Source organism: Solea senegalensis, unplaced genomic scaffold (assembly GCF_019176455.1).
Source record: "Solea senegalensis isolate Sse05_10M unplaced genomic scaffold, IFAPA_SoseM_1 scf7180000012513, whole genome shotgun sequence".
Classification (NCBI taxonomy): domain Eukaryota; kingdom Metazoa; phylum Chordata; class Actinopteri; order Pleuronectiformes; family Soleidae; genus Solea; species Solea senegalensis.
Window position 1 is genome coordinate 1 of NW_025320642.1, and position 72,089 is coordinate 72,089.

The 72,089-nt window shown below is 43.7% G+C and overlaps 2 protein-coding genes and 1 long non-coding RNA gene across 3 annotated transcripts; all 3 read right to left on the bottom strand.

The window, feature by feature from the left end:
• Positions 1-4,506: 4,506 nt before the first annotated feature.
• LOC122759847 lies at positions 4,507-7,703 on the bottom strand. Its single transcript, XR_006358304.1, has 2 exons — positions 7,467-7,703; positions 4,507-4,696 (listed from the first exon to the last, which is right to left on the bottom strand). It is a non-coding gene; the product is annotated as an uncharacterized LOC122759847 (long non-coding RNA).
• Positions 7,704-13,088: 5,385 nt separating this feature from the next.
• On the bottom strand, positions 13,089-56,178 carry tnrc18 (trinucleotide repeat containing 18). The gene is made up of 31 exons (XM_044014846.1): positions 56,013-56,178; positions 53,998-54,328; positions 40,572-40,712; positions 37,706-37,810; positions 35,535-37,430; positions 32,233-32,320; positions 31,859-32,070; positions 30,715-30,861; positions 30,284-30,468; positions 29,464-29,878; positions 28,336-29,337; positions 28,068-28,213; positions 27,836-27,966; positions 27,629-27,742; positions 27,337-27,520; positions 26,927-27,242; positions 26,152-26,364; positions 22,564-22,746; positions 21,445-21,914; positions 20,636-20,773; positions 19,965-20,106; positions 19,763-19,880; positions 18,982-19,057; positions 18,704-18,812; positions 18,317-18,433; positions 17,312-17,464; positions 14,952-16,375; positions 14,559-14,918; positions 14,206-14,442; positions 14,023-14,097; positions 13,089-13,690 (listed from the first exon to the last, which is right to left on the bottom strand). Exons 2-31 carry the CDS (start codon positions 54,203-54,205, stop codon positions 13,484-13,486), a joined length of 9,312 nt encoding a protein of 3,103 aa, XP_043870781.1. The 5' UTR covers positions 54,206-54,328; positions 56,013-56,178; the 3' UTR covers positions 13,089-13,483.
• An 8,917-nt stretch (positions 56,179-65,095) lies between these two features.
• Positions 65,096-69,308, bottom strand: actb2 (actin, beta 2). Its single transcript, XM_044014848.1, has 6 exons — positions 69,207-69,308; positions 67,609-67,738; positions 67,094-67,333; positions 66,278-66,716; positions 65,999-66,180; positions 65,096-65,896 (listed from the first exon to the last, which is right to left on the bottom strand). Exons 2-6 carry the CDS (start codon positions 67,729-67,731, stop codon positions 65,753-65,755), a joined length of 1,128 nt encoding a protein of 375 aa, XP_043870783.1. The 5' UTR covers positions 67,732-67,738; positions 69,207-69,308; the 3' UTR covers positions 65,096-65,752.
• Positions 69,309-72,089: the final 2,781 nt, after the last annotated feature.

Here is a 72,089-nt window from a genome sequence, read left to right on the forward strand (position 1 = left end):
TATATATATATATAGGTTCACCTTCTCCAACTTTGAAAATAGTGAAAACAAATCTCAATTTTAGAGTTAAAAAAACCACCAGCAGCTGCATTTTATTGTTAGGTTTCCATCTGTTCCCATCACTTCATTCATGCTTTAATTATGGTATAGGGTTTATTGTCATAAAATGGTTTGTGTCCCTCTGAATTGTCTCTGCTTTTCCATATAATTCATATAATAATGAATTAGTGCCAAAACAAACAAAACAAAACAAAAAACACACACACACGTGTGCTTGATTGTGATCAGTGTTTGTAGTGGAGTAAAAAGAGTGAATGTGTAGTTTGTAGTTTTACAGAATAAAATGCACTGGAGTGCAGTGGAGTGGAGCTTCGTCTATATGTTTTAGATAAAGTATTAGATTCATAACTTTTGCAGCAGAAGTGACGTCTCAAAGCATCGCCTTCTTTTGTTTGCGTGTGAGTTTAACTTTTTTTAGTGCAGAGGCAGAAGCAGCATCTCAGTTCATCCACGTTTCCTGTTGGATTTTGTTGAATTCTGCAGCCCAGTCTTTGTGAAAAAGAAATAACAAGCCTCTCAGTGTAAAAAGCCACAAAGTGCACTGCATTATGAAGGTGACGGCAGCGCTGTTGAAGAATGAAGAATGTCTGGGTGCCGTTTGGGAGCTAACCTCATTACTGTATGTATGTCCTGCTGTGCTGATGGTGCTGATGCTGCTGATGCTGCTGACGGTGCCTGGGGCTCCTCTGCTCTCTGGGAGCTGCCCAGTTTGAAGGTGTTTTCAGTTATTTTCGGTCAGACGTCTTCTTAAAGGACATTACCTCTTTTTCTATTCCTCTCATTATTCTGTTGGGGAAAGTTCGAGGAAATTCAACTCAAATTACAAGTGTAACTCTCTTAAAATCAGCTTTGGGATTTGTTATTGCTACAATTAGCTTTAACTCTCTTAAACTGAAAAATGACACTTTGTTAGAACAAATGGGGATTTGTTTTGTCCAATAATATCTAATCTCAGGACATATTTTTGGCGTTACCTGACACTTTAAAGGTCCAGTGTGGGACATTTAGGAGGCTTTACTGTGTGTGTGTTGTTTTCCCTTCTCCCTCTCTAGCGGTTGCCACAGCGGATGATCCGCACATTGGATTTGGCAGAGATGCCCTTCCTGATGCAACCTTCCCGTTTATCCAGGCTTGACCAGCACTACATGTGGCTCGCCTGTGGCTGGGGTCAATTCAGAGTGTTCAATTAATAACGAGCAATGGGGATTGGGTATCTCGCTCAGAGGAACCCCAGCCCTTGACCTGGTGGGGATTTAAACCACCGACAACCCTTCAGTCACAAGACAAGATCTCTTTCCACTCAGCAAATATAAAAGTATTCTTATTTTTGAGTAATTATACTTACGCAAACATACTTATGGATAGAATATTCAGTTTCTCCCTCCTAAATGTTACATACTGGACCTTTATTCTACAGTGGCATATGAAGAGTGTGACAGCAGAACAGTCGTCACCAAAAATGTGATGTGAAGAGCAAAACAGTAAGCCAAAGACAGTGGACTGCAGGGGGCGTGAAGGGCACCGCGACACAGCTGAAAGATGATGATGATCATTAGGGGACGTTTGTGTTTTTCCCTAAGACAGAGGATGGAAAGCACCTCTGGAGTTTGGAGGTTATTTCACCACCGAGGAACGACGTTCACTCCACAGCTGAGATGACTGTGCTGTTGCACACGAACACACTGACCTGTGTGTAAGAGGAAATATACCTTTTTATTTTGCATTTTTATCTGGTCCCCGCGAGGGTCTGATATTTGTCACGTCTTGCCCGTTTCTGTTTTCATATCTGCAACAGTCGATTGTGATAACGACGCTTTGTTTATGTCTCACAACTTCTTCATTCCATTCTATTTTAGACTGCACACTGTGAAAAATCAGTATGGTATAAAAGGATGGCGGCGCATGAACAGTAGATAATGTAAGATAACATATTTTCCAAAATAGATTTGTGATGAAAGAATCGTTTACGAGCTTCAGTTGGGGGCTGCAGTGAGGTGACTTTGGCCTTATTGCTGCTATGATTATTGCATGGTGTTTGGGTGTCGCATAAGCTTTTCAAGAAAATCCAAATATAATGAAAGGATTTCATATCATTGTCCTGGTTCTTCTGACTCCACCTGGTCAAGAAGTTTAGTTAAAATAAGTTGAACCAGGTTTGCAACCTTTTTAACACTTACAGTATTTCTGTCTAAAAAAATGATATCTATTTTTTGGGTTAATTATTAAAATTGAACTAGTATTATGCTTTGAAAGAGGTGTGTCTTTAGTTCATTTCGTTGTACATAAGCTTCATGATTTTCAGGTTAAGATAATGGAGTTTCTCAGAAGAGTCTGTCTGTGCCCGACGTTGAATCATCAGCAGCACAAAATAAAGAGTTTGTATCTCTGTCTGCCGCCTCCTTCATGTATGCCGTTGCTATTTCTGCTGTGACGTATTTACATGGAAGGAGGATAAGACTGTTTTTACATTCTGTGGTTTAGATCCGAGCTGCTCTGCGTCTGCCAAAACAGGAAGCGACCACATTTAGTCTGATTTTGTTGATGTTTTATGTTTTTATTTTCCCGTTGATACAGCTGTGAGAAGAACAGGTCTGCACCACAAAAATGATTTCTCTCTTTTCAGGGAATCCAGACATCGTGATAAATGCTTGATAATGTAATTACAGGGAGGTATTTGGGTTTGTGTGACACATCAAACATCAGAGACAGGTTTGATCTGGTCAAAGTCTCTAGAGTGTCAACATCCAAGAAAACACAGACATGACAAATATGGAATGACAAAAAACCAAACTGCAGATTTTCCCTGTAGGCATCAACCAACATAAAACATCTTAATATCAGAATTCTATCAAATATTGCAAAGTGATCTTATGGAATCAAAACATGCAGTTAACCTGACCCTCTTTTTGGAGTATGGAGTACGGAGTAGGATGCCCAGGCGTTCTCTAGTTTGGCACAGTTTGGCACAGTTTGGCACCATCTGTGCCATTTGAGATTTCCTAGGTATCAAATCATTAAACCCATTGCATTTTATTTATTTGTGTCACTATTGGTCTAAAAACACCTTGTTTTAATAAATACTATTGTGCTATTAACTGTACAACAAAAGGAAAATAATAATTGTTCAAATTCTCTTGAATATTGATTACTTCTTATTTTAATCATAGCTTGTAATTTATTTATTTATTTTTAAATTGTGTTAAATTCCACAATCATTTGATTGTGCTTTGTTAAACAAAACATTTTAAAATGTCTTAATGATTTTTTTAGAGTCTATTATTTTAAACTACTGAAAATTCCCATAGCTTTCGACTTATACTATTTAAATTCTTTTTCTTTGTATTTATTTATGTGTATGAAATAAATGAAATAAAATAGAAATAGAGCCAGAGCAGGAGAGGAACCTGTAGCCACCACTTCTCTCCAGCAGAGAGCGCTTCTGCGCACAGAAGGACAGAGAGACAAGCAAACAAATACCATGGTGTGGGTTTTGTATTCTGGAGGGGCGGAGTCTTTACTCACCCAATAATATCTATGTCAGAGGGAATTAAAACTTCTTATAAAGGGAAACTGTCCTTTTTTACATTGACCCTGATCTCTCTCTCTCTCTCTCTCTCTCTCTCTCTCTCTCACTCTCACTGTTACCTCTTGAGGAGCATTTCTGGCATAAACACTGACCTTGTCAGGACCAGTAGTCCTCATGGAGACCAAAGCCTGAACCTATTGAGGCAGAACTTCATTACTGAGGCACTATTTAAATTGTGGTTATGGATTATACTTATATTTAGGCTGTCTAAATGAACAGAAGTCAAAGTATGTCCTATGATAAATAACTGTGCAGCACCTGTGTGTGTGTATGTGTGTGCTAATTTTGGATGTAGCCACAGGGAAAGGAAGCCTTCAGCATGTGACAGTGCAACTGATCATTAGTCATTCTGCTCCACATACTGTAGTGAGGAGGACGAGGACGAGGAGGAGGAGGAGGAGGAGGAGTATACAGAATATGATAGAACGAGCAGTCGAATGGTAGCAGACGTCTGGCATAAGTTAAATTTAATATGTGCCTCAGAAACACTGTGAGACACATCTAACACGTGTCTAACTTGGACTAATGCTGTGCTCCTCTTCCCTGTTGTGTCGTAAGCAGATCATGTTGGGCCATAAAACAAAACTAAATCAATCATGGGACTCTGTTGATTTGGATTGAAGCTGTTCATGTGGTTTGGATGAACTCAGTTAAAGTGAGTAAACAGCAAAAGAGACTCTCTGTGGAGACATATTTACAGATGGCACATGTGTATTCATATTGTTTTATTTGTCTGACATCTCAACTTACATTAATTTAGATTATATTTTTTAAAAAAAACGACATTTGTGAATGAAATATTTAAAAAAAACAAAACGTTTTTTCAAGACGAAGTTGTTGAATTCTTGAACTCTACTTGATTTTTGTCTTTGAGTCTTCCGACTCGTTTTCATGTCAACCAGTCTGTCGTCACACTTACTTACCCACCGTTGTAAAGAGTGATGCACAGGACGACGTCCTGCAGCATAGACTGTGTACACACAGTGTCGTAACACTGTGGTCCTGATAACACATCAGAGGGTGTAGTAACACGGTTTCTTTCAACGCCACCTGTGTGCAGAGAGAGGGCTTGTAAGTAATCGATGACATCAACCTCTCAGTGAAATACAAGTTCATAACCTCAGTGAAAGAAATACTGTAAACAAAAGAGCAACGTTAACAGGGTTTTCTCTCTATGTTACTTGGAGATTTGTGTAAAAATTCATTCATAAACCACATACATCCATGTTTTCTGTTCTTTTGTTGTCAGTATTAAAAGACAAACACACTCATATGAACTCATATATTTGTCGGTATTTGATGTAAATGAACAAATCACACTGACCTAATTAGCGTCCATCTTCACTGTGCATCTCATATTCACTTTAATTTGACAGGTCCATTGAAAGAAAAGACCAAAAAAAAACAGACACAGTGAAGATCCTCCATGGGATGCAGTGATTATTCCATCTATAATGTGTGTCTGACTGCAGCATCACTTTAATATTCATCTATTTATATTGTATACATATTATATCAACCATCTGCTGCATGTCCGTCCGAGTGATCTTAGTGCTGTTTCTCTTCCTGAGGTTTGTCTCTGTTCTGCTGAGACAAGAGTGCACACACTGTAAATAACACCGGACTGACCTGAGGCGAAAAGTAAAAGAACAAAGAGAGGAAGAGAGAAAGTCAAACGCAGGTTATATCTGGAGTTAAAGTTGGTTAGAGTTAAAGAGACGCGTGAGAGGTGTGTGGAGGCGCGTGACAAACAGGAGCAAAAGAAAGAGGGGGCAGAAAATCTGACAGACCAAACAAAAGAAAGAGAACAGAGAGTGTGGCCAAGGTTAAAGAGGCAGCAGAGAGAGGTGAAGAAAAATGGCTCAAACATGAAGGGATGAGAGAGGGAGAGATGGATGGGATGGAAGAAGAGAAAGAAGTGACACAATGCACGTATTTATCTCATGAGTAGGATGGATAGAAGACAATAAAAAACACTCCCTCTCTGTGGCTCAGGGTCTAAAAATGAAATAAGAGAGAAAACTTGTCATATTGTCGAGTGTCAGCCTCTCCTACAGGTGGCAGCCTTGATCTTCTCCACATCATCCATTTTCTGTTGCCACAAATATCATTTATTATGACCTTTTGCCACAATAACATGCTTATAGTTACTCATATGTAAAGTGTAGATATCATGTGGAGAAATAACTTCAAATACATATTAAATCATCTTTTCCCCTTTGCAAAGTAAGACTTGTTTGCAGTCGTCATCAAACTCTAATCACAAAGATTATGGCTGACTCTAAGTACCCTGACAGACAAACCCCAGGGCAACAATACCTGCTGCTCCCAAATAAAATGTGAACGCAAAGCAGAAAACTGTCAGGAACTCATGTTGTGTTCATGTGTCATGTGAGTTTTAGCAGCTGCACACGTCCGTGTAAATCAAAAGTGAAAAGACAGAAAGTGTAATTCTGTCAGGTATTCTGCAGTGGCCATCGCCTCGTCCTCACACTTACAACACAACTGCATTTCATTCACGCTGTCGCTCCACTCTAACTGCCCACAACAGCAGCTGCATGTGTGTGTGTGTGTGTGAAAGAGAGGGAGACAAGTAAACATGCCTGAAATACAAAGACTGTGATGTTTCATTCATTATGTTGTCAACATGAATAATAGATACCTAATTGATATGCAGTACATCACACACACACGACACACACTCACTCGCACGCACACAAACACACATTTTACACTCTCTCCCTCTCTCTCTCTTTCTCTCACACACACACATATAGACGTGGGACTATTCTCTGAACTATTAAGCCTCAGTTGTCAGTTCTCATTCAAATGGATCACAAGAGGTGAAAGAACAAGAAACGGTGCACACACACACACACACACACACACACACACACACACACACACACACACACACACACACACACACACACACACACACACACACACACACACACACACACACACACACACACACACACACTGGTTTCCATGACTTCAGAGGACATTGCATTGATTTTAATTCATTTGGTGGAGATTTACTCTCACCTTAACCATAACTACTACCGACCTAATCCTGACCCTGATTTTAAAACGTGTTTTCACCTTAAAATGTGGTATTTTACGTTTTGAGGAGCAGCCTGCAAACAAAGTGTTGTCCCTCACCTTAACACTAACAGTTAATGTCTAAATCTTAGCTCTAAACTTCAGCCAGCTCCTCAAAAATGAGGTTCAGGCCCAGGTTTTGTTTTCTACGAAGACTGCCGGTCCGACAACATCAAGGTTTTTATGCCAGAAAAGGTTCTAAGGAGGTAACACATACAAGAACACAGAGAGAGAGAGACAGAGAGAAAACAAATGCATGTATATTCATCCAAGCAGACACATCCTTCCACACATACATACATCTTCCTCAGTGACTGGATGTTTTCTTGTTGTAACATCAGTCCTTTCACTATTAAAAGTGCTAAAGAAGCACTAGCCCTAGAACTCAACTCCAGTGTTGACTGTTAAGGCTAAAAGGTTTATATTATTTTCACTTTTCTTCTTTCAAACATGGAGGTTAACGCAACAGATGAGGTCAAGCAACAACTGGCACGACCTACGAAAGAAGGCCCCCGAGACGAGTCCAATGGAGGAATATCACCGGTGGCCTATGCTCCCACAGGAGTAAAGGGCTGAACTAACTAACATCCTGTCTGTGTGTCTCCTCTAAACCTTGTGACAAACCTTCCGTACCTTGAGCCAACTCGTCCACCAGCTCCCTGGAGCACAAACTTCTCCTTTTAACATACAGAGACACACTTTCCTGTTTACTTACTGGGATCATCATGGACATTATCATTCCTACAGTGATGTATCACACGGGAAGTTTCATGACGAGGAAGCTCTTTGTCTGAGAGACGGATGAGTTTGTGTCCTTCAGAAGATAACGGGCTCCTGGAGGAAAAAGCAAAGAAAGAAAGAAAGAAATTCAACTTGGAAATAAGCACCAAAAAAAAAACCTTTCAATTGTTTTTCCATTTGAGAGTTGTTGAGCAGAGCATGGCCTAAAAATAACGAGCCTTTCAAACTGTTTGTGCTCACTGTGCTTTTCAACGCCCCCTCACTCAGATACCTGTCTCCTGGGTAACCACACACACACACACACACAGAGTAAAGACAGTGAGAGGTGGTGGGTTCAACAGTAATGAGTGCACACTCTGATACACAAACACACACTAGCACACACACTGCACTCACAACTCAGCCAATACAGTGTCTCCGTTTGTGCGGTGTCGGCCAATCAGGGCCGTGCATGCTGACACACCCACCAGAGGATGTGTAAGCACTGCTGATGTAGGATGGAGGGAGAGAGAGGAGTGTGTGTGTGGATGCCTTTAGTGTTGTACTGCGTGTGTGTGTGTGTGTGTGTGTGTGTGTGAGATAGAGAGGAAGCTCCCTGCAGCTTCTGACGTTATGCTGATGTTGGTCCTTCGGGGGGAAAACAGAGCAGTGGTCGAACCTGTGACTGCTGCTCTCACCGTGAAACAGGAACACTCAGTCGGTTCATGTCAGCAATGATTTAATTACATGTGGACATGCAGGAATTCAGAGGAAACACACACACACACAATTTTTGAGGGCAGAGTCATGAACGGTCAGCAGTGGAAAATGTGTCTCCCGTGGTCAGCTGTGAAGCTCGGCAGAGGAAGCTGAACTTTCCTCCATTTTATTCCAATCGGCAGCTTCATTACTGGGCTGCTAAAATGGAGGCATGATGCAGTCCACTGTTGATTAAAGGGGCAGGCCATGCTGATTAAAACAAAAACGAGAGAAGCTCATTTGTGCTGAACATTTACTGTGCACTCTTTATAGTCCAGGTTTGAGAGAGATTAAGGAGGTAGATGTTTTTTGCTTTCTTGCTGAAATAAGGCAAATAATTGTTAGATAACAAGCACTCTTGCCTTTGCAGCAAGAAGACCCGGGTTCATGACCCAGTCAGAACCAGTGTGTGCATGGGATTAGGCAAATTGGAGACTCTAAATTGACCATAAGTGAATGCCTGTGCAGGATTTCTCTATTTATTCACAACATAGTGAAGAAAGTGCATGAAGTCTATGAATTGAAAGTGGATGGATGACCTCTCACTCTCTTCTTTTGAGCCGCACCACCACAATTCATTTGTTAAAGGTAGGGTTGGAGATCCTGGAAAAACAGGCTATATTTTAATCTCAAAATTCCAAGCCCCTTTCTTCACACTTCCCCCCTGAAGCCACGCCTCCAGAGCACAGGAACTGCGCAGCATCGGTAACTTTTGGTACTTTTCGGCGGCGCTGACTTTTTTGGATACTTGGTCAAATGACGACGTGACGCTGAAAAAACAACAAATACTGTCGAAAGATCACAAAGACATAAAGTGAACCTACCTGTCCAGTAGGAACAGAGTCACCATGTCATCACAGCGGCTTTCAGCTGCCATCATCGCTGAGGTTCACTTGTTGTCTCCTGAGAATGCACGATAAGTGCACAAAGGGGAGGGAGGGACAGATGGGTTTGACTGATGTATTGTGATCCAATTTATTCGTTCGGGCCGTTCAATATGATTGGACACTGTTTGGTGTTTAATTAATTGGTTACAAATGAGGTGTGAAGAGGATACAGTAAAAAAAATGCTCCAGAAAATGATCTACTACCCTCCCTTTAATTAAAATGGTGTATAATTATCATGTATTGCATAATACATCACCAAATTGATACTGACCATTTAAAATGACAGAAATATCTTATTATTTAAACATCTCTCTCAGAAGAAATATTTTTCCCAAAAAGAAATAATTTTCTTTAAAATATGGGCCGTGTTTTCAAACCAAGAAATCTTGCTGCAGCCAGTAAGCAGCAGCTGAGGACAAATAAAAAAAAAATACATCAAAAAGTGCATTAAAAAAAATATAATAAAAGAACTAGCAATACAATTATTTTGGTCATACCAGTCCAAAAATGAGTGCACAGCAGCAGCTGTAACTATTTTGATTTAAAAATAAACATGTTTGTCAACTCAAAATGCATAAAATCAAAGCGGTGCACAATATTAGCACTTGTTTTTCTTTGAAATAAGATAAAACATCTCAAAGTGGCTTTAACAGAATACAAAAGAACTATCAATGCTATCAAACCTATTGCACTACTGCAGGAATTGATGTAGGGACAGCGAAAAGTGTTGCTCTAGTTATTTCTCAGTGTTTCTGGCAGAACCACAGTTGGTCTAGGGGCCACATGTTGAATAGACGGGGTATAAGGTAACCAAAGTGAGTGGATACAGTTGTCATTTATCTGTTATCTGAAAGGAAGACAAATGTCATTAAAAACAAGCGCTCAAACACATGACAGGGTTTGGTTTTCATGCCACAGACTCTCACAACAACCAGTGTACAGTTCCATCTGTTTATTGATTAACTATAAAATACTGGAGTTACTAAAACAATTTAAAATAAACACTGATATATATATATATATTTATATATATATATATATGTGGTTGCTGTCTGTAAAAAAAAGAAAAAAAAAGAATAATCCTTACACATACAGTATAGACCAACAGAATATATCTGGTTTCAGATTTATCTCTAAAATGTATTTAGCATTTTTTACAAGATTAGACGTTTTACAAAGTATATTCTGATAGCTTTTTTTTCTCCCCTTCAACAAAGAAGTGAAGGAACATTTACAAAACTTAGATGATTTTTTTCTATTTATTTTCAAAATAATCTTTTTTTTTTCTTCTTTCCTTTCTGTAACAGGACGATTACGATACTGAAGGAACAGCAGACGAAGAACCAGCCTCCAGTCCACCTCTCTCTCTCTCTCTCTCTCTCTTTCTCTCTCTCTTTCTCTCTCTCTTTCTCTCTAGCAGCTAGCTCCCAGTGCCTGTCAGCAGTATTGCTTGATAGGCGTGGATGATTGTTCAGAGAGGGGAAGCAAAATAAAAACAAACAGACAGACATCAGATGAGGGGGAAAAAAAGAAAAGATCAAACTTAAATGTGATCGAGAGAACATGTAGGAAAGTCAGGCTCTTAAAACATATGACAAAAAAAAGTGTGTTGTGTGTGTGCGTTGGACCCTGTTTGAAGGTGTAAGGCTGGGCTTTGCATGGAGATGGGGACTAAAAGATTATTGGAAGGCAATAAAACACACCTGAAAAGAGAATAAAGGTGTGACAGCGCTCTGTCAAACACACACACACAGAAAAAAGTGCTTTAGCAGCTCCTGGGGTAAGCAAAGATTCTCTAACAGGGCACTTGAGCAAGTGCAGAACATACGTGTGTGTGTGTGTGCGCACTAATCTGACCTTCTGTCAGTGTCTAACCCCAAGGAATCCAAATATAAGAGCAGCAGCTAGAGTTTTAGCAGATACTATTTCCTAATCTCAGAAAACAGCACATGTACCGATTAAACTACCTTCAGCACAAACGGGAGTAGCAGCAAATTGCCAAACTCACTCTGACCGGATTTTAGACAAAGGTGTAGTGAAATGCTGCCGTGAGCTACGGGCGAAAGTCCTTTTTGTGGCTTCGTCACATTAACAACGTCTTGGTGTGAATAAAAATAGGGTTCAGCCCATCGTGAAATCAGACAAAACCAAACGATTCCTAGAGAATAGAAAATATCAAACCTATTGAATATCAACAAGACAATCGTTAATCTCTGCAGCGAAGCAGAGAGAGAGGGCAACGTGGCATGACACATACAAGAAAATCAATATGATAACCAGATATACACGTATACATTTACTGTATACTGACACACACTCTTACTCAGCAACGGAGGGGTCTTCTTTTTTCTTTTACCTCAAAACTATGATCACAAAGAGAGGTGTGTTCACCGGCATCAACAGACTGGAGAAAATACCAGTCTGATTTGTCCGCAGCACCGACAGGAGCCGAGGGGGAAACGAAGGGAGAACAGGGCGAGATCTGGCCTGGAGGAGCACGGCCAAGCACAGGGGCCACAACCCTGAGCACAACATTCAACAGTCTCACCCTAAACACGCTTAAACTAGGCACGTAGAAAAATTCATAGGGAACTGATATCAGAACACTGCGTTAAATTCGAGGGCGACAGGGCATCAGGCATCACCTGCACACAGAGGAGAGCCAGTGAGTGCAGTGGACTGGGGTTTAGCAAATACTCTAGGATCATATATATATGATTCTCCTCTGCAGCAGCGGAGCTCATTCAAAGTGCACTCATGTCAAATATGATTGCTTAGCAGAGGGGGTTGTGGGGGTGAGATGGACATCCATAAAAACAGCAGAAGCAAAAGGAAATATAAAAAATACATCCAACACAGGACATTTAGAGGTGACAAACACTGCAGCCAAACTGCACCGATGAGGCCACACTGTGAGGGATGAGTGTTAAAAAAATGTTATTTTCTTAATCTAATCAGTGCTGGCAGCTCTGCACTGTACATCAGTGCCATGACCTTGGTGCATCTTAGAATGGCTGCAGTGTTTATGACCATGAAAACACCGACATACCTTAAGAAAAAAGGAAAAAATCCACCCTGTGGGACTCCTACACTGTAAGTGTATGTCCAGTGGTTGTTCACTTGAACTGGTTAACTGTTTTTCTTGCTTTAAAAAAACAAAACAAAACAGTGCCTACTTCAGGATGTGCTTGTCCCTTCATTGTTGTTCAACCTCAGTGCAAAATGGGCAAAAACAACACTAATTAAAATGCATCACCAGCAGCTCTGTTTTGATTTCATAGTGTTTAAAGTGTATTCGGCGGGTGAATTTTTCCCTTTAAGGATAAGGAACTCAAAGCTTGAAATGTGAAGATCCCTCCCTCTCTCTTTAGGCCTGAGTCTCTTAGGGAGTCAGAAGTTTTCATAGCATACGGACAGAGTCTGTCTGCCCGACAAAGGATTGTCAAGGGGAATTGAAGGGGTTCAATTAAAAAAAAGGACAGACTTTAAGTGTTTTTTTAAGTGCTCTGTTTTTTTTTTAACATATATATATATATATAGTAATGGAGGGAGTCTATACCTCTCTCTTTCTGTGCATCTCTTCCTCTTTTTGCATCGGTCTGTCGCTCCTACAGTTCTGTAGATACATTTATATGACTGTAACATGACTGTAACATCACCACGGCAACATCAGAATCACAACATCACACCAGCGGCACGTCCATCCGTCTGTCTGGGGCGGAGACAGGCGGACAGACGCCTCTCTTCTGTATCATTCACAGTTCATTAAAGCTTCTCGACTGTTTCGCCTCTTTAGAAAAAAGTACTCTGACATAAATCTATTACATGAAAATAAAACACTCATATTATCCTCTATAGAACGGTGTGTGTGTATGTGTGTGTGTGTGTGTGTTACATGATTCGCGAGTATTTACATGTGTCTGTGTGCACATGGGTGTACAAATGTGTGTGCGTGTGTGTTTATGCAGGATATATTTACATGTAAAAGGAAACCGAAGTACTCGTATGTGTGTGTGTTCTGAAGTGTCCCAGTGAACACACGCGACAAAGCAAAAACAGAACGTGTAAATGGAGTCTGTGTGTGTGTGTGTGTGTGTGTGAAAACATTTCAGGAGACATGTTCCTTTGAATACTGTCTGTAGTGTCTCCTGTTGTCGTTAGTAGCAGTTAGCTGTCATGACAGTCTGAAGTGTACTGTGGAACTGGAGTGGTTGAGATCGTGAGTCACACGGCAGCAAGAGCATCCACCACGGCTGAAGATCAGCGATTAGACCACAGGTTCGGACTTGACTCCGATCCAGGTCCAGGGTTAGGGAGTCGGATCGTGATTTTGGGACTCAGGGACTCGCCGAGTTTTCCTCGTTTTCAGCAGATGACCGGGACGCCGTCCGTGTTGAAGATCATGCCGGTGGTGGGTTCGTACGTGCCGGCCAGGTAGTAGAGGTCTTCGCTGTCGGCGTAGCGGCGCGTGTGGGTCATCTGCTCGTACTCGTCCACGCTCACCACCAGGCACTTGTGGCTGACCGTCTGCACGTCGTTCTCATCGCTGTGAGACGACTGGTACAGGGCGCGCTGCGGCAGAAACACACACACACACGTTTATTCTATCATGCATTAAAACGATTTACTTCCCCAACTCCCTTCCCTCAGAAGAAATCACAACTTTTTTCGGGGAGATTAAGTGAGATCATCTCACCTCAAGGTCTTAAAGACCGCAGACTGTTCTCTTTTAAAGTAGACTTGTAAAACCAGTTGCACAAGGTTAAATGGAAAGTATTAAACTTTTTTTAATTAAAACTTAAACTTAAATATCCCTTTGTTATGGACTCGCAATTATATGATCATATGATTCTATAATGTGGTAAAATAGGTCAAATGTCAAATAATACATTTTCCTCTCTCACCTCCATGAAGTCTTTCCTCTGAATAGAGGAGTGCAGAGCTGCTGGTAAAGACTGGCCACATATTTGATCCCAGTTCTGGCGGGAAAACAAGAGTTAGAACGTTCAAACAAACAAAGTCGAGCTGGAAAAGTGTTGACTTGGCTCATGATGCAGTGTAAACACCAGAGTTGGAGGATGTGCTACCTTCTTGTCGGTGAGTTTCTTGCCAGGGTTGGTCTCCTCTGGATGATAGAACCAGTTGACTCTGACCACCATGTTGCTGCCCCAGGACTCCCACATGCTCTGGATACGTCCGATAAAGGGCAGGTTTGGTCGGCCTGCGGACAGGAACACGGCACAGTCGCCGATGCGGATCATCTCTCGGCCTCGGACAATGGCTTTGTAGAAGAGCTTCTTGGCCTTGCCCTTCATGCCGCGTCTCTGCAGGAGGCCGCAAGAGGGACAAAACTTGAGTCAAAGGAGTGACATGTGGGCAAATGCAGAGCTTTTGTTTAAATGGATTAAAAAAAAGGTGTAGGTGTAATCTCTGTCCTCACCTGCGTTGGTTTCCCAAACCACTTCCAGAGCTGTCTGGCTGGAAGAAAAGCAGAGATTTTGGGCCTGTTCTCCACACTGGGTAGCCTCTGACGTTTAGCCAGTTCCTTGGTTGTGGGGAGGTGGACGCCCTCTCTCCGCTTTGGTCTCCCCACTTTTCCTTCTCCTCCAGTTGGCTTGGGTTTCGGGGGACGACCTCGTTGACCGGACCCCTTCCCAGTGGCTGGTTTAGCAGGTTTAGTGGCAGCAGAAGCAGTGGGAGTTGGGGAGGTTGACGGGGATGGCGAGGAAGGTGACAGTTCCTCCTCCTCCTCCTCCTCCTCCTCCTCCTCCCCCTCCTCATCTTCCTCATCCTCCTCTTCCTCCTCCACTTTTATCTCCATCTCCTCTTTCACCTCCTCCTCTTCCTCTTTAGTCCCTTCATCCGGCTTGTCTGGTGCTGGAGGCGGGGAAACCGGTGGAGGTGTGGGGGTCCTCTCTTCATCGGAGCTGCAAGAGGAGTCGTCGGTGGAGGAAGAGGACGACGACGAAGATGACGACGAAGAAGAGGAGGAGGAACCAGAACAGGAAGAGGAGGAGGAAGAGCAGCTTGAGGTGCATTTCTTCTTTTTCTTCATATTCCCTTTCTCAGCTTCTTCCTCTGATTCTGAGCTGCTGCTACTCTGAGACTCCTCCTTCATCTTTCTTTCCTTTCTTTTCTCCACCTCGTTTCTTTCTTCTTTTTTCACTTTCTCCTCCCTGCCATCCATCTCCTGTCCTCTTCCGACACTTCCTCGGCTTTCTACCTTTTCCTTAGACAACACTGGTGCTTTGTAGGTGGAGTCTTTTTCCGGAAGGCTACTGTCTCTATCTGGAGCTCTCGGCTTCTCTTTTAGCAGTTTTTGATTGGCTGAAGCTGTGGTGATGGGCGCGTGATCTCGTCGGACTCCCCGGCCCTCTAACAACATCAGAGCCTTGGTTTTCTTTGTCTTGGGAGAGGTGACACCCTCATGGTCCAGCTTCACCAGAGGCTCCACAGACAAGGACTTCCGCCTCACTGCTGAGACCCCGTCACTTTGCCCTGAGCTGTGCTTGGGCCTGGAGATGGGGTTTGGTCTGGAGCTGGAGGTCATCTGGTCAGACGGCATCTTTAGTTTGGGTCTGGGAGCAGATGATGATGATGATGACAAAGAGGATGATGATGAAGGTCTAGCAGTCAGTGAAGAGCCAGTTTTGCCCGATGGTAGCCTAGAGATGGGGCTAGGAATGAGTCCAGAGTTGAGGTTGGTTCTGGAGCCATTGTGATGGTCTGAGGAGGGTTTGGTTTTGGGTGTAGTGGCAGAGGAGGGCCTGGGTGTGGATGAAGCACTGGGCTTGGTTGTCGTAGATGTTGACGTGGGTCTGGACATGGGTCTGTTGGTGGTGGGACTGACACCGTTGGTATTCTCCCGTTCTCTACGCTGGTTGTTGTAGGAGCTGAGGTTGGGCTCGCTGTACAAGTCCACAGTCAGGACTTTTCCGTAGGTGGACGGGTAAAGGGATGAAGGGAGAGTTCGGGCTGGTTTAGAAGGAGAAGACTGGGCTGAGCTGCTTTTCCTGGGTGCTGCATTAGGAAGCGTAGGACTCCTTGTGGGGGAAGTGGTGGAGCTTTTGCGGCCTGGTTTTGTCTGAGTGCCCATTGTTGGCCGGGAAGTAGGACGGGGCTTTTCTTGACTTGCCTTCTGGACCGAGGAGGTCCTGTCCTGGACAGGTTTAGCTGGAGCCAGGGGTCTCTCTGCAGGCTGGGTGGAGGAAGGCGGAGGATCGCTTTTCTCTCGGCCATCTGGGTTCATGTTGGACTCTAAGGAGAGAAAAAAAAACAAGGAAATGTTAAATAACTACTGTTTTGGGCCAAACTACACTGTAAATGGTTTATACTGGATACGCGGACACTTTCACTGTGTGGACTCGAGATGTTTGTGGTCTGCAGCCTGACATGCCGAGAACAGTAGACAAATCAGCAATAAAAAAAACCTCCACAATGAAAACTCTGAATTGAAGAACTGCTTACCCAGTTGAAACAAGGCCAGTGTCAGCAAATCAGACATGCAACATAGCACGTATTACAGCCAGAGGTAGACTGGGCTTTACAGGACAACAAATACGCTGTTTGAGCAAAAGTTATTAAACTGACAGCGACACTCAAACAGGAAGGTTTTTCATGAAAGATGTTTGTACTATTTTTCGCTGCTTCTGCTGTTTTTAAAAAAGATTCATCAAAAGACTAATGTGATATGAATATCTTTTCAGTTAAGCTTTGTGAGTTAAAGTAAGAAAGGCAAAAAAAAACAACACATGTAATAAGAATAGAAAGAAATTAAGTCAATTTCTAACTGCTTAGTGCAGCACTCTTGAGAGAAACACAATAATGTGAAATCCATCTCTTTTTATGACAGATTTGGGTGGATGTGTCCTTTACTGGTCCCATGGAGATTATCAAATAAGAATAAAAAAAGGCAAATAAAAGCAAAAGTGATGGCAGCACTAAATGTAGGTTTGATTAGTTTTACTTTAAGCACCCCCTCCATTATTTTTACCTCCGTTGGGAAACATAACCACTCCCTCCTTTAATAATTCTAACAGATACAACACCACAGTCATTTCTGTGAAGCACTCTACCAGGTATTTCACAGAAATGATGATACTAATCTCAAGCCCGAGTGAGCTGACAAAAAGAGAACAAACTTATTTATCCGTCGATAACTTCGATGGCAGGAAGGTAGCTCCATCAGCTCACCTGGTTTGGGCTTGGGCTTGCGACCAGGTTTTCCTTTAATCTTTGGAGTCGTCTCCTCTGGCTTCGTTCCTGCTTCTTTGCCCTCTTTGCTGCATTTGCGAACTCGCCTCCTGGAGCAGCTTGTGACGAGCAGTGCAGGCGATGGCTCGGCGCCTGGACAGAAGCAGAGAGCCGGCACACTCAGTGGTTCAGCTCTGAGACACTGGGGTTCAAGCTTATTACACAGTTCCAACAGCTCAGGGCAAGTTAAATGCAAGACTTTTTCTTCTTTATTAAACACTTCTTGGAATGAGATTCATGACCAATTACATAAGGTGTACACCTCAGTGTTGTCCTGAGCCTCAAGTCCCATCAACCTAAGTATGAAAACGTTCCCTTTTGTTGGTTCAGCTACCACATTCTGCGTGACATTACTACTAGAAGGCATTGATAAATGATTGGAATCATTTTGAAAGACCGATATAAGACATGTTACTACTAATCAAGGCCTGTTTTTGTTAGATTAATTCATTCAATACCATTTAAGACTTGTTAAGGATCTACAGGGACCTTCCTGTGGACTAAGTGATCCACCAGGTGTGTTACTGGCCAACACCACTATGTCTTTCAGATTTAACATCTTGAAAGAATTCCTTGCAAAAAGGAAAGAAATATTTATAAGCTTGTGCAGATATTCTTACAAACGAATGTGGGAAAAAAAAGGTGCATAATGCAACAAGGTGCGTTAAACTTGCACACTTGTTGTTGTTGTTGTTGTTTCTATTTACCTCACTTAGGATTCCCAGATTCTGATGTCCACTAATGAATTCACCCACGATACCAATGTGGGTCAGATCTCTACTGTAATGAACTAACGTCTGTTTGTCTGAGCACTTGGACCCTCTAACTAACTACTCTTCTGAAAGAACACCGAGGCTTAAACAATCAATATATGCAAATAGCATTCATGCAAATTCAAGCAGCCGATGCCAAAGGTCTGCTGTGTGTGTGTGTGTGTGTACTCACAGTGTATCTTGTAGTCCGGTGGCAGCAGTCTGATGTGGGACAGCGGGATGCGGCCTGTGTCGCCATCATCAAATTCCACTGTGATCAGATCATCGTTCTCGTCAATATCTGAACTTCCTGTTGTGGGTAGACTAGATTAGATTTTTGACACATTTGAATGAATAAAACAGCTGATGTGTGTCATCTATCACACCCCTTGTACCCTTGAACTTTATAAGAAATGCACCCAGACTAGTTGCGTTGCCATTACTGCCTTATTACACACAGAAGGAGCAGACCTGGTGAGCTATCTGAGGTGTTAGTGTGCTTCCAGCTACTGTCAAACTGTTCATGTAAGTGGATTCTGACTATGTCATGTGCATTTGCGTGCTGCTGTTGTTGTTGTACCATTGACGACAGTGCCGGGGTAAAGGCAGCGGTACTGCTGGCTCCAGTAGGCAGCGATGCGGGTGCCTTCTGGGAGGTAGCGCACGGATGGAGGCTTCACGTCAATGATCTGCATGCAAAGAGCGAAGAGCCTGTGAACGTCAACTCGACACAGCATCGACTACTCTCGTGCATGCACATTTTTTTTCACATGATGGTCTGGTACGGCACAAAGTGGCTCGGGCCTCTCGTATCTCCAGAGGATGTGAGGATATGTGGGAAAGCTCCAGTTTACTCACAGCTTCCTGCAGCAGCTGTTCCAAACAGTAGATGTGTGGCCGGTTTCCTCTCTCTCCCTCCACCACCACGCTGTATCTACAGGGAGGAATCATGAGAGGGAGGGTCAAACACTTGGGGTCCAGTGCTTTTTATGACACTGTAAGAGAGCACCCAGCATCCTCTTTGCTTTTCTCCGAAATATAAATGGAGAGTTTGCACAGCAGTGATTTCTCATGACTGCGACTGCTTTAATGTGCAGCAGGCAGCGAAGAATGTGTCGTCTCCTCAGAAATAATGACTACAGCACCTTGGCCGAGGCTGAAATGTTGTCTGGCATGGAGCACAGCTGACACCCACTTCCTACTGGAATATTAATCCTCTCCAAACAAAGCTTTAATTCATTCTTTTACATTAAGCACCCCTACTGCTGTAGCTTTACGTTTTGCAGGATGACATGCAATTGTATTAACTCAAGATGAAGATGTTTAAAATATCTAAAACGATCAAACTATCCAGAGCTCTCTTGCATGCGTCAACACTACACTAATCCTTATTTCTGAGTTCTGTGAAACAGGTCATTGTTTTGTTCCGTTTTGGAACTGCTGCAAAACTGCACCTGTATGAGGTACTTTGCAAATTTAGGACAGCGGACTTTGCAGAGGGAGGAAAAACTGGAGCAAACTGATTGATTTGCAGCTTTTAATAGTGTAAACAGATGTGTGTGTGAGGTTGTGTGTTGCCATCTATTAAAAGTTACAAATCAATCACGGTGCTCTGATTAAAAATGAAATGTGTACTCACATATCAGGGGAGTGTACAGTGTTCACGTGTCCAGCGTACAGCAGCTGGTCGTCCATTGGAATCAAAACTCTGAGTCCATCCACCAGAGAATCCTTATCCAACACACACTGCACTGGAGCTGAACACACAAACACATGCAATAATGAGTGGGTGTGAAAGAGAGAGAGAGAGTGTGTGTGTGTGTGTGTGTCTGTGTGCTGACCAGGTGTGGAGGCCCTCTCTGATACACTGTGGCTGCGCGGTGGGAGGAGCTCGTCTTCACTGAAGCTGCTGTCCTGGTTGGGCTCGAAGTCTTCATCTGCTGCCATGCTCTCCATCAGTCGACTCACTGCTCCTCTGGAAGGCTGCAACAACACACGCAAGGGCTTAAGGTTTATGATAAACAATCAACAACTATAGATGTATTTTAATTTGTAACAAAAAAAACCAAAACAAAAGTAGACCAAATGAAAACCTGACATTCTGCAACGTGATGCTGCGACTCAAGCTTTATTCGTGGCTACAAAAGTTCGACACATGAAAGCTGTGATATATTACATGGTGTTCATGTGTATCCTTTCTCTGCTGTCTCACACTCCCATAGAGCTCTGCACTCACATTAGCTTTCAATGGTGTTTCCAAAACAACCTCTGGTTCTGGCTGGTGGCAGATGGAGAGCAACGGAACACTTTGGCTAAAAGTGGTTTATTCACATCTAACAAATAAAGAGAACTGTGTTGATTACAACAGTGAGTCACTTAACTTCCTGACACTAGTGTTTTAATGAGCAAGCTGGAAAGCACTAATATCTAAAACAGGAGTGTTTTTCTCCCTGCTAGAATCATTTAGTTCTCTTTCTTAATGAATTTGCTGCTGAGCCCTCAGCCCACTGACCTCTTTGGCCTTGGTCTTGGCTTTGGGTTGGCTCTTGCGTGCTGGGCTGAGACTCAGCGGCACCACAGGGACGTCTGTGATTGGACTGCACAGGGTGGACGGGCTCACGGGCAGAGGAGAATCCTTTGGCTTCTTTTTCTGCTTTTTTAAAAGGTCACATCACAGAGTTAAAACATGTATTTGAATAAGTGACAGTGCTGAATAGATACTGTATATTTATATATAAATATATATATATATATGTATATATATATATATATATATATTTATATATACATATATACACATATATATATGGATATAAATATATATATCACTGCACTTAAAGCCCTTTAAAGTTGTGGGGCCCAGACAAAATAGGTTTGTTTGTTTTTTGGACCTCACAAAGATATAAATACAAGTACACACACACACACACAGGGGTGGGATGTGGCCTGGCTGCCTGCAGTTGTCCTTTCTTGTCAGCAACATGACACAGACAGCAGGGGAGAGCTGCAGTGACTGAAGTAGTGGGAAACCCTGCTGGCACTTTTGACGCAAACACTTAAACACTCCGTCTCATACACACACACACAGACACATGTGCACGCTCACACACACACACACACACAGACACACACAAACGCAGATGTGTCAAGGGAGACAAAAGAAAAAGTGGGAACCAGAGTTAGGAGGAGAGGAGGAGTAAAACATTAACAGAAGAGTCAGTGGAGAGGGGCACAGGGAGTTGGGAAAGAAAGACTTGTGTCTTTGTTTTTCCACGCTTGCATCGTCTGGTGAATGACAAACCAGACTAATTATTGACTTACTTTCACCACATCTTTGCCCTCTTTGCCCTCTTTGCTGGGTGGACTGGGTTTAGGTCTAGGCGCAGGCTTGGAGGTGAGTGGTTGGGTGGAGCTGGATGAGCTCTGACTAATGGAAGCAGGTGCTGGCACAGACAACTGATTTGCTGAGGTTGTGGCATCATGAAGGAAAATCCTCTCGCTGCGTCTCCGGTTCCAGGCCTCGTCCTCACTGAAGCCTCCAAACCCAGAGCCGCTGGCCAGGTCGAAGCTAAATCGCCGGGGTGACCGAGGCGAGGGGCGAGTTTTGGCCAGAGGCTTGCGTTTCGCTGGAAGTGCCTCATCTCGTTTAGTGGGGCTGGACTGGTCAGTGCGCCGGGTCGCCGGGGGCAACAGGGGCAGCTCTGGGGCAGAGCGTTTTCCATGAAGCAGAGAGGGGAACTTCCTCAGCCGCAAGTCTGAGCCAGAGTCTGACCACTCACACTCAGATGAACCTGACAGAGGGGAGGAGAGAAAGACAGGTTTATTTTAAAAACCTGAGGACACTCACTGACCAAAGCCCTATAATCAACTCAAACCCTAAATGACTAACCCAAAGACTTCTATACCTAATTCTAACCTGAATACTATGATCTTAGCGTTCAAACAGGTCTTTGAACATGTGAGGACAAACCAAAAGATCCAAACGTAAGCTCTCAACTATTCCTCACACAGAGAGTACAGGAACACACATGCACACAGTGATTAGACCCCACCCCCCTCTCCGCCCACAAACAGGCAACCAGTCGTAAACTAAGGTGTTAGATTTGCTCAAATCAATAACACAGTGAATGAGACTATTGATCAATTTCAAACTAATACATAATTCACAAATGAATCATTACAGGCACCCTGATGTGACAATTATAAATGAATGAATATTTAACTGTGAATCAATAACATAACCTGAACCTGCTGAACCAAAAAAAAGTCATTATATTATTAAATGCTGTCAGATGAACCTGTGAAATTAGAGAAAACATCGTTTTCTGCATCTCTTTCAACACAATTACAGAAAAAAAGGATTTTTTTTTCTTGCTACTTTCCACTGAAGGTAATCCATATTTAATTTTGTCACTCATTTGCGTCTGTTGTTGTCTTTACCCAGAGTGCTGTGCCTGCTGCGGGGTTTGCCGTCGTGGAAGAGGCTCAAAGGGGCCGAGCTGACGGGGATCGCACTCGCCGCGAACCTCGCCAGCAGACCCAGCCCACTCTCCTCACAGCCACCATCATCGGAATCAGACTCTTGCTCATTGTCTTCATCGTCATAATCATCCTCAGAGGTTTCTGTTTGAAAAGAAAGAAAAAAGAGTTTCAGCTCAGTGGTTTATGCGGCGGCAGCAGCAGCAGCAGCAGCAGCAAGGGTTCTGGACCAAAGGTCAAATCACGAGCTATTGTTGCTACCCGGTGTGGACCCAAAGAGAAAACCAACACATGACGTTTCTCAGACAAAACTGAGTGAAAATGCAGCCTGTATTCTCACAGTAACACAATTACCATCTCCATATTCACCCAGACACACACCACACACACACTCACAGGGTTTAACTCCTGAGCTGATCAGAAACAACAGTGGAAATAGGAAAGAGAGGATGGACTCTCCAAACCACAGCAGCCAGCCTTCACACCATTACACTGTCTAAGCAAGAGAAGCAGAAAATTGGACATGCATGTCTCACACACACACACACACACACACACACACACACATGTGAGCTGAAACTGACTCAGATCATTAAAACCCTTCAGAGAATTTGACAGGGTGAGGAGAAAACTACCCCCAAGACAGGCCAGTAGAGCAGAGACAGCTGCACACACAAATACTCACATAAAAACCAACATGGGTGACAAATTAAAAACCTGAACAAAGTGAGTGGAGACACACAGTGAGTGCAGTGAACAGGTACACTTTCACAGCCAACACTCTGACGGCAGGAGATTCAGTCGCTGACTCAACGACTTCAACAAGCGACACCTGCATTCACATAGTTAGAGTAGACGTCAGTAAAACGGGACATTTAAAAAGGTCCACTGTGAAATAGACTACCTATTTGAACGTTTGTGTTATTGTATGATAAGTATAAAATAAAAAATTGCCTGGTTACGTAGCCTTCGAATTAGTGCTTTTGGCGAGGGCCTTGCTTTATGGAGGCCGCCATGTTCCTACAGCAACCTTAATTTAAACATGAAGAATGAAATCGACATCCTCTCTGGTACGCTAAGGTCACTGCAGTTCCCCCGACGGGTTTGAAAAAGGGAGGGGTGAGCTCCATTGATCTCAATCTGCAGTCTCACGCTTAGCTAACGCTAAATGAAACCTTCAATAACAGTGTGGCTGTGATCCGACTGTGATCGGGGAAAACAGTCGGTCAACAGTTACAAAGAGAGGAATATTTAATATCTAACCACACAGATGAACAGTACACATGACACATGATAGTTCAGCTGTACACAGATCAGTCGTCTGGCATGGTGGGCGAATGGATGTGTGGTTTAAGAGCAATTAAGGGAGAGCATTTGATTGCTTAATTATACTGAAGAGGGTGGGGGGGTGTTGTGACTGCCATCGTTTGGGTTCACTTGTTCTCATTAGGAGGAGATGGTCCCACTACACCAATATATCAAATCATTGACTAAACATCTCCATCGATGAACCCAGATGAACACCTATGAGAGACTTCAGAGCCGGGTTCTCACTCCTAAATAAATAAGGGAATGTGTTGTTTTTGGGAAGTTTGACATTTGTGAAACCATTGTTGACGAACACACACATTTATTCTGGTAGCCAGTACCGACCCAACACCTTAGTAAGCCATAATGAGACAAGATTGGTTTCGGCTTTAATTTGTCACCCATCTCTTATCAACACTGTAGCATTCACACACACATTGGTTAGCGGTGGACTGCTGTTAGGTCTGCGGCAGCGGATGAGCGCGAGGAGCATATCCTCAGGGGTTAGCGTGTTAACCTTGAGGGTGGATGCACAGCACAAGCTAGACTTTTTAAAATAGCATCAAATTTGACTTTTGTGTTTGATGGTTTCAAGCTCGTTTAACTTCTGACCACATGCAGCAGTGATGTCACAATGTGCACCTCTGCTGCAGGGTGGGACGTTAAACCTCCAGAGTTTGAAACTTTTAAACTCTGTAATGAAAACAGTTTTTATCTGAATTTTATGTTGCTTTTCAGAACTGTTTTGTTGTGGCTCAAATTTGGAGTTACTGTTGAGTACTGTGCTGTGAATCCACATGGTGTTAACAGTAGCAAGCAGACAGAGCAACGAGCAGGCACTGAGAGGACAGCCCTGTGAGGCCCCTTGGTTTACTCTCCATATTAGCTGTGAGTAACCATGGTTACCCTCCATTAAAACCTCCACAAAATATCATTGGAAATGAAAATGGACAATAACCATGGCTCCCAGTAAAGTAAAGCTCTCGACAAAGAGCTAAATTTGTAATTTGTAAAAAAACAACAAAAAATAATTTAGGTTAATGTTCCGTAAAGTCCATGTTAGCTGTAAATAAAAAAAAAAAGAAAAAAAAAAGGGAGGGGCACTTCCTACTTACACAGCAGGTGACAGGGGTGTGGCCTCAGGCAGGGTGGGGCAGCACGGTGGCGAGAGCGCAGCCTCGCCATAGCATAGCCTAGCCTTAGCAAAGTCTAGCTTCAGCAAAGCTTTAGCCACAGTAGACTAGCCACGGAGAGGTTAGCATAGGCTAAAGGCTGCGCTAGTCCTTGCCGAGCTTCTGTAATGTCGCAGTGGCAGCAGCATAAGCACATGGAACAGGCTGAGAGACACTCAAAGCATCATGGGTAGGACAGGGTCAAGGAAAGGTGAGAGGACAGAGCAAAGGTGTCTGAGAGCAACATAAAGGGAAAAGGGTTATTTGAAGGTTTAGTAGAGACAGACACAGGAGCTCTATTGTCCAAATATCCCCAACACCTACTACAATCACTCTTGGTGCATTTTCTTCCCCCACAACATGAAACATCAGGCTACAGCATCCATCAAGAATGGTTTAAAAAAGTAGTTTTTTTTTTAAACAAAAAAACGGCCAACCATTATCAAATTAATCGTCATGCTTTAATTACAATTTATGCTGAGCAAGAAAAATCCACTGTCCAATCAGAATTAGCTCATTGTGCTCTGATATGAGATGTAAACACAGCTGAATAGTATTGTCAGACCTCTCCAAGACAAGCCAAAGGGATATTTGTCTAACAGAGCACTAAAAAGATGTGTGAGGTGCAGTGGCAGCTGGACAGACTGACAGAGACGGACAGACAGATGAAGCAGACACAAGGACCACAGCGTTTCGCTTTCTGTACCAATCATATCAACACCTTTAATAAAGCTTATAGGTACCAAACTGTAGTACAACAAAATCTCACAATTCACACAATGTTTCAAATGTACAAATGCTACAAAAATGGTTTGCAATCCAGGCAATTTAAAAAAAAAACATCATAGAAATTGTTATAATCTTTTTTTTTTTCTTTTCAAAAAGGCAACTTTGCAGAGAAGCCAGCAGCAAGAGAGGTAGGGGGGGTTCACTGAGCTACAGCACAGTCTGAAAACAACGGCCTTAGCAAAAAGCAAACAATGACACCAGCTGTGCCAAGGCCTTAAAGACACAGTATTGTCTGACTCAACAGCAAGGGGACGAGGGGCTGTAAGATTAGGTCAGTAACCTTGGTCGAAGGAGTCATCAGAGGAGCTGAGGCCTGCTTCTTCCAGCAGCAGGGATAAGTGCTTGTGTTTCTTCTTCTGAGACTTCTGACTGGACGGCAGGGATGTCGGCGATGAAGCGGACCGCCTTTTCCTGGTCAGGTTGCCATGGGAACGTGTGCCTGAGAGAGGGGGCCAGCCCCCGCGAGCAGAACTGTGCTCCTCTGAATCTGAGTCTGGTGTGAGAGAAGTGTGGTTAATAATACATGAGGTCACGGGGTCATGGTTGCTGCCCGACCTCACCATCAACAGGATTAAACAACTGCCAAATGATAAGTTTTCTACCACTACTGTGCAATAACTGTACACTGTGGGAAAAAAAGGAGAAGGAAAAAGAAGTGGCACAGCTGGGACAATTATTTTCACTTCATCATTTTGTTACCTCAGCAGAAGTTCATACTGCATTCAGTGTAAACTATTTTCAGCAGCAAATTAAAACCCATTTGGTGCTTTGGTAGGTTATTATGAATAATGTCACAGTGCAATGATATTAAGTATTTTCAATTTAACAGCAGCTGAGCTCTATGACACAGAGCAATAAGCCACAAACACTAGCTGTTGGTAAGATTATCGTTGGTCTTTTCACTGACCGCCGTCATGAGCGTAAAAGAAATATCCCCTGCCAAATGTAATAGCAGACCATCCCTGCGCTCTAAACGCGGCCTCATATAAAACTCAGCTTTAGATGATGGCGTATAAGAAAATGATCTGGACTTGGGTTAGTCCTCAGGTACTCACTGTTGGAGCAGCTGCTGAGCTCTGATCTCACAGGTGAGAACAAAGCGGTCTTCTTCTGACCTTTCACTTTCTGGACGGTCTCTGAAGTGGAAGCCTTGGCAGTCATTTTGTGTTTCCCTCCTTTGGCGGGGGAATGAATGGAACGCTCTTTTATCCGACTGTCGACAGACTTGCCCTTAGACTTGTCTAGTTTTGTGCTGGAGGCCAGTTTGCGGGACGCTCCGAGGGAGCTGAGCTGTGAGAGTGAAAGAGCCCGGTCGAGGTCCGACGCCAGCTGCTCCTGCTCACACACGTGGCCTTGCTTTGCCTTCAACACCTGAGAACGGCACAAAAAGAAGGTGCAGAAGTGAAGTCAGTCTGAAGAAAACAACTGCATTCCACTGCCGCGGTAATCAAAACATGCACTTTACCTCCACAGCATGACTGGTGGACGGCTCCTGCTCATTCCAGCTCTTCTTCTTCTTTTTCTTCTTTTTCACCTTTACTCCTCCACTCCCCGTCTCCGTCTCCTCCTCTTCTCTGGACACACGGAACCTCTTTCTCTGTCCTTCCCCAGCTTCAGAGTCCTCAGAGTATTGCACTGTCTTACCCACCCTGACACAAAAGAAAGATTGTACCGTGTGAAGCCAAAAACTGCATCTGAGGTAAACTTGTTGTAAAACATGACAAATGATTTTAGCTGCACATCACACGGTCACTCACTTTGCAGGCCTGCTGTCTTGTTTGGGAGGTGTGGCCAAATGTTTTCTCTTCCTCGGTCGCCCTCTGCCTCGTCTTGTGAGACTCCTCCTCTCATCCTCCTGCTGCTGCCGCTCACTGATGTAAACATAAAAGTTCAAAGATAGGTATTGAGGCATTTTCCTGCATGTGTGGTTTCAATACACGTGAGCTTTGCTCGATAGCACTCACTGCTTATCTCTGCGTCTCTGCAGCTTGCTCAGCTCTCTCTGCTTGTCTTTATACGTCTTCTGCAGCTCAGCCAGGTGGACGCGGTACTCCACCTCCACTGTGTCCAACATGTCAGACATTTTACTATACAGCTGAAGGGAAGAGAGAGAACACAAAATGAGAAAAACTGTCACAGCGTTTCTTTAACCGGTAGATTTTCATCACGACCATAAAGAGTTTTTCTTCACAATACCGGTTCCTCCTTCCTCTGCCTCCAGCTGTACTTCTTGTTGGGGTCCAGTGTTCTGGGCAGATCGATGTGGGACTGTTTCTCTATGGCCTCCAACAGGATCTGTCTGCTGGCCTCAAGAAGACAGTCCAGACCCTCTAATGTCAGATCTGGATGGGATGAGAATCACACAATTAAGAGAATATAAAGGACAAAATATTTTGTTTTTTTTTTGTCATATCTCAGTCACCTTTTTCCTACTCTCATGCATCACTTTGTCACATGTACTCACCTTGCCCTTGGCTGATGTTCTCCATCTCCCTCTGGGCCATTTGGCTGAGCAGGGCCATCCCCTCCAGCGCCACCATTTCCAGAGTCCCCGTGCTGCTGCAGTCAGCACTCACAGGAGGGTTTTCCGTCTGCGGTAGTAGTATCGGTGCAGGTGGAGTGTCGGGACGGGCCTGGGAGGCCATTTCACTGGCTGCCAGCAAGGCCAGCATCCCTGCCATGGGATCCTCGGGACCGATGACCAGCGGGGGTGGAGAGTTGGAGGTGGCAGGAGGATAAAGAGGAGTCTCAGCAACCATTTCTTTCTGACTGGGAATGTGCAAGTCAGTTGGAGTGTCATGTTGCTGCTCTCGTTCACACACAGCGCCGGTGGTTTGCTCTCGTAGCACGCTCTGACTCTGAGCAGACTCCTGGCAGTCTGAATCTGCAGTGATGCACGGAGGATATCGTGTTCGCTCTGGATCCTGGACGGCCTTTGGTTTGGGCTCAGCTTCGGTGAGTCGAGGAGGTGAAGAATATGCTGCCTGACATGAGTAAGACGACACTTCCATTTTGATTTTCCCCCTTTCCTTCTCTGCCTCCCTGACATCCAGCTTTTCATCTTGCTGTGGTGGAGGAGCAGGGATGTGCAGAGGTAGTGGCTGAAGCTGGGGCTTTGTTGCTTCCCCATCTTTCTCTCTGTCCTCACTAGCGCGAGGAGGGCTGCTCCGGTAAAGGGGGGGAAGAGGTTCTGGTGTCATGTCCAACTGAGGCTGCTCCACATTGGGTTCCTGTTTGAGGAAAGATCCCGTCTTTGATGGCTCTAGCTTCTGTGACTTGATGTCTGTGTCCAGGAGCCTTGAATGAAGGTGCATTGAAGGCAAAGGGGCAGCTGAGGGTGAGGAGTGGGAGCAGTGGGTTGGTAGAAGTTCTGTGTTTGCCCCTGAAGGTGGAGGGATGGGATAAGAGGGGAAAGGAGAGCCAAATGGAGCAGTGATAGACTGGTATGGGTAACCTGGAGGGAGATCTGTAATGACAAACACAGGGATTTCATTACAACATCAACCAAAGGAGTTATTTATCCAATACCAATTTGTTCACACTACTGAAACCATCCATCTTATCTACCCGGCAAAGCTTGTAAAAGACTCACCAGAGTAGATGCCCTGAAAGGGAGCAGAGCCTGCCCTCTGTCCCTCCCTCTGACTCCTCCGCCCCATCTCCTCCACCTCGGCTGTTTCCTGTTTAGGCTGCCGTGGTGAAGACGGGGGTGGCAAGGCTGAGCGGGGGGAAGGCGGGTGAGGCAGGGGCATTGGTGAGTGCACCAACACCCTCTGCCCTCCTTCCTCTGACTTAAGGGTGGTCACCGGTGAGGGGAGCTGAGGCAGCGAGGTGAGGGAAGATGTCGACGGGGTTGGTGAGCGAGAGGGAGGGGGAGGTTTGCGAGGGTGCAGAACGGGCGAAGGAGAAGGGGAAGATATTGAGGAAGGTCTTGGTTTGGGCTCCGTGTTCCGCTTGTCTGGTTTGTCTTCTATTTCAGGTCGGTGCTCACTGGCCTTTAACCGCTCCTGTAACATTAGAGAGGAGAGAGCTTTGTATGCAGTACATGTGCAGCGCTTAGATGACGTGAGACTGCACTGTTCAGAGTGGGCCAGTGAAGAAGAAAGAACTTCGTCCAAACACAACTACTATTATCATTATTCTGAAAATGTTGACACAGCGACGTATGAGCCGCGTAATGTTTGAGCTACGCACATAAAAACCATGATTTGATTGGTACAGTTACATAACGTGATGTGACCTGCCAACGCTGAGCTGATAGTTGGACATTTCTCTACTTCTGCTGTATCAACGTGAGCCAAGTGAGGCAACAAGCGGACCCAAGGTTTGCAATTCAACACTTGATGCCGCTCCGCTCAAGTGAGTGAGAAATGTTACGGCGGATGTTGGTGAGTGTTTTCGTGTCCACTTACGACGAGCTGTGCACTCCTCTGCAACTCCAGGACCTGTGCGGTGTGCTGCTGGATCATGAGGAGCTCCTGTTGTCGCAGCATCTGGTGCTGGGAGAGAAGCTGGAGTTGGGCCGCGTGTTGCAGCGAGCTGCCTGTACCATATACCCCTGACCACACCGGGGCTCCACGCTCCAGTACATCGCCTCCTGCTGAGCGATGAAGAAAGCCAATTAGGAAGAGGACAATAATCACTGCACTCTCTTTTTAGAGCTGTAAAGCAGCAGAGAGCAAAAGACAATCATACCTGACACTACATTGCCATAAGTCGCCTGACAATAGTCAGAGGCTTGTGTAAAGCTCATAAATCTTTGATGCTACAAATTCATCTTTTGTATAAGTGACAGAATTAGCAAAACATCACCACACAGACACACACAGAGCAGTTTTCATACCATAGTGGGGCAGGTGTTCAGTAGGGATGACTATTAGCTGTCCAGACTGTGGGTCCCTGGCAAACTGGTAGGAAGGGGGTAAGGAACCTGGTAGAGAGGGTGGGTAGCCTGGGGGGAGAGTCTGGTGCAGTGAGGAGGGTCCAAGGCCTGAGTGAAACAGAAGGGAGTGAAAATGGTGAGAAATTGAGAGAGAAAATGGTGAAGACAGAGAAAGTGCAAAGAGGGAAGAAGGCCAGGGTAAAACCAACATTTACACTGCAACATTCTTCATCCAGTAATCACAGTGACACCATGATAAACGAGCTGCATATAAAAGCACACACTGAATTTACAGGGGATTTTGTCTTTTTTTGGCCATAAGTGGCGACAGAGAGCTGTGGAGTATGTGTGTGTGGGTCTGTGCGCTCCACTGGGTTTTTTTTGTGTAACCCGTGTGCTGCCATGATTTTAGATGGCATGTGGAAGCTCATGTAAGTATGTGGACGCTGATGCTGTTATTTCTGGAGAGAGTGATGGAGAAGGAGGCCTGGAATGTCCTGCAAAGATCAGGAATGTTTGCAGCACTTGACCTGTGGAGGCCGTCGCTGGACACTTGACAAATAGAAAACACCTCCCATCTCTGCTGCACCAATCAGAAAAGCCTGAAGAATTTTGCCTTAATACATTTCTTTTTGTCTTTTTAAGAGGCAGCTTTCTGTTGTATCTTGCAATGTTCTGTGTCAGTCATACATGCAGTGTGCAGTATGATTTGAATGGCAAGAGCATTCGTCCCGAGAAGCTTCCGTGAAAATCAAACCTACTCGAAATGTGGTTTAAATCAGATTTGAGAAAATCAGATTTCATGTGTTTTATTTTGCTGCCCCAGACTTTTCAAAACAAATCTGGATCAAATTTCGACATGAAAAAATAGACAAAATAGACAAAAGACAAATTCTGATGCTCTGATGCTTTTTGAAGAATTGAAAAAAGTTTCATTACAAACACTTTGGGTAGTTTGCTCTTGTACAAATCTGTCAATCTTAATGTGCATGGAAGGTCATTTATCTCCAAGACCAGAAACATTTGGTAGCTTGATGACACAATTCTGTAATGTAACTGTGACAATACACGGAACCAGTCGTATTTATTATGTGTCTCCACATACTGTATGGTGTGCTGGATAGCCAGACTGGAGGGGCTCCAGGCCGGGGCATCCAAGGGTGAGAGGTCAGAGTTGAGGGGTCTGGAGGCCAACGCCCTGCCCCTGTCACCATAAGGTTGGGGGTCATGAGGCTGGGTGTCATCATACTGGGTGTCAGGCTGCCAGACAAAGGAGCAGGGTGCATCTGAGAAAACTCTGCCAGCTCTTTGGGCTCTCTGTGTGGAAACACGGCACAGTGTTGTGTGTTCACAAGACCAAATGTTGACTGTTACAAACCAAGCTTGTGTTTTGTTTAGTTTTTTTGGCCAAAGTTAAACTGTGACACTAAATTGAGTTGATTAAAAAGACAACAGGTGTAGTCCGTAACACCGACTTACCGAAGCGCTTTCTCCTGCTCACGCTCAAGCCGGCAGGCCAACAATCTGTCATCGTGGTGATGAGCGCGCTCCTCCCCCCGCTCCTCGTCTGTGACAGGTTTCAGGCACAAAAGAGAGAAAAAGATTAGATAGGGATGTTTAGAGGCTGCTCATGTTACACTCAGTGACTCTATGTACAAACAACTGGCAGCATGGCCGGTGGGAAAGGTTCACTTTCTGATGAGAATTTTAATCCCTTAACAAAACCCCATTATTTGTTATAGTCATTATTTGTTATCTGCATATATACACTCCTTATTTATTATCAGTGCCTGCCATGGTCAGACTTAGATGGACCATGGGAAGACGGTGTGCACGTAGAAGTGCAGCCAAGTGTGTGTGCACACTGTACACACACTTGGTGCGACAGCTCTGGCTCCTACGGGTCAGATCTCATCAGTTATTAGTTTTGTGCCCTGGGAGATGTGCGGACTGCCTTGATAGTCACAGTCAGTCTTAAACCTATGCTGCTTTCTATGACGGCCAGCAGCAAGTGTCAGAGTGACAGAGGGGTAAAGCAGCAGCACTGAACCAAGCCTTCCAGAATAAACATGAGGATCTTCCCCTCGCACTCTCTCCGTTCAACCCTCTTCCATCTCATCAACTCTGACTGAAGGTCCCTAAGCAGCAGAGAGGTTTTATACAAGTGAGCAGAATCCTTCAGTTCTGCTCTAGATATGTGGCACATGTGTGTGTGTGTGTTACAGTCTTTGCGCGACAGGGCTTACCAATTCATTGTTTTACAGTTCAACTTTCACTTTGATACAATGCAATTAGTAAATCACACTGGCTGCAATTTAGTCCTATTTTTAAATTGTTCCATGTTCTACGCTCTATATATTTTTCCCCAAATCGCTTCGCTCTCGTGTTTATAAAAAGAGACTTAAACAATCTCTGACATGCTCTCTGGGAAAGGTTTCAAGACTGTTACCAAGGTTACAGAGAGCCTGTCCCACATGTTATCCTTCCTGCATCAGAAAACCAGTGATTAGTGCGGCACACACACACACACACACACCTCTCTCTTTCCCCTCTCTTCTCCATCTTACACTCACAACTTCTCTACTTCCTGACATACCTCTTCTCTTCCCGTCTATCAACCCATCGATCACGTCCATCTCTTATCGCTAGTCTTATCTCCCAACTCCTTCCTGCTTCCCTCCATCTATTATCCATCTATCCCTTCATTCATCCATCTGTTTGTGCTTTTTGGAGCTCCTATAAGCGCGAGGGACTGATGCCATTAAACAAATCACTCTGCTCGAGCAAGGAAATGAATAAACCCTTAACAGGGATGACAAACAAACATCTACAGAAAAGTACCCACAATTCCTCACACACACACACACACACACACTCTCATGCACACACACAGAAACCGTCACTCTCAAAACTGATCTATTGCTTAGCAACGCATCTATGGTCTTATTGTAATTCAAGGCTTGTTCATTGCGTTTAGCTTCACTGTGTAATGACACGTTTAATGCAGAGAGGCTGGAGGTGGAGTTGGGGAAAAAAGTGGAGAAAGAGAAGGAGGCCTGAAGTGAGGCAAGGAGGGAGGAACTCTACAAGGACTTCTCAGAGAAAGGAGGGAGAAGTTATAGGAAAACATACAAGAGACACAGGGTGGAACACCGGCACAACTGTGAGGGGGAACAATATGGAATTGAGAGAAAACTTAAAAATAACTTGTTGTGGGGGCACCGTCACTGAATGACCCTGATGTCCAAGAACAAGGAGAGAGCTACGGCAGGAATTGCTCTATGCAGCACAGAGTAGAGTGACTTACCAAACTTTAACAAAAAGTATTGCATGACACGATAAGTAAAAACCTGTTTTAACTGCATTATGCATGAACATCTAAGAGTCAAACTTAAGCAGAGGGAATATGATTTTCAACTACCACATTACTCACAGACACCACATTTCTTTTGGTTCATTTAAATAAAATGATCTGCGTTCCCTACAGTAACAATCTATGAGGCCACAGCAGAGTCAAGAGTCAAGAGCACATGTTTCTAATACACAGGGTTGCACAAAAACAACTCTTTAAATTAGTATCAATACCAACAGTGGCCTCCTCCGTAATATTAACAGACAATGTCATTAAACAGGATGACAATTATTAGCGTTTGAAAGTGCAATGGTTCTCTTAATTGAAGCAGGAAAAAAGTTAACCAAAAACAAACTGAACTTTACCAACTCAACACAAAAATATGATGATATAATAATAAGTCACCAGGAGAACATACTATATACTTGACACTGTACATTTTTGCACCATATCAGACGACTTAAAATATATACTGTTAGTGATGTTATATATATAAAAAAATCGATGTATTCTTTTGGTTTCCTCCCTAAAGCCAAACTGGAATTAATACTATATTGAATAGCCACCAGGGGGTGACTGCACTATTTGAAAAAAGAACTTAAGAAAGGAAGGGAATGGAAGTCATTTTTAAACAAGTTACTGGTTTCTGGTGCTTAGGGGTGAGATGACACCCAGTCCTACTCGATTTAAACTAACAAACTTAATATAAATGTCTACAAGGATCGATCACAGCAATGTATCTTTACCATTTACATGAAAGACGGAGAAAAAAGTGAAGAAAACAATAGGGATGTCACGAGCCGATATTGATATTGGTCCAATATCAGCCAAAAAACTCATATGGGAGTATCCAGCAGCGCCCGTTGTGATCACGTGGGCTCTGCGTGTTGGATGCATGTAGCGCCCACTTGATCACAACAGCGCGTGTGTGCTACTGCTATTTCAGAGGCTACGAGTTAACCATTAGCACCATGCTAGCTCATCCTGAGGCGAGCTGCTAAAACAACATTATTTCATAAACCAGCGCCACCTGTCGACTTTCAACAGCCTTCATTTGTTAATTAGACCCCAAAAACCAGCCATGCCAAGAGCTTTGTGGGTTTTAAATGTGTCCTGAAGCTCCATACACGGAGATAAGTATGTCTGCGGGGCCGGTCCTCGGGCTCCGTGTTTACCTGCGGCGCTCACCCTGTGTTTAATAATAAATGGGTCAGTTTTTCTCATACCTACTGTTACTGACTATTGTTCTCTGTTTAAGTAATATCACTTGATCAAGCCTATTCTAACATTCCACACTACAAAATAAGTCAATGAAGTATGTATGATTTGTGCTGATATCGTATCGGCCAATACTCAAGGCTGCAATATCGGTATCGTATCGGAAGTGATATCCCTAGAAAACAATGCAGTATAAACTTCACATAAATACCTTTAATAGCGGTTTGCAGTAGGGGCCGTTGTGAGTCTGAAGATCCACTTGTTGGTTTGGTGTTGCTCCCACTGTCTCTCTGCCGAGCCACTGCTACAGCAATGCCAACCGGAGGGTGACGCACCTCGCCTTCTGCCTCGCGGCCAAATGAGCGGGCACTGTCCGGCCGCTCCTGCTCTCTCTTGAGCTGAGGAGGAACCCTTAATGCCCCTGAAACACTCGATCCAACCACTAACCTTTCCCTGTCCCTTTCTCTCTCCCTCTCTCTCTCCCTCTCCCTCTCCCTCTCTTTCTCCCTCTCCAGTTCTCTTTCAGCATTCATGCGAATGCTACCCAGACCTCCGAATGGCACTCTGCTGTCTGTGGCATGCCTGGACGAGCCAGGACCTTCAGAAGCAAAGTTTCCGCTGTATTTGATCAGACTCTGCATGGCTGAAACCTCGGAGGGGTCCGAGCCAGCTGCCCCACCTCGCTCTCCACCACTGGACCCTCCCACTAGTGAGCCTCCAGTTCGGTAGAGAGCCGACGGGTCCAGGTAACGTCTCTGACTCCCCTCCTCCCCCGCACGCCCGTGTCCGTGTCCGTGTTGTGAAGTGTGCGTCTGTGGAGAATGGCTGCGGGAGTGTGTGTTGCTGTTGGGCCGGTGAGTTGCATGAGGGGAATGGGAAATCTGTGTTTGTGGAGACTGGCTGTGCGGTGAGGAGAGTCTGTGTCCGTGTTGGGCTGCCAGAGCAGCCATGTGAGTCGTGGCATAGTTAGCCAGCGGGCTGATGTTATTCCACTTAGGCTCCGCCCCCGCTCGTTCCATACCCATTCGAACAGAGTGCTTGTCTCTGCTTTCTGGGCTGAACCTTGATTGACTGGATGAGTACAATGTGTCCTGACCTCGCTTTCCAATTGAACCATTGGAACAAATTATAGAACCTTCCTCTCTTTGATTGCTTGAATCGCCGGACTGGGAGAGTCGAGGATGATCCATCAGGCTCCTTTCAGGAAACCTATAGTTCTCCCTCTCCCTCTCCCGTTCCCTGTCTCTCTCCCGTTCCCGCTCCCTGTCTCTCTCCCGTTCCCGCTCCCGCTCCCGCTCCCTGTCTCTCTCCCGTTCCCGCTCCCTGTCTCTTTGTTTGTCACTGTTTTTGTTGTCGCGGGCCTGTGAGGCAATTTGGATGGGCCCAGCCCGCTCGTCGTAAACCTCCACAGAAGGCACATATGTCGGTGCACTGACTCGCTGCTCTCTCATAGACTCTCTGGATGTGGAAGGGTGGGGGAGACCAGCAACGGAGGGCTGGAGCACAGGGGGGAGGACATAGGACATGTGGAGGGCCCCCGCTGATGTGGCCTCCGAGTCATTCCGTCTCAGTCTGTCCAATTGGGAGTTTGAGTTATTTGAGTTGTGGTTGTGATGGGGTCGAGAGATGCCCTCTTCATCACGCACCCCCCTGTCAGTTTCTGGTCCATGGAACCTGCCCACACCTCCCCCTGAGGGGAAGGAGGGCTGTGGAGGTGAGGGCCTGGGTCTTGTCTCCACTGTGCAGGGCTGAGAATGTGATTTCTGCTGGTGGAGGAGAGGATGAAAAGGCCAACTTTCTCTCTCCCTCTCCGAGTCCCGGTCCCTTTCTTTCTCTCGGTCCCGATCGCCACTTCTCGCCCGGCGGTCCTCATCGCTCCTCCCTTCTTGTGTCAGGTCGACGACACTGTGATGCCGCTGCTCCTCTCTTGTCCTCTCACGCTCCCTGTCCCTCTCTCTCTCCCTTTCCCTCTCTCCCCGGTAGGGCCGCTCCCTACCGCAATCCCGGGACATCCTCTGAGGGGGTGTTGAGCTGGACGGGGCAGTTGGGTGTGCAGGTGGAGGATGGAGAGGAGACTGGCTTAAAGAGGTGGGCAGGAAAAAACCCTCTGCAACATACAAAAAACAAGAAACACAAGTCTAAAAAGATGCTGTTGAAGTGAACATAAAAACTGACTTTGCACAACACAGTGAGATCTGCAACATCCATATTCAGAGAGAAGGAAAAGAGGACTCCACATCAAAGTTTAACACCGTTTCTGGCAGCCCCACAACTAGCTGCAGATCTCCTCTCTAAAATGGAATGGCTGTGGAACACCAATCCTATTACTACTGATTTACTTCGAGAACTGGACAGGATATGTACTCAGAGACAACAACTGACCTTTATGTGAGTCATAGAGAGGGTGCTGGGAGAGCGAGGGGGGGTCGAGGTGCCCCAGCGACAGATAGGGGCTGGAGTACAGGCTGCTTGGCAGCGGAGGGTAACCTGAAAACACACAAAACACAGCATGTCACACAGTGCAGATTAAACAGATGCATCCATAATGTAAATATCAAGGCCACCGTGACCTTTTTACGGCTGCTACTGGCAGAAAGGGATGTATTGAAGTATAACCTCCACTGTATCAATAATGCATTCACGTTGTTGCTGAAATAATCAGACAAAATAGTTTCTGGCTGAAAATACTCTCATAATGCTTTGTTAATCAAAAAAATGTATGCAAAAAATGTAGATAAAATGTTTTTTTTTCTTGTAGTAATGTGATACAATTATTTTATTATTATTATTATTATTATTATAATAAATAAACAATCAATTTATTCTCCACACATCACACAAAAAACAAATACAGCAGAATGCAACACGTGGGACAAGTACAGCAAATACAGCACACAGAAGATTGTGAGCTTTAAGTCTCTACGTTCGTAACTATTTTGTCATAATAACATGTTAATTAGTAACTCAGGAAAAGGGACGGTCCCTGAACACATGATGCCAGTTAGACAAAACATATGGGGACACGCTATCAATTATTAGCTATTTTGCAATGTTTTCTAACTGATCAACCAATAGCATCTGCTCTTACTCAGATTAATCCAGAATTTAAACACATATAAACCAGACTTTTAAATGATGTTAAACTTCTGCCACCATTTTTCAACCCCAAGTTTCTAACAAGTATTTATTTTGTTCATGAGTGTTGGTAAAGTGTCTGCCCGTCAGTCAGCCAGCAGCTGCTCTCAGAGACCAGATCTTAATATAGACAAAGCTTCACATTCTGGTGTAGTGCTCTGGATGTCTGTGTTAGGGCTGAGCTGGCTGCAACTCTGACGCTGGACTGTGACACCATGTTGGGCCTGAGGTTTTTTTTTTTTTAAAGAAGAGTGCCACCCAGAGAGAGTGAGACATTCCCTGTTCCCACACTCTGGCCATTCCCAGAAGTATCAAAGACACTGCCGCTGTTCCAGCGCTAAGTGTTGAGGAGCAAGGCCGACGTATAAATCTGTCTCCTCTCCGTTCTGAGAGGCAGAAATTGAGATGGCTGGAGAAGGCGGGAGGTTGAGTGTCAGTGGTTAGAGGAAAGCGTAGGGAGACAGAAATATAAGCAGAATGGTGTGATGAGAGTAAAGGAATGTGGGATAAGTTTCTTGAATAAGCTTGCTTTAACCACAAGCTCACCTTGATCCGTTATAGCTTTGATACTGGGTTCCTGTGCAGATACAATGCATCTCGGGCTTATCTGCAATAGCTGCTGCCCAGAAATGACTCCGGCTTTTGTAACTCTAACAGCCACTAAATCCAAACACCAGTTATTAACAAGCTCTTTATGGCTGTGAAGGATTCTATTCATATCAGAGCAAGCCAAGTCGATGACTGCCTGAGTCAGTAGGAGCTTTTAGCTTCCTTAGTGTTATATACTCAAGCGTCAACTCTGGCTCAACATCAAGCTCGTGGAGTCCATGCATTCTTTGACCCTCCTTTCTCTGGCTTCATCTACACTCAAGCGGGGTTTGTCTTGGCAACGGCTGACACTCGGCACATGGGCAACTGTGTCTGACCGGTGTAAAAGTAGAATTTAAAAATGCCCTGCGTACAATTTGCATAGTACAGCGTCTATGTGCACGTGTGTGCGTGTGCGTGTGCGTGTGCGTGTGCGTGTGTGTGTGCGTGTGCGCTGCTCAGTGCTCAGAGCAGAGTAGATAGTGCGGAGTGGATCAAATGATGCAACATAACAAAATATGACAGCAAGAGCTTGTGGAAAGACCTGCAGCTGAAGTCAGTGACCAGGGCGATTGCTGATCTCTAATCAGTTAATAAAAAAAAGCCAACATCAGCTCTGATCCAATACGTGAGAGAAGGACCAAGAGATCCTGAATTTTATTCAGCTATGGACATTTGTGCTGCACCCTTGAACTGTCACTGAATTCAAGAAAGTAAACTCAAGACAAAAACAGAACTTTGAAACACATGTAATCTGATTTGCTGTTTGTAGAGCACCGAACAAAGGCCGTCACATAAGCCACGCTTTAAAAATGAATCCATTTGTCCTTTCTCCCTTTACATTGCCAAAACACACTGTGAAACATAGCTCCTCCTATTTGACCCTCTACCCCAGTGAGATTTGATAAGGAGTCACAAAGCAACACAAGGGTGTGAAGAGGAGGAGGGAACAGAGACTTGATCACATACTGAACTGGCCTTCAAAAACAACTCCGAAACAAAAGCAGAGGCCAAAAATAGAAAGATACTGTTTGTACATCGATTCCCATAATATGTACATGACTGCAAAACTGTGCTCATCAGCTAGGACCAAATAGAGATGCAGTAGGAAAGTGGGGCAGGAGAGCCACAGACAGATGGAGCAACAAAACACATGCTGGACAAGAAGTTCAAAATAAGAACAAGAGAGACAAAGACGGATTACAGCAACACCTGGCAGGTGAAAGTTAGACACTGGTTGTGGACACAGGAAGTAAGACGCATTTAGGACAGAGCCAGGAGTGGAGCAACCAGCAGGGAGACAGAAATGGAACAGGATCTCACGGGTGTAAGTGATGAGAAACAGAAGAGGAACAAGCCTCCTGGGCATTGAACACGAGCGGACAGTGAGACATGTCACGTGAAATGTGATGTCACGTGTCTCCAAGCATTTCCATTATGTACCGAGACTGGAAAAAACAGAGAGAGAGAGAGAGAGAGAGAGAGAGAGAGAGAGAGAGAAACTAATGTTTGTCTGCAAATTTACCTTCATGAGCGTGTGATGCCCAGAGCTGAGCCATCTGCAGACTGCTGGGATTGGCTGATCTGTAAGCAGGGTCAGAGGTCAGGGGGGAGGGGCCTGGATAACCTGACAGGAAGGGACTGGAGCCTGTCGGGAAGGCATCACCTAGTGAAAAAAAAAAAAAAGAACCAAGACAGACTGTCAGTCATCCTTGCACCACAAGAACCAAACTAATAAGCGACAAAGACGATCAATTTCTACTGTACTGTACTCGCTGTGTGTGTATGAGCACAATCGATACATGCTGATGTTAGTATGCTGAAGCAGTCTATTGTAATCACATTATTACTGAGCCACCATGCACTCCATTTCAACAAGACAGACCACAGACAGACTACACTCCACTGAAGAAGACAGTTAATGTAGCCGCCAACGAAAACCACAATCATCACAACAGCAGTGGAGCATCCTGTGGTGGAATATTGAGGAAACTTCCTCTGGTAGGAAAGATATTAGAGGTGTCGCCTCCACACTCACACAGGGATAATCTACCACCCAATCTCACATATTCCCATCAACAACAATCAAAAATGGTCAGGTGTTTTTACTTTTAGAAACATTTACTTTCTCTGTGACAAAAGAGAAGCAGAAAATCGTCCTCACTGAAAGCTCAAACATGTTTTAATTCTATTAAAAATCACAACACAAACTCTTGGAATTGTACATAACATTGAACCTTAGAGGAATGTTTCTGCGTTTGTTTTCTGTCTTTAAAATGTTTAAAACCACAATGCAATAACAATATAAACATTTTTTTCTGTGATAACCTTTGTGGCCATGTCACAGCCCTACACACACACATGCACACACACACACACACACGCACGCACGCACGCACGCACGCACGTTGTGTAACATTTAGTTTGGAGAAAGATAAAAAAGAAAGAGTAGAGCTGTAATAAGTAATTTTAAGGAAATTTGTTGCTTTGAGCCATAGAGAGCTAATATTTTATCATCCCTGACTGAAAGTAGATTCCAGTTAGATCAGAAATATGTGAAGCCTGCAGCTGATAAAGTTTTCTATATGATTAAATTACACACCGTGAGGAGTGTTGGGGTAAGGCTTGAACCAAAGCTTTGGCAGATGCAGGTGAACAAGACGGTAAAAATCTGTGACTGTTCACCACACCTTTGGAACACGTGTACACCAGAACACTCTGTAAAACTGATACCAGGAACACGACCGATGGGAACACTTGAATTTAATCAGCCGATGCTTTAATTAAATTCGGATTAAAATCATTCCATCATGTGAGTGCTGGTTGGCACTAACTTTATTATGATTAAAAAAACACACACACCACTAATACAGCGGCTATGTATACAGCTAAATTTAATTTGAACAAAGACCCATACTACAAAGTGACACGTGTTTACAAAAAGCGTGTTGACGTCACGCGCCATCAAATCCACTTGACAGAGTAAATCCACATAAAAGCCATCATATCTCGAGATGATACCGCTATCGATTGTTTTTATTAGATTCAGACTGCTGCATGTGTGCACCGTTGACCATTACTAGAATCTGAACCTTTGAACCATTACTGCCTCTTTCAATCACAAGCGTCTAAGAGCTGGAAAAGGCTTCATGTTTAGCTGAGGTCCACGCACACACACACACACACACACACACACCCATTAGTGAACACACTGCACAGCCATTACCCTGATAAAACTAACCATGTGTGTAGGGGAAAGAGTGCTGTGTGTGTGTGTGTGTGTGAGGGGGAAGGGGCTCAGTGTGTGTGATTCTGCATTATTCCTGTGGGAATCTGAGAGACATGCTGTGCTTGCCGAGTTTCCTGTGCATCTAAATCAGTACATTAAAATTGCAGTCTGTCTCTATCACACAAACACACAGAGGATTTAAAAAAAGAAAAAATCAATAGAAAATGCAGCCTTCCAATTAATCACAAACAAAGGACATAATGCAGTTGCTTTGAAAAACTACTGTGGGAGTGGATCTTTCCAGACCAGGTCCCCCATTAAACAGTCCACCATCTTTGTACACGCTTGTATTTGAGTTTGTGTGTGTGTGTCTCTGCACTGCACATGTGTGTACTGAGGGCCTGTGTGTGTGTGTGTGTACACTTTGAGTGGCAGCACTGCATCGCGTTATGATCATTGACACGTGCAACAGTTCCGTGTGAGTTTGCAGCGAATGCCCTTTGAGTCAGGGACACAGGGACACAGGGACACAGCACACACACACACACACACACACACACACACACACACACACACACACACACACACACACACACACACACACAGCATTGACTTCTATTCATTTGCACAGACTACACACAAACTATAACCACTAAATTTGACCAGAACCGGTTAACGCCTGACCCTGACGTTAACCTAACAGCCTCATTAGGACCAGGTTTTGGACATAAAGTGAGACAGAGGTTCAGAGTACGGCAGAAATGATTGTGAGAGTGAGAGTGAAAAAGAGTGAAAGAGAGAGAGATCAATGTGTATGCCAGAAGAAGTCCTAAAGAGGTGACAAATACAAGTACACATATTCAGTTAGTCCACGTTTGAAAACTCTGCTTTCAAACTCTTCTCCTGTGTGAAGAGCGGCACAGCGACATGATTTTACTCTTTACTATCTATGTGTTATAATGTGGTGTAATAATCAAAAGTATTTAGACATGTTCATAGTCCTCTCCCGTTTGTGTTTGTAACAGCAAGAATGATTTAATAAGCTACTGGGCAGTTTATCCCATTAAATAAATGTAAATGTATAATTACAGTACAGACTAAGAAAAGGTTAGTCAGTTACTTGTTGTTGTTTTTACTGCCATGACGCCCTGGTCGCTTGCTATGATAGATGCAAGAAGCTTTTAACACTTAATCTTACAGTTCACTGTGGCCACACTTTTACATTTTTTTTTTAAACTGGAACCACCATCAAAAAAATGCCAGCAGTGATTTGTAGATGGATTAGTTGTAATAAATGATAACTGTCACAGCCTAGTCTCTGTGAGAAATGACCTACAGTTCCTGCCACTGCCTTTGAGGGTGGGCAAACGTTTACATTAATCTTTCTGGACAGAATCACATTCAACTCATGTGACCATGCGATTCATTGCTTAACAGCTAGCGCTGGCTTTTCCGATCTTGTGTTTATATCCCATTTGTCGCCCTGTGGAAAAATCTGCAACACCATCGTGGACCACAGCTGGCGATGGTATTTTTTATGTTCTAGACTGACATTTATCACTATAGTCAGATCTCCAAGGCTGTATAAAAGAACAAGGCCAAACAATGTACCAAACTACAATTTCATTTGGAATAATGTTTAATATGTACACATTTAATTGATTAAAATCTATATGATTTTTTATGAGAATTTGTTATTTGCCAAATTAAAATTATCCACCTCTGACTGCCTCACAATAACAGCATCTCGTGACGATTTATCTGTGTAAATGTCTTTTTTTTGTTTGTTTGTTTGTTACAAGGCCACCAAATATAGCTTGATTCACATCCAGGATCTTGTGACCTTTATTGAATGCGAGGATATAAATTAAACTATGATGAACAACCTGCCCACCCTTCACTCCAGTGTTTGCATATGTGCCAGGCCCCATGACTGCAATGTTGTTTTAACAGATCACTCTCACCTAAATTCCAGTTTTTAACAGTTACCTCATGTGTGAGGAACAAAACCATGACACAGACGTTAAAAAAAGAGAAACAGGCACCACCAGCTGTCAAGAATGCTGAAGTCCTGGTAGGATGTCAGTAGTTTCCATTCCTTCAGGCCAAACACCATGGTCTGACACACACACACACACGCGAAGAAGCCCCACTAGGGGACGGATCAATCTCTGCCATCACAACCGCCTGAAGGTCTTTTATCCATGTGTGCATGCACCTTCAACATACACTTCATGCCAGCGACCAGGAAACAAGCACAATCCTAAATTCCAATTTCCCCTTCCTGAACAGTGCAGCGGAGGGAAAAGAGGGAGGAGGAGAACGAGGGAAAACATTTGCACTCCTTGTTCCAGAAACAACATCCAAATGGTAGCTGAGAGGGAAATGTTTCTTTAAATGTTTTGAAACAACCCTTTCATTACCTCCCCCTCCTTTTTTTTTCCTCTGCCCTTTCCTCCCCACCCCCCCTCCACTTTACAACTCCATCCCACTTTCCCACCCATGACACACACACACAGGAGTTGGCTCCCACTTCACAAGACTGTTAGTTTGCCATATTGGGATAAGCGAGTTGCCAAGAAACACACTCTGACTCCCAACATGTCCCGAGCCTCCATTTTCAGAAACGCATCGCAATATCAGAGAGGAGGACGAGGCCTGCTGAAGATGAATTCTGACAGAAACAAAACACACACATGCACACACACAGTGAAAATCAGTGAACTCAAACTCAAGATCAAGAGTTGATCAACAATCGATCCAAGACTGACATGAAACAACACTGGATTCTAAAACTGGAACAAAACAAAAGCTGGAAACATACAAGACAAAAAAAACCCTAGTATGTATAAAACACACACACACACACACACACACACAGATACACACTCCGAAACCCATCTGTTACCCATCAGTGGTACTTGAAGCATGGTTAGCTTCTCTCTATTGATTTCTGGGTTTTATTCTCTGCAAGGAAAACATTCAAACAGTAAAGCTCTGCTGTGTTATCCATCTCTGCCACAGTGACACTGGTAACGATAAACCCTGACTGTAAAACAGTTCCTCGGAAAAACACAGAGGTGGGAGGGGTGACGACTGTCCGTAAGGATACTCCATCCCACTCTGTGTGTGTGTGTGTGTGTGTGTGCTCATTCAGGCTGTGAGCATGGTGTTGATGTTAATGATTTCAAAATGCACATGTCTCGTTTCCCTGTGTTATGAGTTGTTAGAGGAAACCATTTTGTATGTGAACTGGAGCTGAACACGAGCGGTTAGTCAAGTTCTCCTCCGCTCGATGACAAGTTCAAGTTTCGACACGTCGGCTTTTCGCCTCGCCAGACTAACTGCAATATCAGACGGACCTTTATTCTTGTAGTGCTGGCTGGTTGATTAATGAAGACGTTGCAGAAAACGTTTAAAAAGGAAATACATAATTGACAGCCGTGTTTGCTGTTGCTGATGTTATGACTGTCTCTGTGTGTGTGTGTGTGTTTATAATGCATCATTCATCTGAAAACAGGCTCTGAAAAGCCCTACTATCAGACCTGAGGGAGCATTTGTGTGTAAACACCAGCAGAGCAAACGGCCAAATTACTTTTTTATTAATGTACGTTATGAGCTTTTGTGTTTTAGGTCATACTCCCACCTGTTTGCAGTCACCTTGCTTTACTAGCACAACGCTGCCGTTGCCTCCATCTGTCTTGGTAACCTATCACTTCCTGTGTGCAGCTCGGAAATGTGGCCGGGCAACACGAGATCTAAACGCCACTATATTGAGAAACTCGGAGAGAGTCGTGTGAAGCTGATAGACGTCACGTTTGGACTCATTTGACAGCTTTCAATTAATTTAGCTGACTTTTTTTTTGTTTATAATGCACTATTATATGTATGTATGTATGTACGTATGTGTGTACATAAATATATATACACACATATATACACACACACACATATATACACACATACATATATACATACATATACTCACACACACACATATATATATACACACACACATACATATATACATGCATATATACATACATATATACATACATATATACACACACACACATATATAAAATATAATATTATACATGTCTTTATAAGTGTCATAACTACTATGAGTTGAGTGTTTGGTATTTACATAAATTCTCTGGAAGAAATTTTATAGGACATGTTTGTTTAAAACACTTTACGTTGAAAATAACTGTCAAAGACAAAAGGTGTGAAGGCAAATAAGTAACTGCAGAAGTCTACTTTGAATATTGCCTGGAAGTAAAACGGACAATATCCTGGGGTCAAAATATGCGCCACTTGCTCTAAATGCTGTAGGTTACTGCAACATAAAAAAGGCATCGTTTTATGTCATGAGCCCTGCTTCAGACGTTTGTTACTGCTGTATTTTCACCGTTTATAATCCAGATCACTCTCTCGCTGCCTGAGCCTGTGTGGGAGAGAACAGAACGTACAGTGGATGTGCACAAGGAATCTCACACTCGCGCACACTTTGCTGCTCCAAGTGATCTATTCATAAATGTGGTGACACTACACTGGTCGTCAGTGGTGATAATGCTTGTTGCTACAAGTGCAACAAGTCTTCATGCATGCGAGGGGTGGAAACACGAGGAGTGTTAAAAACAGGTCAAGTCAGTCGCATGCGCACACACACGGAAAAATAGTCATTGTTCAACTGCCCCACTCAGAGTTCACCTGTTGTCCTGTTTGTTATGTGTGTGTGTGTGTGCTGAAAGCTTGGAGCCCACACAAGAAGTTAACCTATACAAACACGAGTTAATGATTAGAAGAAACTATTATCCAGCTGATTGTGGTGGGCGTGTTCACCCTGAATTGGTCAGAGAGTTTTAGATCAGTCAGGTGATTTGTCAGCTACACGCAAAGAATAAAGACACTAACTGCCAAAAAAGATGACGTCCCAACTTTAAATCCAATCAAACAGAATGCTGGATTTGTGGTGGTGTAAATAAACAAATATAAGATAAGAGTATGAGGGCACCAGTGGCATTAACATCTAAAATTTAAAACTTAATATGACGTATCCTGTATCTGGTGTTTTCACTATAAAATGTACAAAATAATGGTACATTTCCCTTTCAAATGCAAATTGTTAAATGTCTCTATATCATCTGAGCAACAGTTCACAACCCAAATTATTCAGTGTGCAGTGGTATATGAAAAATGTTCAATTATTTGTTTTCCTCCAATCATTACATTTATACAGCAAATATTTATTAATTGTTAATTAACAGATGTCAGAATGTACAAATTAAAGCACTCAAATGAAGTTCAGCTATCTCACTATTAACTATTATCACACACAACCGTGAAGCCACTACATTCGTGTTTTATGACTAGTGGCTTTCTTACAGTTGGACAAAAGTCACTAACACACACACACATGTGAAGACACCAGTTGTTATTTTGACACACACACACACACAGATTCCAACAAATGTGAGCAGAGCTACAACAAGCATGTCCACACACACACTCTTGCAGCGTCACACACCCACTGAATGATATGCACAGTTGCCTGGTCACAGATGCAATGAAACACACACACACACACACACACACACACACACACACACACACACACACACACACACACACACACACACACACACACACACACACACACACACACGCTTTGAAGAACCTACAGAAATGTGCCAGCTGCTAGTTACACCTTTAACACAGGGCACAAACTTGTGCGATGCAATGTTCATCAGTCTGTGTTATTGCTCATGTCTTTCTTGCGTTTGCTTGTGCTGCAGATCACACCGAAACGTTTTTGTCACTTGGATGACAGGCCACGTCACGTCCACGTCGCAAATGTTTTATACAAGCAAGAGAAAAACTCCGAACAGTTGCATTTAAAAGAGGGGGTTTCTTCTGTTGTACAGAGGCAGGCTGGGCATGAAAAATCTGGTAAAGACCAGAAAAATTCCACTTTGCAAATTACACCACAGGTCAATCCCCACAACACACTCAAATACCACTAAAGATTTTTACCAATAGTACAGTTGAGTGCTTAAACAAACCATGACGTAAGATAACATAAGACTTGACTGACGCAGACCACGTTAAAACGCAATTTCTGCACAAATAGTTGATAAAAAAGGATTAACAATGTGTTATAATGTCTAGATATGAAATGAATTATTGATCCATATTAAATTGGTTAATTTACAGCTCAAAACTAAATAATTATAAATTAGGAAGTGATGACAAAAACACTGGATTGATGATTGACAGAATAATAGAAACAGAATCACTGCTATAAACGTTTTACAAGGAAGACATGTGGACATTTACTGATTGACTGATAGATTAAACCTGGCCTGTTGATAAATAGAGTTGCATCACTTTCGGTGACTTTTGTTGACGTGATTATTTCTGTGTTCTGACTTCATGAACAGAAAAAAACTATCATTTATCCCGTTTAACTTTTACTTCTGAAACTTTTCGTGGGCTCTTCTTTGTGTTTTTCAGTCATACTACAACCCGTTGACTAGTCTGCCTCGAGATGATATGAAGCAACATGAGAACTCAGACATCAGTGTATTAAGACGCACAGAGCGAGACGTCTGGAGCTGAGAGGCTTAATCCGGAGTGAGTGAAGTCATTTGACAATGCTTTGAATTTTCCATTTGTTGATATGCAAGAGTGATGGTTCACTACACTTTTAAAAACCACAGCACAGAAAATCAATTGTGTATATCGTTGGGACTGAGTTAATCTCTAAACTTTAAACTGAAACAGTTTTATGTATGACAGGTCTCTCTTGAAAAGGAGTCCCCCGTGTCTCAATGGCATAACCTGTATCAATAAAAGGTTAAATAAGTGTGCGGGTACATTATTAAGAAACCGTCAAACCTGCTCTTTGTGTGTCTTTCATGTCACTGCACATTTTGAAGTAGACATCTGCGTCTCGAGCTTATGTAAGAGGACACGTAGAGACTCAGCGCGCAGCCAAACAGAAGACACAGTGCAGTGTGTGACCTTTGTGTGTTGGAGGGTGTTGTTAGAGTTAAAAGAGGTTTCTGGCAGAGAGCAACCTAGCTAACGCTTAAGGTATTTCAACATGCCACAGCATGCACATGCACACACACAGCTGTCAAACATAAGAGTGACAGACGTGTGTGTGCATTGTAAGTGTGCGTTTGTGTGAATGACTGTGTCATTTATCTGCCTCTGACAGGTTTATTGCAGGAGACCAGTAGTGGCTTCAGCTTTCTCTTAAAGGAGACCGTCTTCTCGACTGAAAGATTCAATTAATCCGAGAGGGGACGCGTCCCAGTCACATCTCTCGCAACATGCACGCGCACGCACACACAAACGAGTCTGTGCCTTGAATGGATATAAACACACTCGCCACATTAATTTAAACATAAACAGACACACTAACCAAGTAGCATGGAAGACAAATTGGTATTGGGCAAGACAAGCCCAGCCTGCCACACATGCTGCATGAATTATACTTGCACTAATGTGCCTGTGTGTGCGCGTGTGTGCGCGTGTGTGTGTATATGTGTGTACGTTTTGTTACACTTGAAGGGCTACCACATTTATCTAACCATGTATGAATGTATTGTGGTCAGGATAAACCTCTTCCTTTCTCTCTGCAGAGACTCCCAGGGGGAAACCCCCGACTCCAACTGCACTAAGCACAATCACATGGTCCTATTCCCCCACATACACGAGAACCCAATCCTCTCAATACAGACACAAACAACAAACTCAGCTCTTATCGTCTGAAAAACAAAACCCTGCTTTTCACCTTAGGGACTGCGTCCATTTATTTCTCCTTTTCCATTTGTCTTGAGTGGTTTTCATCTCTATCTATTGACTTCTCTTTGGTGCACTCGCCACAACAACTAGATTTCCCTCTACATCTTACTCCCGTCTTTTGCTACCAAACACCAAAGTGTGTGTGTTTGCGAGAAAGACTCAAAACAGTGGAAAACTTGCTGACTCGGCTGCAAAGTCTCACAGATGAGGGGCACCGGCCTGAGAGTCATCTTTGCCTCATTAGGTGTACACTCGTTCCTGTATTCCTCTACTTGTATACAATTGTCATCCACCTCACCATCTAATGAATAGAATACATCTGTGATTCAACCTACAGCCAGCTTGAGTGTGTGACCTGACAATTCTTCTGCTTTGAGCACCGGGGGGGAAAAAAACTGCCAGTGCACAGGAACTTATGTGCTTTGTGTTCCTTGCAGCCGCCACGGCAACATTACTTTGATTAAAGCAATAAATAGTTATGAGCCAAAATAATTCAAGGAAAAATATGTCACCCACAGCTTGATTGACTGAGTGAGATCAGTGCATTTACATAACATTTAAAAAAAATTAATTATTGTGTTAGTCCGACTGAAAACAGACTCCCAAGTTGGACTAACAGCTAGAGAATGTGATCGGGAGTTGAGCTACTACTACTGCAGGTCTATGTTCAGTCAGCACATGTTCCACAGTCCTGCCACAGGATTTAACCTCTAATAATGATGATAATAATAATAATATTATTATTATATTAAAGAAAGAATAGAAAAGGCTGGAAATAGAAGGCAACAGCAGGAAAGTAGTGAAATCCAGGCTGAATCCAGACTGAATTCATAAACCTTCAGATTAAATAATTGAATATTTTAGAGTTAATGGATGGCAGTGGGACTCAGAATGACGCTCGACATGTTAACAACTAACTGCCAGATGAAGTTGTTTTGGTCTATGACACAATAGGTCAACTCCTATACCCAATACTAACAAGCTGAACGGGTGACATCGCTACCTCACAAAGTGGATGCAGACACACTGGATTTAATGTATCCATATATCCACTAGTGCTTGTATACTGGTTCAAGGAAAGCAGTTCAATTGTATGGTGTAGTTGAGCTTTACGTGCGCAAAAAGGATATCTGGCAGCAAAATTGTCACTTTGATTTTAAAAATATTATCCTTGTTTCCTACAAACACAAACGTGTGCAAACGCGTCACCCTTTAATAGAGATGGTATAGTATTGAAAATGAATAGCATCTGTGGCCCCATCTCCTCGTCCTACCTCTGCTGCATTTGGATACAAGCGGGAGGGAAGAGGACAGATGGCCTCAATCTGGTGATGGAGGCACCAGCAGACCTCCAGTAAACAGAGGACCATTTACAGCCATTTTACATCTTTTAACGGTGAATGAGATTTTATCGTGTATAAATATAAATAACCTCTGTGAATAATAGGCAAGGATGGGCCGCGGAGGTAGGAAACAGTGTTTGGGTGTCTTAACGTGGTACCTTTTTGTTGCAGAGTGTACATACTGCACAAATGTCAACAATCTATTTGCAGCTTTCACAATGCATTTAAAACAAAACGTAATTTCGTCTCTCCCACGCTCACATCTGCCAATCTGGAGGTGTGGAAATATGGGAGACACTTCACTTTGTTAAGTCAGGTGGAAATCCTATTAAAACTCAACTAAAAAAGAAAATCAGGGAGGCTCCTGGGAAATAAGAGTGTGTTGGCAGCTATTAACAGTTAACCCTGCTATCAAGAGCTCAGCCAAACACAACAGTGGAAACAATGTCATGATTTTTTTTTTTTGCATTTCTTTACATGTAAACAAGAGCAGAAGCAGGGCGGTCTTGGCTCCTCTGATTGCACCCTGGCTTCCATGAGAGCAGGATTCACGCTGCTTATTGCAATTAAATGGGGACCTTGTGAACATTTGCAGTTACTGGGTAATTATCACATAACATGGCTGTATGAGTGTTACTACAAGGAGGGGACCGAGATCTCAGTGGGGTTTGGTAAATGTAATGTGTGGGGATTTGATATTGAGGGGCACCATAAAGCTAAATGACCCGTGTCGTACAGTGAGTGTGTGTGTGTGTGTAGGGGAGATGAGAGTCCGTGAGTGAGAAGGTCAGTGAGTGGGCAGAATAAAATGCATCCCCTTTTAAAGGAGTGTTTAAACTGCCAATCTGGGTTGGAACAGTGGCTGGGTCAATTCCTCTCCACCAGCTCCCCCGGCAACACGTCAAGTTGTTCCACACAGGCTCATCCACACACACGCACACGCGCGCACACACACACACACACACACAGTTTTCAGCTCGTTTCAGTCAGAGCCACGGGAGGGAAAACAGAGGAACATCATTCCAGCAAAAATACACTACTGCTGCTGCAAAGACATCTGAACCAACTAATGGTGTTTGCACAGTACACAGTAAACCCACACATCTGATGGTCTCACCTTCAACACTATTCTGCAGGTACAAAATCAGATTGACTCGCTGTAACAACCTGACGCACCTCTTCCCTGCTACATCCATCTGTCATAGTAGCGCTCCCTGCTGCGAGTTGATTTCATCTCTGACAGCATTTCATGTGCGTGTGTACGTCGAGGGTGTAGGCTCTGTCAGCATGTGTCAAATTAACACTTTGTCATCACAGCTCTGCCTCACTTTATAGACCGATTGCACCTAAATGACAAGTAATGCATTGAACCCACTCTTAGCAACGGCACTGAAGGAACACGCAGCCGATCCCTGGGATACAGAGAAACTAGTTTAATTGATGTCTCCTGCAGCTACACAACTTCAGGGAGATGAGTAGCTTGTCAGTGTTTGTCAGACTTTCCAAAAGACTTGAAGCAATGGAAAAAAAAATACACACACAGCATCTTTGAACCTTGACACAAGTCCCCTCTGGCTGACCACAAAACTGTATGCAAACATTCATGGTTATCTTTTCTTTCTTTGCATAATGTTATTTCAAGGTTTCCATTACTAATAGCGGGAACAGAGATCACTGTGCAGGCAGTAATGTAGATGGAAAATCACCAGCTCAGCAGGGAATAACATATACTGTAGATGATCTACTGACTGCAGAGGGGGTAACGCTGCCAGAACCAGCACACAGAGGTACAGAGTGATGTAAACAAACACATGGGAATTAGCTTTAAGCAGCCAATGTGTTGTTAATGCCACACCTTTTTCTTTAATGACATAATAATCTATTTACACCCCAGCTATATCCACACACAAACACAATCTGTCACACTGATTCCCTGATCCACTTGGAGAAGCAGTGGGAACGTCTACCTGAATTTATACAAAATATGCAAGAGGGGAAAAAAAAGAAAAGGAGAAGAAAAAAAGCAGCCCTTTTCCAACTGTTCCAGAAACCTCATCCAAACAAACACTTGAGCAAATTACACCAACAGGCTATGATTTGGTCTGTCATCCTTCGATAAAAGGTCACAACATCACCACCTCCCCCACTCCGCACACACACACACAAACCCAGCATCTGCTCCAGTGCACAGCAGTGACGGCGTAATGGTCCACACATGCAATCCAAAACCATTGCACCCTGACCTGCACAGTACTGCCGCAGCAACATCCACACCACAGCGCAACCAAGCGATGTGTGTGCGCGTGTGTGCGCGCGTGTGAAAGTCATTTTCCACTGAAGTCCATTTCTAACGCCGAGCATCTTTACAGTGAAGCCATACTTTCACATCTGAAACTTGTCAGCGACCACTCCTCCCTGTGCATCCAACACACATTTCCCCACACATCCACATCGAAACGATGACCGCACAACTGAGCGCATTTTTTGCGCAGCCTTATTATGGTAGTGCACAATAATCGTATGGTTGTGTTTGGGGCGAAGACAAACTGACATGTCATACTCACTGTGGTGTGGATGTAGGTTAATGGCCGATGGCAGGAATTTTCCAGAGTGAAGAGGCGGCGGGTGAGTAGCGCCCAAATGACCGGGAGAGGGAGGGATCCTCCCGGCTGCCGCTGCTGCTCCGAGTCGGTGAGACTCCATTGCGAGCCCCGCCAACAACGGAGGCGGCAGATGGACGGATCTGGGAGGTCCGAAATCTCTGCCATCCATTATCCACAGAGGGGAAAGTTGTAAAAAGAAATTTGCCCCCTATTCCGAAAAAAATCCAGGCTATAATAATAGTGTCTCTAGTTTTCCTGGCGATTCGGGCTCCTTCTCAGCCATCCTGCTGACCTACAAAGCACAAGGAAAAAAACACTTGATACACAGTAAAAAAAAAAAAAAGAAGCGCAGATTGAGGAAAACTGTTATGAACTGACAGTTTTAGGATTTCTCTCTTTTTTCTGTCCAGGCGGCCCGTGTACGCGCAATGACGCAGTTTGGAAAACCACTTCAAAAACTAAACGCTGACCATTGGTTGGTCGACATTACGAGCATATGAGTTGCTCTTGTTGTATTATAACTGCGGGTCGTGACACGGCTTTTACTTATATCCACAATATCATGGTGTAATCGCTGTGCCTCTCCACTCCTCCTCCTCCACACCGACTGCACAACGCGCGGACAGCCGCTGCGGAGCTCCGATCCACGGGGGAAACAACCAGGAGAGAGGCGGGCAGGCAGGCTGCTCAGCCTCGGTTAGGAAAACAAGCCGCGATCATGCCATGTAAACCCGCACAGGTCACATTTAAAATCACCATTTTGTTTCTTTTCTCGATAAACCAGCTGTTATTTTTAACTACAACAGTAAAAGCAGTGAGCTGCAGGCTGCGGGGCCGAGGCTCCGTGTAAACCAATACACCATAAATACTGGAGGCGCATCAAATATAAATTTCAAACGGGTTAAAAATAAATAAGGTTGCAAAAAACATGCACCATTAATCAGCGAGGGTTAGCGGTGTTTTGTTGCGCACAGATGCGATTTTAGTGCGGGGCAATACTTCGCAAATGGACATGGACACGGGTGCTGCCCAGGGACACACACGAAAACCAAAGCCGTAAACACTTTAGACTCCACACACTTTTAAAAACTAAAGCTTCATTATTTATAACCACATTCAGACGCTTCACTGTGTCGAGTTTAACATAAAAATACTATATTTTACATCGTCAATATACGAATCAGGTCCGGTTCAATGAAAGAAATGTTAAAAGGTGCATTTTTTGTGTTTGTTAAAAGAACAGCTGATGTAACAACAATCTTCAAAGACACGCAAAAGTATGTCGCGTTTTATATAAAAATAAAGTTTGTGAAAAGGACAACAACAAGCAACTGCGACTTTATCCGCAGTCAACGCGGACACAGCGACTCACCACACACAGCACAAGTCTGCTGTTTTTCACACGTTTGAGGCAACATTTTTAAATTAATTCCACTTAAAAACAGTCAAAGGTAGCGAGGATTTTACGTGTAAAAGCAGAGGAAACACATTACAGCAGTGACTCGTGGTATTTCAGGCGGGCGGGACCTGAAGAAAGACTCGCTCAGAAATCACATTAAGGATTTCTCTTTTTTATCGTTTTTATCTTTTATAAAAAACACCCTGGTGTCGCCTGGAATGGCCGTGGAGGACAGTGTGGAGCCAGGCTACAGGCTGTGCTCCTCCACGCGGCTCAGCAGCTCCGCGTTTCAGCCACGTTTCAAACTTTTCACGCTTCCATAAACGACACGCAAAAAAACTTTCTAAAGAGGAAACGTCTCTCGCGAGTGGGGTTTTCTTTTCGTTTTCCACAGCGACAAAAAACGGCTTCACAAAAAAAGACTATAATGTAGCTCCCGAAGCTCCGCGCCCTTTTTACGTAAATCTATAACGCAAATAATGTTTTTTAAGCCCGACTTCTCTGCTACTTTAGGTGGAAGGAGGAAAAAAAGCAAACAAGAAACACAGGAAAAAAACACGGCATGTCGAGCGCTTACTTGTGTGGAGAAAAATGAGCTAAAACGCAAACACTTCAAAATGCGTGCAGGTTGCTGGGAGAAGTGGAGTAGTCCATTTCAGGCTGGTCCGGAGGTAAACTGGGGGGTGAAGTCAGGGGGAGAGAAAAACCCCCGCCGCGTCTGTAAACTCCTCAGCAATGAAACACAGCATTGTTGTGTAAGCCCCGCCCCTCTCTTTCACAAGCACCCAACCCCAGACCCGCCCACCCAGCTGCGCTCTCATTGGCTGAAGCGAGTGTCAATCAAACTCCCCCCACTGGGTAAAACACACACACACACACACTGGCCGCTCGCCAGAACTATAAAACCAATTATGGAGCAAGGAGGTTGAGCCGTTTCAAGGTCCCCTCTTCCTTCAAGACTGAGTGATCAAAACAAGCACTGTTTTTTCTGTGTGTGTGATGGTAGTGTGTGGTGGTGATGGGGGGCAGTTTCAAGACGACCTCCACCCCTCTGCACCGCCCAACAACCAACACCATCATCACTGCCACCCTCACATTTCCACACTGATTACGAGACGCCCAATCATTGAAAAACCGAAAGTGTGTGTGTTTTTACTGGGAGATAGATAGATAGATAGATAGATAGATAGATAGATAGATAGATAGATAGATAGATAGATGTGTTCTTCAGAGTTGAATTTTGTACCCACAGTATCTATGATTTATAAATATTTTCACTATAGAAATCAAAATGAAAATGAGAGACAATCTCTCTTTTTTTTTCTTTTTTTTCATCAAGTCCCAGCTAATAATTCTAAAATAATTATAGATTTTAGGTTGGGAGCCCACAGTTGGGGTCTTGTTTTTTTGGCACGCTTGCAGACATAGGATAATGGGCCAATTATAATTTTAATGACATAATTATAGGCAACCGTAGGCAAGTGAGAAAATGAAACCTGTCACAATTTAAAGCACAGACTGGCTCACAACTTTGGCTTTGAAAGCTTGTAGATGAGCTTTCTCTGACAGCAAATAATGTGTCGTTTGTATATTAGATGGTTTTTATTATTGTGTGATAGAGCAGAGCGGGCTACATTTAAGGCCCAGTGTGTAACATGGAGAAGAGTTTATCGGCAGAAATTGCATAATACCACCATAATGAGGCAGACCATGGCCAAGAGGAAAGGAATTGGGCTCATTACTGGAAGGTTCAATCCCAGCCAGGACAGGCTAAGGGCTGGGGTGCCCCTGAGCAAGGCAACCAATCCCCCATTACTGGTGTGTGTGCAAAAATGATCCCATTTAAATAAAATAAAGTTTTATTACAGCCATCAAAGATCTGCGACAAGCTCAGGACCAGTAAATTGTCCCCAGGCAAACAAATAAAGTATTTTGAATCTTCGGGAGTACAGACAGAGACAAGCTGGAGAAGCTTGTTCCACATAGACACACATATTTTGATATTATTAACGTATTATTATTTATTTGTAACTATAATGGTCTATTCCCTTTTTCCCTCTGTGCACTATTTTTATTTATTTTTTTTATCTTAATCATATTTGTGAAATGTATTGTGCAAAATTAATAAAATCACAGACATTTTGTCATTGTAATCACCTTCAGTCATCGACACAATATTTACCGCCCGGCTTCCGTATGCAAATGTCACAGAGTGACTGTAGGTGGAGACACCAGACGTGCTGCTTAATCTGGAATGAAACACACCGGATTTGCATTATGCGAGGCCAGCGCTCACTTTAGTGTTATTATGCTAAAACTCGGGGAGGGAGGGGTTGACCTTTGGTGTGAACTGGGGCTCTCAAGTGACCTCTGTGTTGGTTTTTTTCCCCCTCGTGCACACACGCAGTGCAGTTTGACTTTGGTGGTTTGGTTTGGTTTTTATGATCCATGACTGTCCTGTGAAGTAAACCGCCCTGTGTTACATAGTTGCAAAAAATGTTGATAAAAAAAAATCTGAGGCGGTTTTAAGCTGCCCATGACACACACACACACACACACACACACGCCTCCTTCTCTCCGTCTCCTCCTTCTCCTGACTGTCGGTTTCAAGGCGGCCCTCCTCATGAAGGGGAAAGGAAGAGTAAACTGCTGAAGGAGAGGAGAAGGAGCAGGAGAAGCTCCTGTGAGGAGCAGAAGTGGAGAGGTGACGACATTCTCAGTGTTTTACGTATTATTATTTTTTTTCTGGACAACTTAACTTAACCTGCCTGGGGTAAAGAAGAGGCCGCTCAGCGACAGTTCATCGCCCCGCTGCTCGCTCACCTCGCGACGGCTGTCTCCACCGACGGGACGGGGGGAAAGCAGGCGGGGATCAGAGTGTTGTGTCCCGGCACAGCCGAGCCCGTGCGCGTCGGCCTTTGTTCTCCAAACCGACCCCAACTGGGAATTGAGACAATGCGCGCAGATTAAGGCTCTATTGTTGCTCGCCTTTTTCCACCCACTATGAGACAGGTTTCATCTTTTCCGTTGTTGTTTTTCCCGTGTTAAATACCGCGGTGCTGGTGGGGGGTTATCTCCACTCTGAGGTGGGTTTATCATTAAAGCTGAGTCACTGGAGGAAAAATATCCAATTGCTATTGTTCGCACAGATATTTACATATGACTTATGACAGGAGATTTAGCATTAATGCATGACAATTAAAATATCAACCATTCTATTCCATTCTATGACTCGATAATATGAATTGTTTCCTGGGTAGTATATTTATTTTTGCATCGCACATTGATACTTAAAATAAATCTGTTGTGTCTAAATTGTTTAAAAACTAGTAATTGATCAGTTCACTCAGCTGATTCCTTCATTTATGCATGTGCTGAATGCAGCACACTTTAACATGAACTTAAGTTTAATGAAATATGTATTAGTGCCAAATTATTATAAACTCTAAGTGTGTTTTGTCACAAGCTGTATCTGGAAAATAAAACTCTATGAAACCTTTTTTTTTTAACTTTTTTTATATCAAAATATATTTATTTTTGCCAAATTCATCAGCTGTTTTGCCAAAAAGGGAACCCATTGGAGACTAATTCAGAATTCCTCACTGCAGTGTCCACACAGAGAAGAGCAGCCGCTTTATTATGGTAGGAACAATGTGTGGTTAATGTGTAGGGCTCTCACCTCTGTCACTGGATTGTAATAATAGATCTGATTGCTTTGTGTTTATTTCAAGGTTAAAGCTTTTTTACAGTGACACTTTAGTGCAGGAGCAGATGTGACAGTATTGTTTTTATAGCCTATATACACCAACAGGAGGATGGACCAACATAAAGATTCCTCCCTGCAATGGAAAAGTACTGAAAACCATGATTTATAAACACAGAAATGCTGCTGAGTCAATATAATACTAAGACCAGTTTATTTTAGTCCACCCACATTTTTTTTTTTCAAATTGCACAATGAGATAATTTGTTATCCCTGACTTTTTTATCTTTGTCTGAACACCATATCCCACATCAGCCTCCAGCCATGTGGCTGCACAAAATATCATTGCCGGGGCTTGTGTTCATTCTGTCCTATCAGCGGCAGGATCGGGTTAGGATCAGGTAAAATGATTTGATTTGGCGGCCAGACTATCTGATTTTCCCCCGGGCATGTGGCTGCATCAAGCCACAGGGGACAGAGCTCAGAGAGACAGCATTGATTAATTCAGGTGAGGGGTGGGGGGGTCGGGGGGGGTGAGTGGAGTGGGGTTTCACGCTTCCCTAGAAAAGAAATACATAAATAAATACATAAAGATGTCCCCCTGCATAAGCACCCGTCTCTCTGTAGCACAGCTCACCTCCTCGCTCTGAGGGCGCTAATAAGGCCTGGATGCATGACTATTACAGCCATTTTCAACAATATTCCATAAATGACAAATGAGAAACGGCCATAAGTAACAAGGGTCCACACACACACACACACACATATACTGACAGAGAGAGAGAGAGAGTGCCTGCATGCCCACGGGGCTAAATCATTCATCATACCTTGTCTCATGCTCCACATAAGCTCTGCATTGTTGTGGAAGTGACTGCTGCTGCACTGCACCAACACCCATAACATGATTGTGACGACAGCTAATTGCTGTGTCATGTTGTCTGTTGGACTGAGACAAACATGAGAAACATCAGTTACACAATGCAAAGCATTTCACCCATATATATGTATATATATATATACATATATATATATATATATATATATATATATATATATATATATATATATATATATATATATATATACACCACACTCTCTCTCACTCACACACACACCAAACCCCCACTTGCACGGGGCATGCACATACACACATGCACACACACAGCCCTCATGGGGTACCTGCCAATCATCACACAGTGCCTTGCAGCAGCAGGAGGAGGAGAGGAGAGGAGAGTGGCTGTTTGGAGCTTTCTGCTGGAGGACAAACAGCCGACCATAGAGGCTCACACCACCCTCAGTCATACAGCTGGACGTGAAGCAGTCAGATGACATGGATGCACAAAGAGAATTGTTGTCAGATGGTTCACACATGATTATTACATCTGTCGTCGTCAACACTCCCGTGATTGTAGAACCGGGTGATGTCGTTTAACTCTGGCATTATCTCGGCGCAATGAGGAATTGGCAATAACAGATGCCAACATAACGTATTTAAACATGTTTCCCTGACATTACACACAGAAGCGTATTGTTTGAAGAGTCCTGATCCACCACACATGTAACACTACAGCCATAGAAACAACATAATAACTGAGTTGACCCAATTTTTTTTGCCACATAAAACAAGGAAATATGAAAGACACAGTATCAATTTGACTCAAATCTACACAGGCATGTTTATACACAGAAAATGTAACCAAGATAAGGATGCACATGCAGGGCAACCAAAAAAGATTCCCATCTGCCACTGCCTCAAACCACGATGGGGGATGGTGCGGGCTTGGGGGCCGTGGACTGTGTGCATGGTGCATGCACAGTCGACGGGAGTGTATTTTTGGTGTCCCAGTGTGTGAGTGTGTGCAGGCAGGAGTAGCAGCACTCTGAGAAATCATGGGGTTTTCCTTGAGCCTTCGCCACAACCTAAAGGAAATGTTGACGCAACAGACGCATGTCATGCTGAGCAAAAAAGTGCAGTGGTGATGTGTCAGGGCCACTGAAACCTCAAGAACCACTCAGTAGATCCTTGTGTGGGCCTCCACCCTGCTTTGCTCTCCACTTTGAGCACAGATGTTGCTTTAAACTGAAAAATATCTAGCATCTATATATCATAGCTATCAAAGGTCCACGATACTGCATTCCATTCCCTTTAAGAGCAGCTGCTCAAAGCCAAAACGTTAAAGGGCTGTTTCACACATTTTTTTCCCCCACTTGTTAAAGTGAAGAATAAACTTTAAAGTCATTGTATGATGCAGCTGTGTTTGTGTCAGAGTTGGATTACATTTGCCCAGAAACACAAGAGCAGTGTAGGGCTTTTATTTTCTTTGAAGGAAGTGACTTTGATGTCGACTTTGTTTGAATAAGATAACACAAATATCTCTGGATATATACATATATATATTTATTTAAAACTGAATGCAAATCACTCTGAATCCTGCGAAAGGATGAGCTACTGTATTTGAATATGATCTATTATTCTCTGCTGGCCTCCTTCTGTCAGCTTTAGTAGCCCTCTCTTTTGCCTTTCACCTACTTTATCTGCCAAAGCAGACCTCGTGCAGCCCAGCAGCCCCATCTGTTGGAGGGAGATGAGAACCACAGGGTAGATCAGTGTCAGGAGCAGTGGAGCTGCTGCTGTGAAGCTGCTCTTGCTTGTAAATGGAGGAACTCGGTGTGAGCCTCGCTCTCTGACAAAGTGGTCTCTCCCGCTGTGTCCTCTTTCAGGGGAGGACGCTGTTGTAGACTTTTTTCCCCCGAAACTGAGTTGCTGGAGTGAATCATTCACAAGCACTGGCAGCACTCACACCTGTGCAGACACACAGACACATGCACGATAACCTCATCAAGCACACACACACACACACGCCAAGCAGTGTGTCTCTGGCAGTGGGTGTTTTGCTGGCGTGGCAGTAAAAGGATACGAGAGAGCAGCAGCCTCAGCAGAATCACAGAGCTGAGCGCTGCGGTGAGATGGAATAAATTTCCAGTACCAAACACACTTGATCTTTACTGTGTGTGTGTGTGTGTGTGTGTGTGTGTGTGCTTTGAGCCTGACTTTTATGGGACGCATACATGAATTCATATGAGTGCAAAACACACACTCCTGCATGCATGTGCCCAGGCTTTACACAGCATCACCATACATCAGGCAAGGAGCTCACAGTGCTGCTGCATGAGAGTGGGGACATTCAGGACTAATGGACACAGGCAGCATATTACTGGATGTGCTGCTGTCATACACAGAAACAGGATGTGGTGCATAGAACATGAGGGTGGGGCACCATCATCATCCACCATCCATCTTATCCCTTTTTCATCTCTGTAATATGCAAATGAGGAGATCTGTTTTTAGATGTGCACAGGAAGTGTTGGTTTTAGCAAGGACTCGTGTTTTCACTGCTCCTGAAAAGCTGGGATGGAACACTCCAACCTTTGTAAACCCTCCTTTTCACGCTCCCGTGGGCATGCAGAAATAAAATGAAAGTTTGTCCATTTAAAACATGGTATTTGATCTAGCCCTTCAGCCTGTATGAAGTCATGTCCTATGATGCAAAGATGAGGGTGTGTACAGGAGGTCTTAGGTCTAAGGAGATAAAAAAAAAGAAAAAGAAACAGGCCTCTGTCGCCATCTCCTGTCTAAACTTTGCAAATGCTGTAGATTCACAGGCATGCTTGAGTGCAGCCACATTTAAGCCACAGAGGAAGTACAGGAGAGTGGAGCTGCATGACTGTTCAACTCTCCCTGCTCTTTTCCAGCAAACAAACAACCGCCGATCTCGTGATTCCACAAAACAGAGCATGATCGCACATCTCACATGATGTCATGGTGTCATGACATGTTGCTTGAGGATAGAAATGATAAAAAAAAGAGGCTTTTCTATTATCCTTCCTGACCTTTGAGTCTTTTAAACTTTCAACTGAGAGTCTGTTAATGCTGCAACAAAAACAGTAGGTCAGCATAAACACAGAGGCTGGACACAGCAGCAGATACAGGCATGGTGATGTTTTTCTCTTTCTTGTATTGGAAATATGTTGATCCCAGATATGTGTAAAGCTTCCTTTTTGCATTATCTTAAATAAAATAAAAACATAAACATTGGAAATTAGAATTAAAAGTCTCTATTACACTACAAGAGTGGATGATGAGGGTGTGTATTGACAACACGGTTGTGTTAAAAAGCTGGGTGACACACACACACATTCTGATTGTACATACGGTATAAAAAAAACAATCTTATTTCCAATACAAATACGAAGTGTGAAATCACTGATCGAGCACGGATGCCTGCACGACTTGTGACAAACTCGTGACAAAGCCTCCAGCATTTCATCCTTTTCATCCAGGGTTTATGATGCTGCTGAAGTCTTATCGCACGCCACACTGAGCCATGACTGACCACATGACCAGAACTGAAAGATCACTTGTCAACTGTTAGCATTCCACATCAACTCAGCTGCTTATCAATGCAAAAAAAAATAATAACTAATCAGCCAGTGGCTACAATAGGCAGCAGCTAAATGCATCCAGGCAAGAAGTCATGGTCAAGATGACCCACTGAAGTTCAACCGGAGCATCAGAGTGGGGGAAGAAAGGTGATTTAAGTGACTCTGACTCTGTGGTATGGTTTACAGTGAATTATCTCAAAAACAGCAGTTTTCTGGCTGAAAATGCCTTGTTGATACCAGAGGTTGGAGGAGAATTGCCAGACTGGTTTGAAATACTAGTAACTGAAATAACCACTCATTACAACAGAGATGAAGAGCGTCTGTTCACATAAAACACTTGGAGCCTTGAAGCAGACAAACTACAGCAGCAGTAGATCACAACAGGAGCAGCTTCTGACACAGGTGTGCCTAATAAAGTGGCAGAAGTGGGTATACTCACATGTAGTGGAAACAGCCTTGGATAATGGTTAGATCACTCTAGATGTGAATAAACAGCAAGATGGAGATGGATATTATCTTAAGCAGCACTTTGCTGTTCTCCACACTTCAGCAGCTTCACAACAACAACACTTCCTGTTTACTTCCTTGTTATGCATCACATGTGTCTGAAGCAACCACTGAGAAGCTAGAAGGACTTAGACAGGTAAATGTGAGTCAGAGCCACAAAGGCAGATTCAGCTCATTATTTTAGGTTTTTAAACATGCTGCTGTAAATATTTCAACATGTTAATGTGCAAATAATTGGGAACATAAATGTGTAAATAGCCAACTGTATAAACAATTTCTTTTTTACAAACTAACAACTTGTAAACCCTACAGTTACAGTAGTAGTAGTAGTAGTACCCACTATTAGATAACACTAAAAAAAATAGGTGGCTGGTAAAGACTGAGAAAAAATCCATTACATTTTGAAGTAGATGTGAATTGGATTTATATGGATACAGGCTTTTTTTCTACCTTTTCCAGAACATTAGGGTCTTTTTCAGTTTCATTCATTTCTGGAGCAACAAGAGAAATCAGGTGTGCATGTAGTGCTACTATCTAAAGTTATACTTGGTGTTGGCAGAGCTCTTGGTTTGTCATGAATGTGTTTAAAGATTAAAAGGTTCTTATCAGTCATGTTGTGTTCCACAGGAATTTGCAGACTGAGATTACATTTAATGACTGAAAAATTGAGTGTAAAAGGGTTTATTCTATTTTGTTTGAACTGGTTATTTACCTTAGTCAGATAGTGCTTCAACAATTGCCTAGTAGTACTAGTTGCCTAGTAGCCATCTTCAGTCTAAATTGAAAAACACAGGTTCTGATTATTTCCCTTTTTGAAAGAGTTGTTGCATCTTTCAAACTGCTTACATACACTTCTACATAACATGGTAAGTGCATGATTAAGCTTAGTGTTATTGTACCATTTATGTGCAGAAGCTAAATCAAGTAATGTCAGTGTGAACCATGTAGCCAGTATTTGACAGAAAATAAACAGATATCAAGAGATTAAAAAGGACAAAAGTCACAGATCATGTCGGAACACATGTGCACTTTATTGGGATTGTTTTAGTCAGTGTACAGGTTGGCCCCACTGGTCTGGCACCCCATGTTACCCCATCACTGTGAGACCCCTTGCCCCACCACCCAGGGATGAAACCTCCAACAGGGGGAAGCAGAGGTCACGATTGGGTTTTGCATAACAAAAACAAGAAAATTAACAGGACCAAGATATTTTAAGGCTGAAAGTACAAAAAACCCAGACATAATTTACATACAAGCGATACTACAACCATGTTTAAGTATGCGCCAACCACTGGGCAGCCTTCACAGAGGCAAATACGTGTCTGAACAATGCAGTCAACATTTGGAACCATGTGTTTGAACAATGCAGTTAACAAACATTTGGAATGACTCAAACAAAAGAACAAATGTACATTTTAAGTCCCCAGATGCAACTGCAGAACCCTGGGGTGCTTTTTTTTTAATCCTAGCCAAACATTACCATCTCCATTGTTCCAGTTTTTAAAATCCTGAGTCAAGCGCCAAAAATAAATGAAGCCATGCCAATGAGTTGGTCATTTAGACTCTGCGCCTGAGTGTGTATGAGAAATGTGTGGTGTGGTTGTTTTGCACAGAGCTGAAGTTGTTGGGTGTTTGGTTGGGGAGGGGGAGGAGGAACAGTCTGTTTAGAAGCATTTGCGGTGGACAATGGAGGGGCCGGACTCATCATACTCCTGCTTGCTGATCCACATCTGCTGGAAGGTGGACAGGGAAGCCAGGATGGAGCCTCCAATCCAGACAGAGTATTTACGCTCAGGTGGGGCAATGATCTGCATGAAGACAAATGCATTAGAAAACCAGAACATTGTGATCAAATATGCAGTCCACCATTTACAGATAGCAATTAATGCTACTCTGCACCAAGTACTCACCTTGATCTTCATGGTAGATGGGGCCAGGGCGGTGATCTCCTTCTGCATCCTGTCAGCAATGCCAGGGTACATGGTGGTTCCTCCAGACAGCACAGTGTTGGCATAGAGATCCTTACGGATATCGACGTCACACTTCATGATGCTGTTGTAGGTTGTCTCGTGGATTCCACAGGACTCCATACCTGAGAGCAAATTCATATTTAGCAAGTGTTGGAAGATATCATTAAGACTACATGTTTGTTTTTCAAAGCATGCAGGGTGTATACTGGGGAGACTTACCGAGGAAAGATGGCTGGAAGAGGGCCTCTGGGCAACGGAACCTCTCATTGCCGATGGTGATGACCTGTCCGTCGGGCAGCTCATAGCTCTTCTCCAGGGAGGAGGAGGAGGCAGCAGTGCCCATCTCCTGCTCGAAGTCCAGGGCGACATAGCACAGCTTCTCCTTGATGTCACGCACGATTTCCCTCTCGGCTGTGGTGGTGAAGGAGTAGCCACGCTCTGTCAGGATCTTCATGAGGTAGTCTGTGAGGTCGCGGCCGGCCAAGTCCAGACGCAGGATGGCGTGGGGCAGGGCGTAGCCCTCATAGATGGGCACTGTGTGGGTCACACCATCACCGGAGTCCATGACGATACCAGTGGTACGACCAGAGGCGTACAGGGACAGCACAGCTTGGATGGCAACATACATGGCGGGGGTATTGAAGGTCTCAAACATAATCTGTAAAACAAGAGCAGATTTATCATTTTCCAATCACAGAGGGTTGATTAACTTGTGGACACTGCACCCGTTACATGCAATAGTGTGAGGACTGAATCAGACTGAGTTAGTAAGAAAGTGTAGATAAAAATCAACATTCTTTCACACTTGTGCATGTCAAATGCCCAATAGGTGCTCAAATACATATTCACAAGTGCAGAACAGCACACAGTCAAGAGACCTGTTGATGATAGATCATCTCATAGAGGAGAGATCCTGGAGGAAAAGTAGGGAGGAAGATAAAGTGAGAATAGAGTAGTGACAAAGGAGGAAAATGAAATAGTATTTAACTGTAATCTAAAACTGGGAAAAGCCCATCTTTGCATGAAGTCAAGTACCTGGGTCATCTTCTCCCTGTTGGCTTTAGGGTTCAGGGGGGCCTCTGTGAGCAGGACGGGGTGCTCCTCTGGGGCGACTCTCAGCTCATTGTAGAAGGTGTGATGCCAGATCTTCTCCATGTCATCCCAGTTGGTCACAATACCGTGCTCAATGGGGTACTTCAGGGTCAGGATACCCCTCTTGCTCTGGGCTTCATCACCAACGTAGCTGTCCTTCTGGCCCATACCCACCATCACTCCCTGAACAAAAGAACAGATGAAACAGTTAACACATGGGCAACCAGCACTGCAAGCTTGGGTTTGTAAACACTTACATCTTCATGACTACATTAAATTTAATCTAGTCAATACTAATACAAATGTGAAGTCTTATTGAATTTAAAAAGTAATGTAAAATTATAATTATTAATTTAATAAAATTTCTTCAAATGATATTGAATAATTACTATATAATTAATACTTTTTTAAAATAAAACCTAATCGTGAAAAGGCGATTATGCGATGACGTCACTCACTTGATGCCTGGGGCGACCAACGATGGAGGGGAAGACAGCACGAGGGGCGTCGTCTCCGGCGAATCCGGCTTTGCACATACCGGATCCGTTATCAACAACCAGTGCGGCGATTTCATCTTCCATGGCTGAACTATTTAAAAAAAATAAAGAAAAACAATCCCGTTACAGTCGGCGAGTCTCGAATCCCCTTCCCGACAGAGACTGTCACACCACACTCTCACTTCCTGTTAACTCGCCAGTTGCAATTCACTAGAACAACCACTAGGTGGAGAGCGTGCTTCAAATTCCGACCGCGACAGACAAAAGGAAGTGGCGCTGCATTCTGTTATTACCATATAAGGGCATGGTTCGGTTTTGAGCAGCTTTGCGGCTACCGGCGCCATGGCGCGCGGCCAGAGCGGCGGAGACTAACAAGGGGGGAGAAAAAGGGAACATAAGACACGGCCAGACCCTTTAGCGCGCGACCACTCCCTCTAGTTCACTACAGTCCACTTCAGACTTCCCCCGCTGTTACTCAAGTCATTTTTGCTCGAAGTATCAGAACCCTTTGATTTAACGTCACTGCGTCATAACCTTCATTCATTCATTTAGCCACCGACGGCACAATGGCCACCTGACACGACTACACAACGCCGTTTTATCTTAGGAGAGTGGACAATGGCTGATAAAGAAAAAAGAAATATAGAAATGTTGCATAATGAACTCATGTCGACTAAAGAATTAATCTCAAGTCTTTGAGCCGACGCTCCATTTCCTGAAAGCCACGCCTTTTTTGGAGAGTGAATGATTAGTCATCGGCAGATTTACTCACTTCTTCCTGTTCAACTTGGCAATAGAAGAGTCGATGACAAGATAATAACTAATCCTTACAAGCAATTTGTAATATTTTCTTGGCAAGCCTCATTAGTTCACTGTGAGGTGACAGAAGACTTTCACCTACTCGGATTACCAGTCAAGTCAGACACGCCTTAACAGTGATTTTGCATAAAAAAAGAAATATTATAATCAATATAATTCAATTCGCCTCAGTTGTACGTCTGAAGGGCGGTGTTAGCATGGTGTGGCTAGGCTAGTATGCTAAAGTAGGTCACACCCCGCCGCATCAGGCGGCACAAAGGGAGCAGCCCGGGGTCCAGACACCCTCACGGTGCGGCTGTCTCATCTCTTATCTGCCGGAGGAAGAAATCCAGACCAGAATAATAAACATACAGTACGAATACAACGCGACATCCGGTGTCAAAGAGTGGCCCGTTAGCCGGCATGCTTTCAACACGAGCCGGTAAAAAAAAAAAAAAAGTACCTGTGCGCCGCAGTACAGGAAAACTTACGGTCTCATTACCACCGTAAACGCTGAATGTAAAATGCGGATAATGTTTTATTTTAAAACTACGAAATACATATTTAGGATAATTAGCAGTTCAGACGGCGTATGTCTGGACAAAGAACCTCGTGGTCCTGACCGTTATTCTTTTTCCATCAAAGCCATATTTTACAAACAAACTCCTCCACAAAAGCATTAACTCGTTTTTTGGTTTTTTTTCAAAATTCATAACGTTTAAAGGCTAGAAAATAGTAAAATTGTAATAGTGATGCCTTACCTTTTGGGTGGGGGGGCTTTTCGCTTTAAGGGAACCGGTTACAGGCAAATGATATCCCGCACAAGCTGTGTGTGTGACGGCGCTCAGAGTGAATCCGCTAACTGTGGGCGCGTGTGTTTTATACTGCAGCAGTTGCCCGGCTCGAGCCATAAAAGGTAAACTTTCGGAATCGCGTCCTCTGATTGGTCCAGCGTCACACACTGCACGTCGCGTGCACACTGGTGCACTGGGCACTCGCGATCTGAGAGAGAGAGAGAGAGAGAGAGGGAGGCGATAATAGCAAAGGATTGGAGAAAATAAAAGGCTTGGGATTTGTGTTGTGAGGCCTAGCACACCCAGTCTCTTGATATTCTGTTTTATAAACGTGTTGAATTACATTTAAACTTAAAAGTAAGTGAAAAGTGAAAGTATCCTAGCTGCACCTGCTGTGAGCTCCTCAACATCACATTATTTATGTAATTGCCACAGCTCAGCAGCCAGGACTCCTCCCTGTGAACGGTGCAAAGGCCCCAACACTTTCATCCAGGGATTGCCCTCCTCACTTTCTTTCTTTCTTTCTTTCTTTCTTTGTGGATACATGAGATAGACATTATCATAATATATCATGTGTGTCACACACTGAAGAGTGGATGTCGGAAAAGGCTGCTGTAATCTTTGCTGACCGGCATCAGCAGTCAGGTCGAACACATGACACATGTAATAACACACAGTCACACACACACACAGGGTGGTGGAGCTGTGCTGCCACAGACTGGGGGCAGTTTTTTTGCTGTTCATTCAAGGATGTGTGCCCTTTGGCTACATCATGGTCTCCACCTAATCTCCCCTCTCTTCTACAGAGGGAGTGCTAGCTATTCCAGACAACATGTATCCCTGTGATTCTGGTGCATTAAAGTAGCTGTAGATGTAACACAGACACATAATGAAGCTCCTATTTCCACTTCAGGGCCTGTGTATGACTTTAAGGCTGAACATGTGACATTTCTGGACCGATCAGGCCCATGTGACACTCCCTCATATTGAAATTTTAAAGTTTTTAATTCCTGCAGAACAGTGGAACATTTTCATTCACTATTCGTATCATAAATAAGCACATTTCTCTTTCCATTGCTGCACATTTCTGTCTTATGCCTCACTCGCAACACCTTTTGACCCCCGCTCTCTCCCCTCTCTCCTCCATCTCTCATATCTCCTCTTAAATATATAACACCTGGCACACACGTCTATTCATTATACTCCCTGGGTGTGTATGTCAGCAGAATGATAAGATGTCCTCAGTCCCATTCAATGCTGTAACTGTGCAACTCTGAGACGTGCAGCAACTTTTTCTCTTCCCCCTTCACCACTTCCCCTTCCTCTCGCTCACTTGTATCAAATCCTGTGTATCTGTTTTTTGGCCTTGTCCTTTCTCTTATAATAATAATACTAATGATTGTTATTATTATTACTATCCCCCACATGCCTCATATCAGCTCAATGACTTGCAAATGATGATGTTCATGAAAACACTGCTCCAATCCTGCTGATTTTACTGGATTAAGTGGCACATTTTAGTTTGCTCCAAACAAAGTTGACAACCTTTAATAAAAAAAGGGACGCCTGATTTGTCGGTTCACCAGCTCTGAGTTTAGAGTTTCAACATACACAAGTGCTCTTACAGAGGGAAGAAAGCTTGCTTGAAATGATCAAAGGTCAACTGGGCCCACTTATTGATTTACTGGCCTTAAATTCCACCCTTAATGGTCACATCTCACACCTTTGCTTCCATGTGTGACCCCATATATATGAACATATATATGTATATATATATGTACTGCATGTGTCAGTCTGAAAACTTGTCATATATGTGGTAACAGTGCAATGTTGACAAAGATTTAAACAATAAATAACTGAGAGGATGGTTGTGTCGACGCTGTAATGGCTTAAGAAGGGATTGGCTGGGGAATATTTAATCCGGCCTCAAGGGTGTGTGTGTGTGTGTGTGTGTGTGTGTCTGTCAATACCTTTGCACATACATGGGTTAGTAAATCACTGATCCAGCCCAGCCCACCTCGTATCATATCATATACACTGACTAATGTTGTCATTTAGTCCAGAATTAAAAAGTGAAACTGTAGAGGTCATTAATTGTCTTTGGATGTGTTTATATTTGTTTCTCTGCGAGGTTCACTGGTAGTAAGTGAGAGGACTCTTCTGCCTAAGTGGCATGTTGTCAACACTCATCAGTGGGTATTTCTACGAGCCGAGTGCTTGGAATACTGTCCTGGGAAAACTCCTCTCATGTATCATAACAGTGTGTGTGTGTCTGTGCGTGTGTGTGTGTGTGTTTGTGTGCCAATAAATACAGGCTTTCGTAACCTGGGCATTGCTGCCAAGGCCCCTAGTGCCATAAAGCTACCAAATGAATTCCTCTGAGGATTTCTCCTCCCAGACAAAAGTTTACACATGCACTTGAGGTGTTTTGTAAATTGATTATTGGTTGTCTAAACAGACCACTTGTCATACTAAGTAACACTTAAACAACAGCAGCAAGTGCTAATTCCGAGCTTTAACCTGCCTTTTAGAGTCAGGGCCAAGTTATGGAGTGACTGAAAATGACTGTAATTATGTTGTAAAAAGGCCTTATCCTTATTTGGAAAAAAAAAAAAAAAAGCGTGCACCTTGATTGTAAGCGTTTTACACAGTGAGAGTTCAGCAAGCTTGACTTAGCGGTCACTATAGTGGAAACATGAGGCCAGAGTCAGGTGGTACAAAGGTTTTTCAGCGAGGTGAATTGTTATAACGCATTTTGTTTTCTTTATGGCATGTGAGAGGCCAGGGGCACGTCCAGGAATATTAGCTCACACACACACACAAAAAAAAAGGTAATGACATGGACTGAAA

Excerpts from the sequence above, each read along its gene's own strand:
- actb2 (XM_044014848.1), bottom strand. The coding sequence starts at position 67,731 with ATGGAAGATGAAATCGCCGCACTGGTTGTTGATAACGGATCCGGTATG. Across the intron at positions 66,717-67,093 it reads ACAGGGAGAAGATGACCCAG|ATTATGTTTGAGACCTTCAA; the intron begins GTACTTGACTTC and ends CTTGTTTTACAG. Across the intron at positions 65,897-65,998 it reads CATCTACCATGAAGATCAAG|ATCATTGCCCCACCTGAGCG; the intron begins GTGAGTACTTGG and ends GTCTTCATGCAG.
- tnrc18 (XM_044014846.1), bottom strand. The coding sequence starts at position 54,205 with ATGGATGGCAGAGATTTCGGACCTCCCAGATCCGTCCATCTGCCGCCT. Across the intron at positions 28,214-28,335 it reads GAACATCAGCCAAGGGCAAG|ATCTGACATTAGAGGGTCTG; the intron begins GTGAGTACATGT and ends CATCCCATCCAG. Across the intron at positions 27,967-28,067 it reads GGCAGAGGAAGGAGGAACCG|CTGTATAGTAAAATGTCTGA; the intron begins GTATTGTGAAGA and ends TCTTCCCTTCAG.